General features: G+C 35.2%; 1 protein-coding gene across 4 annotated transcripts; it reads left to right on the top strand.

The window, feature by feature from the left end:
- The first annotated feature begins 22,136 nt into the window (after positions 1 to 22,136).
- ena (ENAH actin regulator enabled) lies at positions 22,137 to 69,350 on the top strand. Of its 4 annotated transcripts, none has more exons than XM_081725946.1 (10): positions 22,137 to 22,379; positions 39,439 to 39,604; positions 46,291 to 46,446; positions 48,782 to 48,885; positions 49,821 to 49,913; positions 53,393 to 53,457; positions 58,069 to 58,451; positions 63,229 to 63,396; positions 67,165 to 67,408; positions 68,882 to 69,350. In XM_081725946.1, the coding sequence occupies exons 1-10, from the start codon at positions 22,372 to 22,374 to the stop codon at positions 68,908 to 68,910; spliced, it is 1,416 nt and encodes a 471-aa protein (XP_081582072.1). In that variant the 5' UTR covers positions 22,137 to 22,371; the 3' UTR covers positions 68,911 to 69,350. The 4 variants fall into 4 exon arrangements, with proteins under 4 accessions (XP_081582072.1, XP_081582075.1, XP_081582074.1 ...); XM_081725945.1 differs by having other exon boundaries at positions 22,138 to 22,379; positions 53,381 to 53,457; XM_081725949.1 differs by lacking the exon at positions 49,821 to 49,913.
- Positions 69,351 to 69,561: the final 211 nt, after the last annotated feature.

Here is a 69,561-nt window from a genome sequence, read left to right as displayed (position 1 = left end):
GTATTTAACCATGCATTCTTTTCTTCTTTTTTTAATTTTAAATTTACAAATATTTCGTTAATATTCATAAATGCATTTATAATTTCTATTATAGTGTGATGTTCCATTTAGACTTCCTGGTATTTGTTAAATACTATACTGTTGTTCCGCGGGGAAAATCAGATCAAAACCATCGGAAGTGGGGAGCAGCCGCCTTCATAATATACTTTACAAAGTAACTTTTGTTTGACAAACGAAATTAGTTTTGCGGATATTTTGCGTACACAAACAAATGAGCGTTTTTGTACGTCATATTTTCTCGTCACATATTACGATCACCCCTACTCCAACACTTTTATCCAGGTTCAGTAGCAGTATCTTACCCATTGCTATTTCTTAGCTTGCCGCACAATCGGTACAGGAAATTTCTGTGTGAAACAGTTTAGCCTGCCATTTACTTCAATCGTATGTTTTCTATTCGTTTCATATATTTTCTCGATTTCGTATTGCTCCCATTAAACTTTTATTGCAACGATTTATAAACCATCATAAAAGGAAACCCCCTACCTAACACACTATTATTAGACTGTTGTTTCGTACCCTCCAATTCGACGTTCCAAATAAATTTGCGCAAATGGAATGGCAAAAGCGATAAAAATATATGAATTTGAGAAAGGCTTTATTTACAGAGTCAGGCACTCTTTCAGTTTTTCTTGTTCTTTCTTCAGAAGAAAACATACGCCGGAAGAAATGTGGCAACAGCGCGCTCCATTTACTCTGTACTGCAATCTAAGAGTGAGACGCGCAATAGACATTTCTTAAGTGTAAGCAAACAATATTTAGGCGAACTTCCTAAATGATAATAAAAGAGTAGAAAGTTGTAAGGACAAAAATTCTTCAAATTGTTACAATTGCAAATTTCTTCAATATCTGTAGTCTCCCTGTGAATAGTAACGAAAACTGGCGAAATTATAACTAATTGACTGCAGATGAATACGGAACAAAATTCCAATTTTAATAATTAATAGCACTTTTTATTAAATAAGCACAAGACAAATCTAAAATATATACCTAAGATGACAAAAGTAAGATATACAGTATATACCTAAGATGTATTTTGATAATTACAACTGAAACATAAACGTCGAAATAGAATAAAACTCATAAGCTTCACAGGTTTAACATGAACACAGGTTTCATTTTCAAGTATGCTCTTATGCTTCATTAAAGCATATTTACATAGTATTTTCTAGTGGTACGATTATGATAATTAGCTTAATTTCTCGTTTTTTTCGTTACTGAAAAATTCATGTTATAAAGACACTATTCTGACTTTCAATTCGGCAAAATCTTTTATTATTGCATTCGTATCAATTTCATTGAGTATGTCATTTTCAATGCCCTTCAAAGATACGAGGGTCACTACAAAAGTCTTGAGATACGCATTGTTGTGGCACAGTATTTGAATTCCAACAATTGCGTTCGGTAGTGGTATCCATGGTGGAAAGACTACAAGGTGGATGCAATGCAGTGCTACATTCTTGTCGCTCTGGCGCATGACGTCATCTTGGTCGCAGACGTGGCCAGTGAGAGTCAGTTGAACTTTTAACAAGTGCTTGCTCGCTGGTATCTTGCACACAAACTTCTCTTCTATTTATAGCGATCTTCAACGAAGTAAAAATTTTAGTACAAACAATAATTATATAAACGTAATGTAATCAATGCTTTAAGCTAAGTGAATTCAAAGGAAGATATTTACAATAGCAAAAGAAACAGCAATATCAGTTCATATTAAACAACTTTGAAGCTTGAACAAGCCAATATTGCTCACTGCATTTTCTGCTTTTTCTTTCTTTCTTTCTTTTCTTTTTTAAACATCTGAAGTAATACACTCGAGTATGTATAGGCCTGAATAATCTATAACACAGTTTGTCGTTAATGCATTTTATTATTCTATATTTATGTATGCTCAAGTATATTTTAGTAACACATTGATCGGTTTTGATTTACTATTGTTATTTTGCTTGAAAGAGAATTCTTTACTGATGACCCCATATAAATTTTGAGAATATCTCAAGGGAGGATTCATGGTTTTCGTAAACAGAAATGCACGTACGTATATTTTCGTTATGCTTGGACAGTTTTTTTTTTTAAAAAAGGTTGCTCCCACGTAAGTTTCGTCAGAATCTCAGGGAGGTTAAAACTTTATTGAGCAGGGACGCACTATTTAATATTTTAAACATCGTTTATAAAAAAAAAATCTTATTTAAAATCGCTGATCGCTTATTTATAGAATTTGTATTTAAACAAAAGGTTTGGTGAAACTGACAGTTCTCTGAATATTAGTGTCAAAATTTACGCCATAACAAACTGTATTATTAAACATTTGTACGAAATAAAACGTTACATATACTATTGTGTTCTAAAAATATATAGAAATAAATATGTACAAAATACAAAGCACCTCAAACAAAGAAATTACAACTTAACTATTTCAAGCAAGAAACAAAGTACTAGGCGTAGGTGAAGACGATGTAGGGGTGTTACAGCAAGACTAGAAAACATATAAACCATAAAATTACATAATTTTCTTGATAAGTTTTCTCTTTTCTGTCCTGTGGACTAAAGAAGACAAAAGATAAATGCAAGTGAATGATTATGTGGAATTTGGTGGAATGAGAATGCGGGAGTATCCCGAGAAACTCACGGACACGATATTGTCCACCACAAACTCACTTGACCGAAAAGCGGACCAGTATACCTTGCACCAGAGGTGAGCCTTCTGCCACTGAGCCACCGTGCTTCCTTGATTGGTTGAGAATCTACCATATTTTTAAATTTACTGCTGTCATTCAAAATGTTGTAATTCTGGAGGGGGCCCCTAAATAAGTATATGTATTTAAATAATTATCCAAAGTTGTGATTAAAATGAACAAAAATTTCAATATCTGAGTGTAAAAATGTCCCGACAATGTCGCCCTGACATGGTAGGTAGATACTTTATTCTCTTGATCTAATACATTGTTATATATCTTTGTAACCGTTAATCGTTATTACGAACCTTCCGTTCTTTAATTAATTTGAAGTGCAACGTCCCGTTTTAGCACCGAGGCTACAGGGAATTCAGACCTCCAGAATGAAATGGGACCTGAACTACTTTAACGCGTTCAATGCTCTCCATTTGCGTAACTCGAGGAAGGTAAGCCTCCTAGATCATCGTGCCTCCCTTCTCGAGTTACATGCCTGCCTCTATGGGGAAAATTTTGTCTCAATATCTTATGTAGAAGGAAATGATGATAGAAATGATCACCTCTGTCGGTTCCCCTCAGTCATGATTTCGAATCCGGGTCTTGTCTCAAAGTTCGTGTTTTTAAATCGTAGTATTGGATTTTTGATGCTGGATCAAAATAAGCTACTGTAGCCCTTTATACTATTATTACATACTATTAATACTAAAAATAAACTACATAATGAAATCGCTTTTTTATAATTTCATTTAACATTGCATTTATTTATTACTTTTATGTAAAACTTACCATATTTTAGGTTTATTTTGTCCTGTCTCCTGCAAGCTAAAATCCATTTCTGGAGACATTCCCCCCTCTTTTTGAGGAAATCTAAAGTATTTTATATTAGTTCCCTTAGTTTTTATGTAGATAATAATTACTACAGCCGTACACTGCACAGTTAGGCATTCTCGATATCATTTAAAAGAACAAAGTAACAAAGAATTTCCACTTGTCACTTAAGCCGCGCCTTTTCCCGTTGTCTCTTGTAAACCAGATGACGTCACAGCTACGACAGCGCTCCAGGCGACATGCGCATGCAACCACCTTGTAGTCTTTCCACCATGGTGGTATCCAGAGCTAAGAAGCGAAGCAAGTTTCAACTCGCCTCGCTTATCGGCGTGGCCGTATCACCTTCACTTGTTTGTTGATGTGAGCAGTATTCGCCTGTCTAGAATGGAGCTCGAAAGGGAACATTTTCGGGCAATGATCCTTTACGATTTCAAAAGTGGTTTGAACGAGACACAAAGCCTTGGCCCTTTGCAGGGGACATTTGGGGACCTCGCTCCTTCCCGTGCTACAATTTTTCGGTGGTTTGATGAATTCAGAAGAGGCCGGACATCGCTTAAAGATGAAGAGAGAGCTGGTCGTCCGGCAACAGCTCTGTTAGATGAAAACATTGCCGCTGTGGAACAAATGATTCGAGAAAATCCTCGAACAACTTTCAAGGACATTGAATCTACAGTGAACATTGGATCGCCAGCAGTAACAAAAATTCTTCATGATCGTCTTCGCCTCAGGAAGGTTTCATCTCGTTGGGTGCCTCACACTTTGACTGAACAGCAGAAACGCATGCGTGTGGAATGGTGTGAAAAAATGTTTGCGAGATTTGATGGAGGCAATTCTCGACGCGTCTCTGACATTGTTACTGGTGATGAGACTTGGATGTATCAATTTGACCCTGAAAATAAACGCCAGTCTACAGTTTGGATCTTTCCAGACGAAAATCCACCCACGAAAGTGAAGCGACCGCGAAGTGTTGGGAAGAAGATGGTTACAACTTTCTTCTCCAAATCTGGCCATGTTGCAACTGTTCCACTTGAAGAACAAATGACTGTTACTGCTCAGTGGTACACCACTGTTTGCCTAACAAAACTGTTCCAGAAGCTTCGGGAACGGCGTCCAAGAACTGGATTGCGTGGGATCCTGCTTCATCATGACAACGCGTCCGCACACACGGCCAACATCACAATTCAGTTTTTAGAATCTACGGAGGTCAAACTTATGACTCATCCGCCGTATAGCCCTGACCTGGCCTCGTGTGATTTTTTTCTGTTCCCAGGATCAAAGATCGCATGCTGGGAAGAGATTTTGCAGTCCTGAAGAAGCTGTAGTGGCTTACGAGAATGAACTTCCTAGACTTGAAGAAAAAGACTGGCAACACTGCTTCCAAAAGTGGTTTTCAAGGATGCAAGTGTGTACAGTGTAATGGTGAATACTTTGAGAAAATGTAAGTGTTAAATTAATTTTAAGTATGTATGTTATTTCACATCTCTTGAGACCTATAAAACAACTTAGTCCTTTCGTGTCTCTTTCCAACAAAGACGCCCGAAATCAGGCAATGAGCAACACAATGTAAACACAAGTAATTATTTCTCTTTCGGTGCAACGAAATTGCGCAATTTTTCTAAGGATTAAATCGTTGATAGTCTCTGTAATGTATGACTTATTAACGAGGAGCAGAAAGTGCTGAAATTACGCAAATTTCCTCCGCGACGTTGCCAACAACAGGATTCAGGAAATTGTGTGAAATGTTGCACCGAAATAAAATGTATAAACACCATTCCTTTGCGAGATATATTTGTATTGCATTCTAATATTTACAAAGCAAAATATTTCACGTTTACAGCTTGAATCTTTGGAATTTAAATCCTACAACTTTTAAAAATGCCGTACGTGCCTTCTTAAGGTTTATCTGGGAATTCCTAAATTCTGCGCATTTCCTCATGACGAATTCGTTTCCGTTTGCAACTCTTAAGAAAACAGAAGTCACCGTATGGACATCAGAAGCGGGGATGTAAAATTGACTATTCTAGTGTCTATAAAAAGTTTCTGGTCCATTTGTTGTCCGACATGACTCGTTGTGATTCTCGTTCCTCATTTGTTTGTTATAATATTGTTTTATTATATCCGCAACCAGCACACTGACCACTCATTTTTGTAACAATTTGTGCGATAATAATATATAACAGATCTTTCTCACAGCACCTTAGAGCAGTAACTACTATGCAAATGTTAATATAAGGATCATTTACAGAACGATAAAAGGACAGTTACTAAGATATGTGGTAGACATGCCTGAAATGCTTGTTTCTGATTAACCAAAATTGGAAAGTGTAAACAAATCCCTATCTCTGGTCGAACGCCTGGCCACGATATTTAAAGGGAACTTCTAGAAGAATTATATATATATATATATATATATATATATATATATATATATATATATATATATATATATATATATATATATATATATATATATATATATATATATTGTTTTATATAAGTTTATTTCCCTTCTAGTTTTCCAATGATTGTTTGCTTTCAATCAGGAGTAAAAATGAGTGGGAACACGGAGAGACGCTGTTCTCCCGCTTCCAGAAAAATATCTATGCCGCCCCTCCATTTCCTAAAAAATTACATTGGACAAAGATAAGCATGGGAGACGGCGTGACGTCATGCGTCCCCCTCCCTACCCTTTTCAGATCCAGTTTTACTCTTGCTTCCAATAACTATTTTCTTACAGTTTTAATCTTACAGGCAATCTTACAGTTAGACATGATACAAAAAGTGATTGACTGGGACATGTTCCCCGTCCTCTCTAGCGACGACCGTGAACTAGTGCTCTCAAACGGATCGGGTCGGGTCAGGTCAATTCGGGTCGGGTTGTCGGGTCGGGTCAGTCGGGTCAGGCTACTCGGGTCGGGTCAATCGGGTCAGCTCGGGTCGGGTCATTCGGGTTGGGTTATCGGATCGGATTATCGGGTCGGGTCAATCGGGTCAGCTCGGGTCGGGTTATTCGGGTTGGGTTATCGGATCGGGTTATCGGGTCGGGTCAATCGGGTCGGGTTATCGGGTCGGGTCACTTTGGTCAACTGAGTTTAGGTTGAGCTTAAACTCGGCTGGAGTCGAAAGCTGCTGTTTTTCACTAGCTGCCTAATTAAAAATAGCAATTTTCAATTGATTTTATAGAAGCCATAAATCTATTTTGAACACTTGCAGCTAGTGTTTTTATGGTAAATGCTTATTTTTGTACTTGTGTGTACTTTAATTTGTAAATGTGGAAGATTGATTTTACCAATCGACTGTAATATTAATATCTACGCCAATATGGAGTCTGGATTTAGAACAAAACTAGAAGTTGTTTAAGCAAGGCTAAAAGAAAGATTGGATATGGACGACCAAGCCCAAGCAGGGCTGCGATGGCTCAGTGGTAGAGAATTCATCTCTGGTGCATGGTGTCTATGGTTCGATCCCAGCTTGTGCTAAGTAGGCTTTGTGGTGAAGAAACGCCGTGTAGTGGGTTTTCTCGGAGTTCTGTTTCCTCCCACTTTCTTCATTCCACCATTTCATTCATTTCTCATGGTCACCGTACCCCTTAGCCTCGGTGCAGAATCGAGGGACCTTAAACTGGATATTTCATTTTATTTCACCAAGCCCAAGGACATCGATAAAAGAACAAGATAAAGATTGGATATGCAAGACGAATTGCATAGTAATCTTGCTCTTGGCCTTGTTTTGGTGATCACCAAGTAGCGATGAGCATATTTTCTTGCTTTCCGTATAGTATGAAAGACCATAATCAAAATCACACTTGGTCTTCATTTGTACCGATGATGCGAGCATTCTTGGCTCTTGTATAGCATGAAAGACCACCAAAACTACGAAATGCAGGACCAAGACTTGACTGCAAGATAAAGAATAAGACGCAGTATTGATGACCAAGACCCAGGGAACGAATTGTTTGAATTTCATTTGTTGGGCTGAAAGTGATGAAATAAAATTAGTACTTTGTAATTAAATATCATACTGTATTTTTAAATTTTAAATTACAAAATTCATATTATGTATCTTCTTACGTGCAACTATATATACTGTAAAATACGTTTTAATTACCAAGAAAGAAAAATCAAAGTGGCACGGGTCCCGGAATCATAAGAACCTATTTTGGAATGAAAGTTGAAGGCTTGGAAAAAATCACAGGTGTTCTCCTGTTTCCTCAACCCTTATCATTGTAGTTAAACGATTTCTTTTTGTCTCCGCCAAGAGACTCTTGCTATTGCCTTCCGAGAAGACCCCTGCGTTCCAAGCAGGTGAGAACACTGATCTTGAATAAAAATTTCGTCACATAGAACTAAAGCAAGAAAAAAATAAACTTCTCCCACGTCGGATATTGGTATCAGTTATAAAAAGAAATAACCAAACCTCAAAAGTACCAAATATTCATTAAGATGCATATACAAATCCCCCGCTTGATCTAGCTAGTGGTTAACGTGTAAGACTTCAGTACACGTGGTCCGGGTTTAAATTCCCAATTGGAGTGCATTTTGGCGTTCACCCAGTGTCGTGACCATAGTGCTCTCAAACGGATCGGGTTGACCCGACCCGACCCGACCCGTGACCCGACCCGACTCGGATCGGTTCAGGTTACGGATCGGGTCGGGTCGGGTCAGTCGGGTCAACTCGGGTCAGGCTACTCGGGTCGGATTGTCGGGTCGGGTCAGCTCGGGTCGGGTTGTCGGGTCGGGTCAATCGGGTCAGCTCGGGTCGGGTTGTCGGGTCAGGTCAATGAGGTCGGATCACGGTTCGGGTCACGGGTCGGGTCGGATCGGTCTTCAACCCGACCCTACCCGACCCGTTGAGAGCACTACCGTGAACACATATAATAGTGATAACTGAAAATGTTATTGTCATTCATTGCTTTTTTTTTTTTTACCTAAAACAACTTAGGGTTTGATGACTGTTTTTAGTAGTCGAAATGCTTATGGTAATGACTGCAACGTTACACAACACTTTTTGCGCAATTTACAATTTTATTACCTGCTATTAAGGCTTTATTTGTGTTAACAGATAAAGAAGAAAAGTTTGCGTAATTTCAGTGCGCCCTTCTCTTTTGGGTCCGAAGATTTTTCGGAGTAGCATACAAAATGCAAATAATTTTGTGTATTTGCCACCTGAAATTGTACTAATTTTCTTAAAAACCATCTTCATCAGTGCATACTTGAACACAAGTAAGTAATAATCAAAACTCTACTTTGCCAAATGTTTAAAAATATCACTCCGTCTAAATTTAATACAGAGAATGGATTGATAATTATTGTTACACTGTTATAATACAACGAGCATATCTGCTGCTGCTGTGATTGACAGTGAGAGTTTTGAAGAAAAAAATGTGTTACTTATAATCCTAATTAGCCTTCAATTACAATTACCCTTCCGAGTTATATACCATATACAGATGGTGATCAGAAAAATGGAAACACATGTAGTTGGTAACACGTCAGATGTATGGGTTGGCAATGCTGTAGTGGCGCCCGCAGCGCCGGACCGCTGGTGGTGGTGTGTCAGGTCGGTCTCCATACTACGTCAGGCGCAGTGGAACAGCAGTGTCCAGTGGCTGCAGCAGACGGAGGTAGTGTAAAATGGGAGACCTCTCAGATTTTCAAAGAGGGCAAATTGTTGGTGCGCGGTTATGTGGAGTGAGTGTGACGGCAGTGGCTACTGTGTTAGGTGTGTCGCGTGAGACAGTGTTGAAGGTGATGACGGCCTACACAACACACTGGAGAACCACATCGGGGAAGCGGAACAGTGGGCGGAAGAAAATCATGAGTGACAGGTCACGCCGGTTATTAAAGCGCATTGTCACGCAGAACCGCCGTGCCACTGCGGAGCAAGTGACAGAGGAACTCAATTAGCACCTCCCTCTCCCTGTTTCGACAATCACAGTCCGCCGCGAATTACATGACATGAACTTACGGGGTCGTGTTGCACGGGCCAAACCGCTCATCAGGGACCATAACGCTTTCGCACGCCGCAAATGGTGCCGCGACCATGCAACTTGGACCGTTGAGGACTGGAAACGTGTGATATGTCCGGATGAGTCATCCTTCACCCTATTCCCAACCACGGGCCGTGTTTATGTGTGGAGAACGCCCAAAGAAGCTTATGATATGCAGTGTCTCCGCCCAGCTGTGAAACATGGCGGCGGCTCGGTGATGCTGTGGGCCGCAATATCATGGTTTTCATTGGGTCCTGTGGTCACACTTAGCGGACGAATCACTGCCAACGATTATGTCGCAATTTTAGGAGACCACTTGCATCCTATGATCCGGATGTTGTTCCCGGACAATGACGCCATCTTCCAGGATGATAATGCACCCATTCACACAGCTGGAATTGTTGCAGCATGGTTTGAAGAACATCGGGATGAAGTTCAACACCTCCCCTGGCCCGCCCAATCCCCAGATCTCAACATAATTGAACATCTGTGGTCCGTCTTGGAAACACGACTCCGGCGACGATTTCCACCTCCATCCTCTCTCACAGAACTGGCCGATGCCCTGCACGAGGAATGGTGTAAAATTCCACTTGCTACCATTCACGACCTCTATGCCTTCATCCCACGTCGCATCAAGGCTGTTCTGAAGGCGAAAGGTGGCCCGACACCATATTAATCTGGTAAGTTGCAATTTCGTTCAGGTGTTTCCATTTTTCTGATCACCATCTGTATATGTGAAACCTAATTATATTCAAACAAATTTTGAAATACATTCAACTCAGACCCGTAACCGAAGAGACTGTATTCATTCCATTTTAATTTATCAATTGAATTACTGCAATGAAGTAAAATCAACTTAAAGTTTCAAAAGTTTGTCAACTCAAATGCTTCGTTTATAGTAACTGGTATTTACAACTACCCCGTCTCAACACTCATATGATTATAACTTTCGATTTTTTTTCAGAAGTAGAAAAAAAGTACTATTGCAAAGTAAAAATACACATCATTATACATAAATAAATAGATAAAGATTCAGGATAGAAACGAAAATGTTGACGAATGACAAATTGATTAATAGATATTAACAAGGTGAGCATTAATCAGTAGGCAGTGATTGTGAGCAACTGATAGGAACTTAAGTTAAAATTTCCCTCAGAAATGATCAAAAATCATGTTTGTACCTTCCGTCCTTTCTTAGTATTCGCCCCCCTTCTTGGACCAATGGACAACAAACGCCTAGTCGCTTGAACTTCGCTAATGTGCATTTCATTTACGCTGACCTTTCTCAACTCTTGACTGTGGATATTGAACCGAAGTAACATGCTGTTTCATTGTTTATGACAAGGCAGAGCACCCTTAAAAAGACATTTCATTCCACTGTGACAATGCCACCCAATACATAAGCAACACGTGTAGTTGACTTCTTTTTGTATGTTGATCTATTCCCATTTCAGATTCATATTTGGCAATGATATTCCCTAGCAAGGTCGCGGAAGAATTGTTGGGAGAGGAAGGAAATTAATTGTTATATTTGTGCATATGGAGGAATTGTGGAAAGAACGCCGCTGTCTTTAGTTGTACTGCCGTAGTGCTTAATATAACGTCTATTGAAAAGTTAAATTTCCCTACATTTTATCTGATATTCGTAAAATCTCCGTTTTGCCTCTTTAAAAAATCTTTCCTAAATCTCCCTGCGCCGCGGGAAATTTTCCACAAACTAGCAGTACCGGTACTTGTGAGTGAAGCATTGGCGCCAATTGATGCACGAGTCCATTTCAATTGTAAAGAAATGTTTTACAGCCAACCACGCAAAGATTCAACTTTATTGTCCTTTTGATGTATTTTATCTGTATCTCAGTCTATACAATATTTATCTGAAGCTATTTGGAAAATTTTCCATCATAACACTTTCTCTAATAAATATTCATATTTAAAACACAAAATTCATTTTCCAGTTTGGCGCCCTCTTCATCTGGCACCTCCTACAAACGCGGAGTTAGCAGGATTCAAGATCCGGCCCTGGGTTTAAACGTTTCCGAGAATGACGAAACAGCAAAGAAGACGACCCCCGAACTGACCGGCTTGCAACTGCACGCATCCCGGACAAAGTACAGAAAATGAGGAACTTTTGGCCCAGGATCGTCGTGTGACAGTGTGAATGATAGCGGAGAAAGTAGAAATTGATCGTGATACGGGCCCACGTCATAGTAATCCAGAATTTGGATAAACACAAGTTTTTCTCCTGACTCGTACCGCACGCTTTGACGCCGGAACAATTGCAACTTTCGGTTGAAGCCTGTGGAGAGCTCTCATCGACATAGCGAATCGCCCGGACTTTTTCTTGTTCTCCAAAGTGAAATCAGTTTTGAAGGGGCAGAGGTTCTCGGACATCCAACTTAATGTTATGATCTAGCTTAAGTCCATCTTTAAAGATGAGTACACCCGGAGTTTCCAGGAATTGTACAGCCGTTTCCAGAAGCGCATTACCATCAACGGGCATTACTTCGAGAACAGTAACAGTTAAGACAACAATCCATTCGAAATATAGAAACATTCACCGAACTTTCTGGGCAGAGATTGTACAAACTCATTTTTGTTTTTGCATAGAATTTGGCTTACATTTCGTTCTCCGTTAGAGAAACACATCACTGTGAGCTTCACATATTCTATTTAAACCTAATATTATGAACTTCTTATAATTCGTAATCTTCTTATGAACTCTGACATTATTGAACTTCATCAAAATAAAATACGGTTATTAAATATTTTTTTCGTGTTACAATGTAATAAAGAAAGGGGAACGTACTGTTATTTTTTCACTGAAGTTCAAATATTTTTAAAAAGCAAAATGTTTCTCACTGAAAAAAACCATGGGAAACTTCGATTTTCTTCCCTCAGCCCCTCCCCCAAATCCATTTTGTCCGAGCCCTTGCATCTATAATTATGACTAACAGTTGACATGTGCCTCGATGGTGGTGCGGTTAGAACAGTTGCTGATAAGTATGGCTCTGATGCTTTAAAGCAGGAAATGTACAGTACTGTATTTTTCAGTGCTATTCAAAGTGGTTTTCAGTGCTCAGTTCTTTTCAATCCTAAAAGATGCCTTCGAAATAATACAACCAATACTGTATTCTAAAAGAGGTAAATGTATCAAAATATGTGACGAAAATGTCGACTACATTTCCAAATCAATATCTTTCAAGTGTAAGAAAAGTTTCATCAAGTGCTCTTTTTCTATAATATTTTACTTCTTTCACTATTATTTCGAATAAATATTTTTCATATCATCATTTTTTTCTTTCATTCTTTCTTTTTTCTTTCTTTTTTTTGTGAGCAATGATATAGAGATAGGCAACAGAGGGACCAATCATGTATATTGAAACTCGATTGTTTTGTGTCCAATGGAAGAAAAGAGCCTACTTACGTCTTTATTTTAAGGTTATGGTTATGGTTTAAAACGCGGTACTATCGATCCTTATAGTAATAAATACCTTGTCCTAGTGTGTAGAGCCCAACCACGATGAGTTGAACCCCTGTCAGGTTTAAAAACTAACGTTAAAATTATAAAATTTGCTTCGTAGAATGGTAAAACGACAAAGACATTAGTTTTTTTTTTTTTTAATATTGTATTTCAAATGCATATCAACACAATGTTGCTTCAGTTCATGAATGTTATTTATTTCAGTGCCTCATTCTGCATTCGAGACTGGATTAAATACAAACAGGTCTTTTTGGAGGTCGGAATTATGTTCCTAGAAGTCCGATTTCAAGGAATATAATCGCAACTTACCTTGTGACTTGAAAGGTCTTCTTTAGGTCACGGTAGCTGGCTGTTAGAAAACACGTTTAGTAGTGTTCGGGAAGACACATCAATACCTAGCGGTTTCGTTATGGAAAAATAAACTGTAATAACCTTTTTATTACTAGTGTTATTTCTACTTTATTACCTTAGTTACAAACATACTGCTTGCAAAATTCCGTAGACATTACTATTTTCTTCTGTCAACTAACTCTGTTTCTCAAGGAGCCTGAAGATTCATTGTTACAGAAACAAAACTTCTCCATTAGATTATATACTTTGTCAAGACCAGTTGCGAAGGTTGGGGAGACAGGGTAGACAGCGTCTACCCTTTAGAATTTTGTACCGGTATGTATTAAGCCTAAATTACTAACTTAAAATTTTGTAATTTAAAGATTCTAAACTTAAAATTTCCTGTATTTTTTTGTTTTTGTTTTGTTTTATTTACTGGGACGAAACTACATATTTTTCTAGAACATGCTTCCATATGAGACAGATCGCAGAGCGTCTCGCGAAACCTTGAAAATTATCCCTCTGCTGCATCCATTTAACTTGCATCAACCTATAGAAGCGTAGGAGTAACAGCCACATGAGAAATTCCAAAGACTCGCTGTGTAGTAGTAAAGACGTTTGCTGTTCTGTCTACGTTTACAGGGCTGCCTATATTGCTTAAGCTGGATTTGTAAGTGACAGAAACAGACCGCTATTTCTTCTTATTCGTTTTTATTTTAAACTATCTTTCGAACTTCCTCTATAAAATGTTAAGTTGTTATAACGTACCCTTGAAGAACATTGGTATATATATATTTTGTCCCTATGTCCCTTACAGCACAATCACGTAGCAGGCATATGCTCATCATGTTCCCTCACATACATGGGTATGTGTCCATTATGTGCCTTACGTACCTCTGAGAGAAATCACATGGATGCAAGTGATAGTCACAGTCTATGTCCGACCCTAAGCACATGCCTGACATGTTCCTCGGGAATGTGCCTAGTATGTTCTAGGTATGTTCCCCTGCTGTAAGGTCAATAAACCACAAAATTACTCTCCCAAAATATATTAAATCGCCTATATGGGTAATGTGTTTACATTAAGGTGAATCTAAAAAACACTTCTAAAAAGTTAAAAAAAAAAAAAAAGCAAATACCGAGGTGGGCGCGAACCACCAACCTTTGGATTACTAGCCGTGTACTCTACCGTCTTGGCCACGGAGGCGATGAAATTAACGTTGCTTGTAGAGGGATAAATTGTTGAGATATTTTGAATTTGCCTATTCAGAGTCCTCCTTTAACCGCATATATTCGATGATAACCATTTGGAATCTGATAAAAATCTACTCGCCATGTAATTTTATAACAAAATGACGAGTGTCTATTTACTTAATTTTTACATGGTTCTTCCATATTCACTTTCAAATGATCGGCGACAGTTGCCATCTAATAAAGTTGATGCAGTTTGTTGCTTCTTTCTAAGCTACACTAGAAAAAGAAGCAACAAATGCATCAAATATGGGAGATGAATTTAGAACACCTAAATGTAGCATGCCTAGCACATCTTGTGCTGTTAGAGTATCTGAAACAGTATGTTCCTAAAGGACATACCTAAAACATTACAGATATATGTCCGAAGTGACGACATAAAAACGAATGACTACTAGAGTGCGAAACTGAGCCAGGTATATAAATGCTATATTTGTGCTACATAGTTGCAAATATCAATTAAGTGTAACAAGTAGCTAAAACTGTAGATAGCTGAAGTACATAATTAGCACATGAATATCATATGTGCCAAGTGTCGGGTACCTAAAAGTAGCTGGGACACCTAAATGGCACATGCCTAGGATATCCTGTGCTGTTAGGAGTGTCTCCAACATCAGAATAAAGAAAAGAAGACCTCCCTAATCAAAAGTTGAGATGTAGTTTCAATTCTATCACTTCTATGTTTTCCGCGAGAGTGACAAGTGCGAAGTTCAAGGGAGATTATAACGGCTAGATTTTCTTTCTCTCTCTCTCTCTCTCTCTCTCTCGGTGTGTGTGTGTGTGTGTGTGTGTGTGTGTGCGTGCGTGCGTGTGTTTATAAATTATTTTATTATGTATTTGTGGTGTTTACACGTCTGGTCATGAAATCGGATTTGATAAACCCGATTTTAATTCTATAGCATATTTGCTGCATAATAATTTTTCAGCGTTGTCCTTTGAGCAAAAACTAAATCGAAAAATAAAGGTAACACATTTGGTTTGAGCCAACAAGATGTATAGTGTATTCGTAAGTTTCGAAATTTGTGGTACGGCAAATACGAATGGCTCTGCGGGACTGTGATAAAAGCATAGGCGGATCTAGAAGGTAAAAACTGGGGGGGCTGCCAGAACCCAGACTATGGTAGATATAGAAATATCATGAGTTTACTACAAATTTTCAAAGATATATAAATAATAGCTTAAATTATATCTGTCACTCAAAAAAATGGGGGGGGGGGCTAGGATTGCCTGTTCCGGGCTAGATCCACCCCTGGATAGAAGTAATTTCGAGAAAAAAGCAAAGAAACCTGCAGCGTCTCAATCCCACATAAGATGTGCAGGAAATTATCCGGAAATTAAAATGAAATCTTTAAGTTTTACGTCCCACGGTTATGCCGGTTAGGCTAAAGGAAACGGTGATGATGAGAGATGAATGAAATGGTGGAGTGAAGAAAGTGGGAGGAAACGGGAGAACCCCGAGAAAACCCACGAGCGCGGTGTTTGTCCACCACGAAGTTCACTTGGCGGGGGCTGGGATCGAACCCGGGATCCCAAGCACCAGAGGTGAACGCTCTACCACTGAGCTCTACCGCAATACGCCACATAAATAATGTATAATGCTTTGATAGTATACATGTTTTTGGTATATATAGTTTAGAAGAACCTAAAATTAATCACTCACAGAGAGCGGTTCACTTCTTTTGTCAACGTACACAAATTCTACTTATCTTGCTGAACTGTTTACAGACATTTTTCTTAAATATATCGAATGTTTGTTGTTGCATTCTTGACTTTTTTTCGGATCACACACATGACAATTTCTATGCTTCTCTACCTCCGCTTGATTGTGACATATCTGGGCTCTCCTGTAAATTACGGCAGAGTTCCATAGCCAATTTTGTATCATTATGTACGCTAATGTACTGCGTCAATTGATCTGTTTTATCAGTGTTTCTGCTACTGAAATCAAAAACAGACACCTTTAGTCGGTGGTAGTTACATTCCAGTTTGGGTGGCTGTTAGTCCAAATCATGTATGCTGCCACTCCACAAACATCCAGAAGATTCATAAAATAAGCAAAATGATATCTATACGTTTTCCTCCTGCATGTATAGTTGTGAACTATATAATTGAAGTAATCAACCAACCTTTTTGTTTCGTTGTAATATACAGGGTGTTTCAAAACAACACCAACAACGTTCAGGAAGTGATTCCTAACACCAAGATAAGACGAAAAGTAAAAACCAACCTGGGTGCACAAATGCTTCCTTTCGGAGTTATAGGCTGCCGAAAACGTGAAAAAATGAGCTTAAAGCTCCATAGCTCCAACACTATGGGATCTACCGTAGTCGGGTCAAGATTTCATTTAGGAACTACTATGTGCCCTATCCAGATATCCATGTTTCAGAATCCTGCGGTATTTCCGCAGCAATTTTTATAGAGGTAGTTGGTGAGTGCTTCAAATTATATGCCCGTAGCCAAACTGCCTCTATAAAAATTGTTGCGTGAGTCTGCAAGATTTTGAAACATGTATTTTTGGATAGCACACATATTAGTTCCTAAGTGAAGTCTTGATCCGACTACGGTAGGTCCCATAGTTTTGGAGTTATGAACATATAAACTTCATTTTTATTTCTTCATATTTTCAGCAACCTATAACTCCGAAACGAAGCACGCAGATTGGTCTGTGCTTTCTTCTTATCTTGGTGTCAGGAATCACCTCCCGAACCTTGTCGGTATTGTTTTGAAACACCGGAAAAAAAAATTAAGAATAATAATATCTGGCTTATTATTCTCGTGTGGATGAAATTTATTGTCGTGATATATACTGGATAAAAGTACAATAAAGAGATTTCCTTCGAAGCATAAGATACAAGTGTGAATTTGTCATTATTAGACATCAGATTTTTATGCACTTACATTCATGAAATATGCAAACAGCTGTGCTGCTATATACGTTGAAATTTGCACTTAATATGCACTAACAATACAATGAAATATAACATTTTTAAACATACAGCAATGTTGGGACAAAATTTTGTAGGTGAAATATAACATCGAAAGTGTACTTTACCTTTCAGGCTTTGACAGTTACAGTTTATATACTAACTTTTCAAAACACACAAACTATGAGATTAAAATAACGCACTGAGAACATGATCTCTAGTTGTTCTTCACATTTGTATTTTATAGTACATTTACTTTACACGAAATAATACAAGCCTCACTTTTCTACACGGTCTATCATAAGTTATATATATAATTTATACCTTCCCATAATTAGCCTTACAGTATATCACAAGATGCTTCTATTCATTTTTCTGGTGTCAGTTTGTGACATTTGTAGTGTGAAAATGACCTGTTACCATCAATATATATTACTGGACAATATTTTAAGGAGTAAGTTTAATATCTATATTTTCTAGTAAGTTTAAATTTAACCTTTGAAGGTATTTTCCATAGTTTCAATTGTTTTGTAGTCGGTTTCTGGAAATAACATCCGTCAATTTCTTTTCCACAGAGCGCTCGATTTTACCAGGAACTGACTGGAGCTCGTGCCGAACTTCATCAACTAAAGTTATGCATTTACTGAGCAGCATTCCTCGCGTCTTTTGTTTCTGAACCAGAGGCGGATCCAGGACCGACTTCTGGGGGGGGGGGTTGTCGTACTGCTACTTTTAAGGGCTCCAACCTTTGGGATAGGTTTTATATATATATATATATATATATAAAATAAGAAAGTTTCCTCTTCTGGGGGCAATTGCCCCGATCTCCCCCCCCCCGGATCCGCCCCTGTTCTGAACTGATGTGAATATGATATTACAATGTCTTCGACGGATCTCTCTTAACGTCTTAGCAATTATAAGCGTCTTTGCTCTTCTGATCGGTCGCTAACAATATTGGTTTTCCATATACCACGCATTCTCCCATGCAAAACGACGTTCTGTTGCATAGATATATAAATGCATTGAAAATACAAATTAAAACTGGAGTTATTCCATGCTATAAACATACATACGAAAAACTTCTAGAATATGCGAAAGTTCAAATTTGAGCTGTATTGTTAGAAAGTCCTACCAAGTTTAACAGAAATGCATATATGCAAACAAAATATGCATTTGCATAAAAATCCGAAGTCTAGTCATTATATACGAATAAAGATGTGTGAGGCTCTCTGTGTTGCATAAAATATGGTCACAATCCCTTAGGTGAGAAAAAATATACTCAACAGTAAACTAGTGAGGAATAACCTGAATTTCAAATAACCTGCACATAAAAAATACATTCACTGCAATAAGTTCACCTGCCAGTGCTGCCATCTAGTGACCACTAAATATTGTAATAATGAAGAATTTAAAAGGAAAGTACCGGTACTGGCCTTTCATTTTAGCTTCAGAAGCTCACTTTGTCATGATTAAGTATGAAAAACAAAAAGCTGAAACAAGTAATTAAAAAATCATTCAAGCTGAATGTGGCAATCACGAATGAATATAGGCTACAGAAGGCGCTGTGAGAATCATAAAATATTAAAAATCTTTAACTTTCATTAAACAACTTTTTAATAAAAATGGTGGTCATGAGGCTGAAAGACTCACCTTGTCATTTCTAGGGTTAAACATAATAAAAACTATCTGGAATGTAATTTATGGAGAAAAAGTAAAATAAATAAATAAATAAGAAGAAGAAGAAAAGAAGAAAAAGAAGCTAAAAAAAGGAAGGAACACAAATTTTTCATGTTTTTTCGGACCTCAGAAACACTAGCTGCAACACAATGTTTTTGGCTTTGTACATTGTAGGTGGCCCCCATCAAGAATGACGGGCCCCTCCAACATAAACCTGCTGGCTACACCCCTGCCGAATAGTAACACATTTGCTAGAAATGAAAGGCATTACTTCCATATATATATATATATATATATATATATATATATATATATATATATATATATATATATATATATATATATATATATATATATATATATATATATATATATATATATATATATAACCGGTTGTTAAAAACTTAGAATAGCACACCACTGGTTATGTCTGTTCAAGTGGCCTAACAACTTCTAACCAGCTATATCATGAAGTAGCTGTGTCATGTTCTTTAGAAATTTGATAGGCCTATTCATGGTTACCCAGATTTGCAAAAAGTTAACAGCTTCACGTTTATGATTACCATATTTCTGTGTTTGGAGTCTTCAAGCCAGGGTGGCCTAGGCCCCCCAGGTTTTTGAGTGACAAAAATAACTTAATATATTTATATCTATTTTTGATCGATTCCCGGCGGAAGCTCATGTGGTTCGGATTCCAAGCTTCGCTGCTGAAAGGGGCGTTAAACTCAAAATCAACTCAACTCAACTCTATTGTTGAAAGTTTATAGTAAACTCATGATTATGCATATTATAGTCTGGCTTGTGGCTGGCCCCCAGACTCCAGACAAACCTGTTATACTAGGCCTATATAATTACTCTACGAATTTAGTACCGGTGAGAATATAATTCCATATTGACGTATCATATTTACCTTCGTTTTCGTTATGGCCTTCGTTCTCTACATTAATAAAACTACATATTATGATACCAATGGCGGCTCTTGAGAGAATTCACATCGGTATAATAACAATTAAAATCTTATTGCTACAATCTAAAAGAAGAAAACTAAACTAATGTCGTAACTCTTATATATCTACATCACAATTAGAATATTAAGTGTTCTTCACTTAGTTTGTGGAGATAACGTTTTAATTTTTACCGACGTGACTTTCCTTGAAAGTTGCCATTCATGAACCTGATGTGAAATTTCCTATGAATTTGTGGATTCTTTAGTTTTCTAACATTTTTCTCCGCTTATGACTTCCACATTTCTTTATTATCGAACAGTGGCGTAGGAAGGGGGTTTCGAAGTTTTAACCCAATTGCTCAAGATATTATGGACAAATAAACATTTACCATATTAAGATATATATACAAACACCTGAAATTATATTAATTCGGAAGGTTGGGGCAGTCTATAAGGCCCCGGCAGGAGTCTCACTTGGAGGGACCCATCTTCTCTTAACATGTAGCATGTAGAAGCTTCACAAAGTATACGCGTGGTAATTGGGCCCCAGGGTAGGGACCTGTTCTGTTTCTTTATAGTGTTGCAGTAGCTTGTCAAACGACTAACAGACAAGCTGGACTTTATAAAAGTCAGTCTATTTCGGCTTTCACGGGTCCCCAATACACATTCAGATAATAGGATGCTGAGGCCTCAATACACATTTAGATAGTATGATGCTTGGGCCCCATCCTTTATATTGTCAAATATATTCTTACTAGGCCCCAAACAGGACTTTACAATACTGTTAGTTTCATTCCAATAATAGTACTCCAAGACTACATTCAATGTTGGGGCCACCGAACTCTGAGAACGGAACAAACTACAACGAGTAACTATGCTCAAACACAGCAGACATTACTTTCCATTATATATATATATATATATAGCGAGAGAGAGAGAGAGAGCCCCGGCAGGGATTCCTGTCCGAGCCTAGATTGGAAGTTGGATCCTCCCTTTGACGAGCTTCTGTGTACGCTACTTTTATCGTCTGGGGGCGCGGAGGCTCAGTGGTAGAGCGTTCACCTCTGCTGCATGGGGTCCATGGTTCGATCTCAGCTCGCGCTAAGTGAACTTTGTGGTGGACAAACACCGTGTGCGTGGGTTTTCTCGGGGTACTCCCGTTTTCTCCCACTTTCTTCATTCCACCATTTCATTCATCTCTCATCATCACCGTCTCCTTTTGCCTAGCCGGCATAACCGAGGGACGAAGAATTGAAAGATTTCATTTCATTTTGCCACTGTTATCGGAAATCCTTGCTGCATCTTCTCTATCACCAGGTTGTAATCCGAGTTACAATCTTCCCTGCTATACAATCCAACATCGTTGGTAAATGTCTTTGGTGATCCATCAAAACGTGATTATTACACTTCTCCCGCAACCACCCGAAGACGAGCACGTATACTTGTGGATCAGTTTGTGTTGGAAGTACTAGGATTTATATATTAGATTCTTGGATGCTTAAAAAAAAAAAAATCAGTTTACTTCATTAACTTTATTCCCTTGTATAAACTATTTTAACCGATTGTTGGACGGAACATTTTCTTCTCCCCATCTTTACGACCAATTTTGTGCGTGTCTAAAGTAAACCAGCACCGGCGTATCCGAGATGAAACCGTGTTCACCCCACTATAAATATCACATCTCAATTGAACGAAAAAGTAATAATAATTAGCATACTTTCGCAAATATAAACTACATTTTTAATAAATTCTATATTGTTTCTTAGAAATAATTGATATTTGCTAGGAATGAACTCAATTTTCAAACTGTGCGCTAAGTTACTTTCTTCCGTTAAAGGAATATTGATTCTTGTTATGATATTCTTCAGAATTGTTTATTCAACTTGCTAGAACTTATCGCCAAACTGATTGTAAACAAACGTAATTCACTATTTCCGACGAATTCAGATATCACACTGAATTCGAACCGGAAGAGAGAGATTAACCAATCACTATTCCTAATGTGCGATTGGACTGGACTGAGGATGAAGAGTGAAGATGGCGTCGGAATATCTATTGGGTGTAACAAATGTATAGCCAAAATTGCCGTGGTATTACAGTTTTAGCATACTTTCTGTGTTATTCAAGAAGTATATACGATTATTTATGTCATTATTTATGAGTGCACTCTTTTGATAGACAAAAAGTCTATATACGAAGAAGAGAGGTTTTTGAAAATGACAAGGTAAGTGGCCAACTCCCGATTTGTCACTGTAATGGGTTGGCAGAATTGCCCGTAAATAGGCTATTTTGCGTATAATAGTAAAGATCGGTGTAAAAGTGATAATAATTGTTGGTAAGTTAGAATTAATAGATGTTATTGGTGATATTATTGTAGAACTATTTGTATAATTACCACAAGAAAACAAATATAATACCCTGACAAGTCGTCAACCTCTACGAGCTGTCAAGAATCAAATTCTGTAGTTAGCCTTTCCAGAATTGTTAAATATTTGTATTTATATAATCTATATATTTTTCTTTCTTTTAAGCGGATATATATTTACTGAATTATTTGTTTCTGTTTTGTTGAATTCAGTTGTTTTGAAGTGAGAATATTGGTTATAGTAAGTAGATTTACCGTCACCTCATCAATCTTTGTAACCTTAATATTTTATTAGATATTGTTCAGGTCGGAATGTCATTTTACGTTTGAGAGTATATCAATAGAGGCAGAGTTGCGTATAATTCTTAAAATTCGGAAGGATTTGTCAGTTTTATTTGATTACCTGGAGTAGTTTTCGAGTGAGGTTTCTATTTCTAAGGCGGAATGTTATTCAACCTATTCTAACCTAGAGGGATATTATTTAGTTTCTCCCCCAAATCACTTTGTTGTCTGTCTGGTTCATTTGGTAGTGATTACGGTTCAATATTTGTAACTATAATGTAGTCATTGATGATTGGTTATAGTATTCTGCTAGGCTAGGCTAGGTTAGCTTAAGTTCGGCTCGGATGGATTTAAAGGAGATGCTGGTAAATGTTTAGCAGACGGGGTCCAGAAGTATGTAAAAAAATACTAAATTCAAGGGGAAAATGGAAGATGCAAGTACTTAGACCTAACATAACCTAACTGTAATCTAAACTAGCTTATACTAATCTAAAGTAACCTAATATTAATAGAAATAAGCGAAATTCTATTATTTTTTCGAAAATTATGCTGGATCCCTACACTACTATAATCGAACGTAAAGTAACCTAACCTAACCGAAACTAACCTAATCTAACCTGAACTGACTTAAACTAACCTAATGTGAACAGAAACTACCGAAATTGTAACATTTTTTTAGAAGAAAAATAGATGGACCCCTTCTGCTAAACATTGTCCGAGATGCTAAATGCCATCCTACAATTTTAAACAGTTACTCGATAGTGAAACAGTGATTTACTTAACTACAGTTCAGAAAGATAACCTCAAAAATTAAATGTAGAAAGGAGAGAAATCTATGAAAGGAACTAGTTCCATGCAGCGAAATGCAAAAGGTACTATCACAGTAATTATGTAAACTTTCCTACTTTCATTTTCATCAATCTCCTTCCAAAAATACAATTAAAATAGGCCTATCACTATTGCAATATCCAAGTAAGTAGCTTGAACTTATGCACGTTATGAATGAAACAATAAATGCAATGAAGAATGATACAGAAAATTATAACATTATTTTATACCTCCGACAAACCGTAAAAGAAAATCCGGCAAGTTTTTACTTTGGTTATTTCATTCAATGAATCGATTCGTAGAGAACTGGTTTCGTTAAGTATCACTGAAAGCAGTTCCTCATGAATGAAATTGGATAGAAATCATGGTGGTTTAGACTGGAATGTTTCTGTAATTATTTTAAACATAGCCATATTCAATTACTGATAGATTTAGAATCATGCTAACTTTTCTCATCGTAACATAGTTCTAAATTCATCAAAACTTGACATACACAATGTATAAAATAATTTTAAAAAAATACGGCAAGAACCACTATAATAATTTCTTATATAAAGCTATAAAGCGTATACAACAGACAATAAGAAGCGCGAAAGCCACATATTAGATTATATAAATGAGGGGTACCTCTCCCTCGGAACAACAATTACAATTAAAAAAAAACTAATATGAACATCCCGTAAAGTTGTATACTTAAAAGGGAACACGTTCCCGATCAGAACCAACCGTGCATCTTTAAAAATTAGATATAAATACCTGAAATTTTAGTGTGGTAAATATAGTTTTGCAGCTTGATTCGTGAATAAATATTTCTCCCCAACATTATAGCAAGAATATAATTTTTACTCCATAAATAATAGTCGATCTGCATCACCATTCCTTCTTAACCGTATGTAGACCTCGAACTGCTTTTCGAATGGCACCAAATGTTATCAATATTTTGTGTATATGTCCCACTAATAGGATTGACGAAATTAGAGGAATGGTTCACAGTTAAATAGCTCCACTGAGTAAGCACAAATAACCACTGAAAAAGAATTTTTAGTTCATTGACCCGATAGCAGAATTTTCTTTGTCTTTCTGCGATGAGCTTTGGTAAGTCAAAAAATTTCTGCAGGGATTCCAAAATAAAAACTCAAGATGATACTATCATGTTTTTATTAGGCGTTACATGAAGCATGGTAAACAGTTTTCAGCGGTATCCCTAGTTCGAGTTACAACCTGTGAAATCATATTTTTTGAAAGAGTTTTGCTGAAAGAAGCAGATTTAAAATATTTATGATATCATACACTGTATTTTGTAACGAGAGCAGCTTTAAGGATTTTTTTTTTTTTTTTAAATATCCTGATGGTGGTCTATTTAGGATAATGTATATAAGCTGGTCTGTTGTACCAATATCATCACTAAGTCATTCTTTGCTGCTGGCCTTTTCTCCATCACATTTGTAACCACTGAACCCCAGCTTTCACAAATGGCCTCAGACAATAGTATACTCAAACAAAACATCATTAGCTTTATTGAAACAGAGTGTATGTCTCGGAAATCTGTTACTGCAACTTTAAAGAGAGTCTTCAACATAGCAGGGACGTTTTTACACTTTTCTGTTGCCTACATTTTTTCCTTTAGCAATTTTTTTTTTTTCACAGGCGCGGCAAAATACCGTGCACAAACAGAAAAACAATAGTAAGTTACCACGTGACTTGGTACCAGTAACGAACTTAGAAGAAGAGATACGCTCTTAAAATCGGAACCAAAAGATCCAAATCACTGGATCGAAGAATCGAATGAAATGTCCATAGTAGAAACTTGCCACAACAACAACAACAAAAAACTGTATTCGTGACCTAGTAGCTCGCACAACTATACACAAGCAACATATAAGCACATCGGATAATAAGATCAACCAATCACAATGCTTTAAAACGATGAATCATCACAGAAGAGAGGTAACACCCAAATCCCTGTCAACAACAGAAAACAGAACTCATGTGTTACAACTTGGAATAAAAATCCCAATGAAATGAGGGAAACAATACAAATTAATGAACAAATGCCGAAACTTGCCTTTCAGTTAAATTTATTCGAACACTAACAAGTTAATGAAAGATGAACTATTAAAAAGTTACTTTTCTTTAAGTGTGTTTTTACTGAGTTACAGTATTTTCAAACAGAGGAGCAAGTGAAACGGTAAACATCAATGACAAAGTAAGACATCACTTAATATAAAATAACAAACAAGTCCCTTATAATCCTCAATACAAACTAAATAACGTAAGACTGTAATAATTGTTTAAGAATGTTTAACGATTTGAAAATGACAACACACCAACGTTACTGAACTACTTCCGTAAAAGTGCGCCTCAGAATACCAACTAACGAATTAGATTATATGAACCATTTGCAAGAAGAGCAGCTCCTATAAGGTTGAGCAGATTCTGACAAGCGAAAAGTATGACACAAGTATAATAGTATATAGTAGTCTACTGCGTCAGAAATATGCATGTCCTTTGTTAACCTTAAGTTAATCACTTACATTTTCCTTTAAAAAAAAAAAAAAAAAAAAAAAAAAAAAAAATCAACATTACTCCAAATGACAAATATAAGATTGATGAAACAGTTTAAAACAATTTGATGGAGTAACATAAAAGACTCGCTTTAATGAAAAAGAAAATTTAAGTATGTTGAAACATGAAATTTTAATGAAACATAAAAGTTGGTTTGTCGTGACGGTTACCGGTATTTAACCATCACCTTGCAAACTTTTTCCAAAAATGTTAACAAATTATTTTCATTAATATGTGACATCTGTTTACCAACTAACCATCAGTACAGTGCTTGGTGGCATATTTTTCGTTTGAATGTACAGCGTGCAGTAACCTGTTATTTTACAAAATCATGTCATGGAATTCACTACAGGTACAATTATAGTTATATTAGGTTATTATTAGGTATTTAAGTCGGTTTTCAAGTGAGATTCCTTATCAGTCCACAAATTATTCATTATAGAAAATACCCTCTGAGTCGGAGCATTTGTGGCAGGGAAACACATACTGAACTCCAGAATATCATATATTTGGAATTATGGAATGGAATTTTGTTTAAAGTGCTTGAGTAATTCACTCCATCTAAAATCTATCCTCATTTGAGCACTGTGCCATTTTTAATTTTTTTTTTTTTTTTTTTTTTTAGAAGTTGCATACTTCCAGGGTGTCTACTGACCTGGAAAACCTGGAATTTATTTTGTACCTGGAAAAAGCCTGGAATTTAACAGTAAACCTGGATTTTTCTCAATGTCACCTTTTTCACTGCATATAATAGAAAATTTCTCAGTTTTCTTAAAGGCTTATGTTTTGTGAGTATCTTGATGGCGGCCACGGGGATACCTGACCTGAGTTTTGTCCGTCTGATTAGGTCCGTATTTCCAGCAGACATTTCATGATCTACACAAGTGTGACTTATTTCGCAGTCTCTCTCGACAAAAGCTTAAATAGTACCTCGCAGAAAAACCAAATGTATTTAGTATTTCGTTTCTGGGACAGTGGAGAAAACAAAGTACCGACAAAGTGCTTTTGCCAGTTACTGCACACTTTTCTCAACTGGCCTTCTAGTAGAGGATATTAACAATAACTACTTTTCTTTATGTGTAAAAAAAAAAAAAGACCTGGAAAATAATATAAATAGCTGGAAAAAGCCTGGAGTTTAAAAACAAACATCTAGTAGACACTCTAACTTTTTTTACATTTGTAATTCTATCAAACAGGTAGGAATCGTTTGTTTCTTTTCCTGACAATTTATTAATGTATTTAAATCTGCTCTGGACATTATCCCATTCAATTACTGAGTTAAGCCTTGTCCAATTCAAAATGTTAATGTCTGGGAAAGGCGTGAACCACTTCTTAATATACTCAATACAAGTTCAATAAAATGAATAAAACGTATTTCTTAAAATTCGATACACATATTACCCTATTTTAAGATTTTTTAGTTTTGACTACTACAAGAGAGAGAAAAACAGATTTAATTAACTTTGCTTTGAGTTCAATGACCAATGCTGAACTTTCTACCATCGAAACGTATTAATTTACAAAATGAACAAAATCACAAAATACATGCCTGGCAGTGGATAAAATAGAGCCATATTTCAGCAAAGGATCATTGAAAAACATTTATCCTGTGATAGAAATTACGATTTTAAGGCCGGGTAAAGTTTAAGTATGTGTTCTATAGCTGGTAACAAAGAAAGCCATCAATTTTAGCGAAAGAAAGGAATTTCGAGTACTCGACTTCCACGAAGTCACAAAATTCACACAATGTAGTTCACGTACAGTATGTATGTTAAAGTATGAATATATTTTCTGAACCACACTTTCTATGTAAAATTGTACACAGTCTTAACCAGTTTATATACGGTTATTTACCGTGTACGTGCAGCACAACTAACACCCACAATTGGTTTGTTTAACGAATTCTGAAGAATACTGTACGTGTTTACACAAATATTCTTCTTATCGTTCCTTGCTGCACCTCCGAAGTTGCAGTTGGTATTATCAGCGCACAAACCCACGACTTTTCTTTCAATTTTGTACTCCTGTAGTGTTTGAAGAATATATGTGAACACAATGTCAGACGTTTCACCACACTGATCTTGAAAATCGAGAGCTATAAATTGCATTCCACACGCAGTATGAAAGTAGCGAACCAACAATGAAAGCAGTTTCACAGACGTAACATTTTGAAGAATCTGTATATACAGTAATATAATTTACTTGATCAAAGTTTTTCTGCATTTCTGAAATCGTATAAGGCCTTTCATCGTATAAGGACATTCATTACAATAGCTTCAGATTTTTTTCATGCACGCAAATACTGGAGTTCGAAGCATTTCTTCATGAGCTTAAAATCATAGTGTGTTGGCTGAAATGATTGATTATGCATCACGGTGTGAAACGCAAAACATGCTTTCTGCTGCCGCGAGCATTTGTTCCTTCTGTGCGAAATCCTTGCTTAAAAAAATGTACGAACAATTGCACTGGAAGCAGCTGCACTGACCACCAGTTTATGTTTTCTTGTTGTAAGACGTCATTTATTTCAGATTTTCCACTGTTGGCAATTGAAAAACTAAGCCGAGCATTTTTCAGAATGTACTTCACTATCTGTCGTCCCTTTCTTTAGAACACATGAACACATTTCCATCTTGGAATATCTCGAAGAAAGATAAACGAAAGTTACAATAAAACTATAAAGAACTTTCGCAATCTGACCACGCCTTGTTTCTCTGTGTGTTCATACCAATTTGCAAATAATACAACTGAAGTAAGCGAAAATACTCCGCACCGCAAGTCACAAATGGGCGAATCGAATTTATTTGTATTATAGTCAAATAATTTGATTAGTATTATAATTATTCAGACACGTAATTAATATTTGCGGGTGCTATTTATTTTTATGTCGTAAAATAAGAAGCCTTTCTTTCTTTACCGATATCTCAACAAGGCCTTCAGTAAATACAATGGTTTGTTGATTGTTTTCCTTTCCTAACAATAATCTTTTAAGGAGTTCTGAAAAACTCAACAGTTTATCATTCAGAGAGAGTGTCTGTAATTCGAAATGTTCAGAATAAAGAACGAAACATTAAAGTATCACAAATAAGTTAAATTGTCTAAGATCCCTTTCATCAGCGAGGCTATATGAAACGTAGGATCCGAACCACATGAGCTTCCGCCGGGAATCGAACCTGGATCTCCCACGCGAAAGACTCATCGCTAAGTACTTAGCCACGAGAGACTTCACCCCATGAATGAATTACAAAATTCGAGATACAGGGTAAGACCGTTCAGGATATACTTTAAGTTGCGTCAATATTTGTAGTCACGGAGCATTTTAATCAAAGGCTCTGAACAGTGGTAATGAAACTTCGCTGCTAATCACCTTACATCTTAAGTGTCATTACTACGGTTGAGAGAGACAGAAGCCTTCTGTTGAAAATGTCTGGTGATTAAAGATATTGCCGCAAACTAAGGTAAGTCCTACATTAGAGCTGAATTATATGTCTGTTATCTCATTGAGCAATTTGGAGTCTGAATATCTGACGATTGGTTTGTCTGCGAATTAAATTCATGTGTTCCATCTTGCTGTTTCTTGTATTACTTCTCCTGAACGTTTAGACAAAACTTGTAACTCTGTACTTAAGGATTTACTTAACGTGTATTATTTGAGTTGACAGCAAAATTTTCTGAATAATTTAGTCCCATGGTTATATTTGGATTAGGTTATAGTAACTTCACTGCGGTACAAAATGGTACGTGTTACTCCATTATACATATGTAGTGGCACCGATTGAAATTAGTTCCTATACCTTATGTATTAGTCCACTGTTGGTTTCAGTTTGTTCCTGTCGTTTATTAAAATAGTATTATTGAATATTCTTTCCACCAAATTTGAGAAAACCATCCAAAAAATAAACTCGCCCCGTACACTATAAACTATTCCTTGTGTATTTATTAACAAGAAGTATGTTAATCCGTATTGTAGGCTCACTATGAAACGTTTATTTATAAAATATTAAGGAAATCACCAGAGTAGTGTTTGAGAAAGTCCTCCGATAAAAACTCACCACCAAGAGTGAACTGCCTCTCGAGAATTTTTTCAGGACAAATGAATGATGGCATATTATCAGATTAGTGAAACATTTATTTACGAAATATGAACAGAATCGTCCGAAAGGAATTCACCGTCAAGAGTAAAATATCTCTTACGGAATTTTTCAAGACCAAATGTGTTATGCCATATTGTCAGGTTATTAATGAAACATTTATTTATGAGATGAAGAAAATCGCCGGAGTCACTTTTGAGAAGACAGAAAAACTCATCCTTGCCAATTTTTCCTAGAGAAACTGCTTATATCGTATTACAGGTTTGTTGATGAAACATTGATTTATGAAATATGAACAAACTCGTTAGAGCCGTTTTCGGGAACATAACAGATTTTGACTTTCACTCTTTAGTAAACTACTGTTAATTTTGGGGTAGGAAGAAAATTCGAATAAACTCTCGTTAAAAATCTGTAAGAACCTGAAGTTTAAAATTTAGTCTCGATAAGGAGAACGGTATGACGTCTAGGCGAGTGAAAATCTTGACATCGGGGTGAGTGACGAACAGTTTTTCGGCTCATAAGGCCATGTGACGTGTAAATTCGTTGAAATCTCGATGTTTTCACAATCACGATATTTTCTTTTCTCCTATTATCGCCCGAAAGTAAGAAAAGGAAATTACTAAAGATCTACCTCTTTTTTTCCCCTCAATATTACACTTGGATAATTATGCACTCAAAAACGAAAAAGAATTATATTTGAAAGAAAGATCTGGAAATTCTCTTAACTTTTCTATATATCTAGTGGAGTATGTAACGTATAGTACGATTATATGTTACAAAGATCCTTTAATCGTAAAATCTTTTGTAAGAAAACAAATTCAGAGCTGGAAATTAGATTTTTATGATTTTAAAATTAGGTTTCCAAGATTTTAGTTCGTCCTAAAGAAGGAGACTTTTATTTATTTTTAAATAAAGACACAATTCATAAAACAACTAGGGGCTGAGATACTTCAGATTCGGTAACCCCTTACACCATCACCAAATGGCGCATCATCGAAAACAAATATAGCTGCCACTTGAAACCTAAGTTACTAAACTTAATGGTTGGTTTGAACTAACGACAGGGTAAGATAATTGCATATCAAAAATCAAATTTGTTAAAAATTGTCGAGCAACATGCATTAGACCACTTGGATTTACCCTTAGTGTTTATATATATCTTCTTCTAAGTAACATAAGACTCTGATTGCTACCGCCCTCATTAACTCTACTATTAACGGGAAGAATTGTAGAAAGTGGTGCAGGAACTGGGTGAACTGTATATCCTCCTCTCTCCAGAGCCATTGCCCACGCCGGAGCCTCTGTTGATCTTTCTATTTTCTCCCTCCACTTAGCTGGCGTGTCTTCAATTCTTGGGGAAGTAAATTTTATTACAACTGTAATTAATATACGAACTCCTGGAATAACTTTAGAACGAATGCCACTATTTGTTTGATCTGTAGTAATCACTGCTGTATTACTTCTCCTATCTCTTCCTGTACTAGCAGGAGCTATTACAATACTTTTAACTGACTGAAACCTTAATACCTCCTTCTTTGATCCTTCGGGGAAGGGGGGAGATCCGATCTTATATCAACATCTATTCTGATTCTTTGGTCATCCTGAAGTTTACATTTTAATTCTCCCAGGATTTGGTATAATTTCACATATTGTAACCCAAGAAAGTGGTAAAAAGGAAACTTTTGGTGTCTTAGAAATAATTTACGCAATACTAGCAATTGGATTCCTAGGATTTATTGTCTGAGCCCACCATATATTCACTGTTGGCATAGACGTTGATACTCGTGCTTACTTTACTGCAGCCACAATAATCATTGCCGTTCCAACAGGAATTAAGGTATTCAGATGAATCGCCACACTTCATGGAGCACAAATAACTTACTCACCCTCAATCTGAACTTTAGGCTTCATTTTCTTATTTACTGTAGGAGGCCTCACAGGAGTCGTACTAGCAAATTCATCTTTAGATATTGTTCTACACGACACTTATTATGTAGTAGCACATTTCCATTATGTATTATCTATAGGTGCCGTATTTGTTATCATAGCAGGACTTATCCATTGATTTCCTCTATTTAGAGGAATAACAATAAATCCTACATGACTGAAAATTCAATTCTTAGTAATATTTATAGGAGTAAATATTACATTCTTTCCTCAACATTTCTTAGGTCTAAGAGGAATACCTCGTCGGTATTCAGATTATCCAGACGCTTACACTACATGAAATATAGTGTCAAGCATTGGCTCATTCCTCTCCTTCGTCGCCGTCTTAGTACTTGTAATTATTATATGAGAAGCCTTTGGAAGAGCTCGACCAGTAGTCTTCTCAGATCAACAAACAACATCCTTAGAATGATTTCAGAACCTACCACCCGCAGAACATAGTTATGCAGAACTTCCCTTACTAACAAATTTCTAAGGTGGCAGATAAGTGCATTGGGCCTAAGCCCCAAATATAAGAATAATAATCTTCCTTAGAAATGGCCATTTGAAATCAGCTAGGTCTTCAAGATGCAGCATCCCCCGTAATAGAACAAATAGTATTTTCTCATGATCATACAATACTTATTGTAACTATAATTACAGTCCTTGTAGGTTATTTACTAGCCTCCCTCTTACCAAACACATATATTAATCGTAATTTATTAGGACAAACTCTAGAAACCATTTGAACAATCCTGCCTGCTATCACACTAATCTCTATCGCCCTTCCATCCCTACGACTCCTATACTTAATAGATGAAATCCATCAATCACCAATCACTCTCAAAACAATTGGACATCAATGATATTGAAGTTATGAATATTCTGACTTCTCTCTAACAGAATTTGATTCCTATATAATTCCTATCAATGAAATAAATCCTAATTCATTTCGTTTACTAGATGTAGACAATCGTATTGTATTACCTATTAACATTGATATTCGTATCCTAATTACTGCTGCCGATGTTCTCCACTCATGGGCCATACCTAGGGTGACCAAATCGTCAAGTAGAAAAAATGGGACACCTTTTATTTTTGGATAGGTTGCTCCCCTAAATATATTTTTAGCCTCTTCGCCGTTCTCTCTCTTTTTGTATCTCTCATAAAAAGGGGCAAATTTACACTTTTTCGTTTAAAAACCTATTGAAAAAGTAGAATTAGTTAAATAACAAGTAACTATCAGCAGCTAACAAGAAATGAAAATATAAAATAATGAAATATTTGAAAAATTACTAAAAATATATGAAACATTTTATCAATTATTAAAATAAAAAAAACATGAGGTATGTTCATGATAATAATGTAATGCAAAACATGAGCTCATTTTATGAGCTAGATTCATAAGAATACCTAGCTGTTGTCCTAGTCATCTTTAAAACTTCCTTCTTTTCTAACAAGTGTACAAAGTTATAACAGTCACAACAATCCATTTTTAAATTGTATAGCATTTGAAGAATTGCAGAAAGGGTCTCCACTACCATCCTGTTTCTTTCGTCTGTCCATTGGATGTTCATGAGCGAAAATATTGTTTCAGTATTGCCATTATGGGCAGGAATCGCAAACACACATTGATATATATTTAAAGATTCAGAGTGCTGTTCAGACCTAGTATGAGTTTTGCAAAAATAAACCCACTTCTCGTAGCACTGGAGGGACTTTTTTTTTTTTTTAAATCCTATCTCCATTCTTTTATATTATTATTAACGAAATCCTTCAACGAAGCCACGTGATCGAAAAGGAAAGAATCATTCATTTCAATACTTTTCTCTTTGAAGTAAGCAACACTATTTTCAACCTGCCCCCAACTGAAGATGTTCAACACCATCCATTTGAATATTGAAAAAATAGGGAACAATACCCTCCATTTTCTTAGATATTCAATGCGTTTCATAAAACTCATTAATTTCATTTTTGAAGTTGATTTTGTCTTGTTGCGTCTGTTTCTCTTTTCTTTTAGATATAGCTTTAAGCATGCTTTCCATTATTGACATCCATAATACTTGTTTTTGCACTTCCTTTCAATTTTCTTAGTTCCGTGGTGGAAGATACTATATTTATGCTTCACTTAAAGGATTATTGTCTAGTCAAATCACGGAGACACTCTACTGTACTGATGACAGCGCCTCAATTTTCCACGGCCCAAAATAGAGAGCAAAATTAGTTTATTTGAATTGATATTGAGTTTAACGTCCCTTTCAGCAGCGAGGCTATATGAGACGGGACCTACTGGCTAACGTGGAATCCTACCACATGAGCTCCCACCGGGAATCGAATCCGGGTCTCCCACGCCAAAGGCGCGTACGCTAACAGTTTAACCACGAAAGAGCTCGATAGCAAAAACAGGTTACATTTGTTACATTTGTTCTTCATAAGCCTTTCAGTCCCTTGCACTGTCATCTGCGGAGTGGAAGTCTTGGAGTGAGGAGACCTGGGAGGAGAAACAGTGCAGCCACCACATCCACCGTTGCAAACGTCGTAGTGATATTGCTCAGTAATTAGAAATGTTCCAATATAATCACATAGCTTAGAAAATAATATAAATTAGGAAATTTTAGCGATTGGAAAGTGTCTTTGTACCCAATGTAAATACGGGACATTGTGGCGTCCCGGGAGATTTTTTCGGGACACTGGGAATGGTAGTGGAAAAACGGGACAATCCCGTTTTTACGGGACGGTTGGTCACCCTAGTCATACCTGCCTTTGGTATTAAAGCAGATGCTACTTCAGGACGTTTAAATCAAGTAGCAGCTAATATTACACGTACAGGCTTATTCTTCGGTCAGTGCTCAGAAATCTGTGGGGCAAATCACAGTTTTATACCGATTGTTGTTGAAGCCTGCCCCCATTCAGTATTTATTACCTGAATAACAAAAATAATACAAGAACTTTCATTGGATGGCTGAAAGTAAGCAATGGTCTATTAAACCAAAAGATAGTAAAATAACAATTACTTCCAATGGAGAAAAATTAGTTAAATTATAACATAAGCATGTCAAGCTTAAATTACTAATCAATAGTATTTTTCTATTCCACAAATATCTCCCCTAAAATGACTCGTATTATTTATTATATTCTTCTTATGCTACCTGTTATTTGCATCCATCATATATTTTAACTCAAATACACCTCATCCTACTTTAGACAGCACTAACGTTAAAAAAAACAACTATAAATTGAAAGTGATAACAAACCTTTTTTCAACCTTTGATCCCTCTACTTAAATTATAAATATATCATTCAACTGACTTAGAACAGTAATTGGACTTCTAATTATCCCAATCCCATTCTGATTTCTACCCAGACGATCAAACATTTTATGAAACAAGATTTTATGAAACTAAGAGAGTCTTCAGTTTCAGGGGTCTAGAAATTGAAATATAAGTGTCTATTATGCAAAGTGTGTCCCACGAAACGCGGATGGAGCTTCACGCATTCCCTTTGTGCGACAAGAGAATTTCTTAGTTTCATATGTTCAATAGAACCAGAAAGCTTAAGTGATATTTTAAATAGGAATACAGCTTTTGAACTTAAATGTAATAAAATATTTAAATGTAGTAAAATTCAATTTTCCACAACCCTGCTTGAAACTCTGCCGTAGTATCTAGCTCAAAGACTTAGTATATCATTTGAATACACACTGGTGTCGTCTTTAGAAATCTAAACCTTGTTACGCCGTTATACACCAGACTGAAGGAGTTAATGACAACAACAAAAAAAAAAAAAAAAAAAGTTAATGAGACGGAACAGAAAAATTGTGATCAATTTCTGCACTGAAACCACTTACTGAAAATGGTTTGCGCGTGGCGTCACTCACCCAGAAGATTGTGAAGAACCCTTAAGTACAACTTGTAAAGTGCCCTTTTATATTGATATATAATGTAGAATTATTGAGAGCTGGAAATTACTTTTCTTGGAAAACTTGACTGTTTGATCACTTTTTGTTGTAGCCATTTTTCCATGGAAATTGTTTTCACTAGAACGTAATAGTATATTTAAAAATGTTACTTTGTTTGTACGGTATATCGTTACCAGTGGATCTGAACCGTTGGATCGGCATACATCTAAGTAGTTATAGTGAAGACACCGAAGTCTGGAAAAGGCCGTTGTTCTATAACTATCTCAAGCTAAGTTTTTTTTTTTTTTTTTTTTTTTTAATTCATTCAGTGCATTCAGAACTTTATGAAGGTCATATGTTGAATGTTGTTGTCTACCTTAACGTGAAAGCCACTAATTCGCCCAAGGAAAGTCTAAAATCTGATGAAAATCACTTACAATGTGATCACCTTAGTTGTACCAATAATATATTAACAAATAGGTCAAAAACCCAGGTGGGTTTTAAAGTGGGTTTTTTCAGGTGGGTCCAACCCGAAAAAACCCACTGGGTTTTTTCGGGCTGGGCCCACTTGGGCAAACCCTGACTGCTATCAACAAATGTGTCGTTGGACGTTCGAAGACGATTTATTAAGGCTCCAATATGGAGCGTGGCGCTTTACGAATCAGAGACGTGGACATTGAGAAAAGCTGAAATATCCAAGCTGGAAGCATTTGAAATGTGGTGTTGGCGCAGAATACTGCGCATACCATGGACTGAAAGCAAAAGGAATGAACACGTACTAAAAGAAGCTAATGAAGGACGACAGATCATGAAGATAATAGGAAAAAGAAGAAACAGCATCGTCATCTTATTCGGCATTCCGATTGATGATTGTGTTGATAAAGGGAAAGACAGAAGAAAACCAGGAAGATGAAGACCAAGGATAGAATATCTAGATGCAGTTCTGAAAAAGAGACCGTATCAAAGTATAAAACAACTCTCCATGAGAGAGAAAAGTTTTAAAATTTCCATGTTGCCCACCAACCTATGTTGAGGTGAGAAAGACGACGACACGAACTACTCATGTTAGGAAGATGATACTCGGATGTAAACACGTTTTTAAAAACAAGTTCACATATACATAACGAGGAACTACATAATTTATATGGTCTATCCAACATTGTTAGGGTCGTCAAGTCTAGGAGGCTTAGGTGGGCGGGTCATGTAACTAGAATGGAAGAAAGTAGAAACGCTTTCAAAGTCTTGACTGGAAGACCAATCGGAAAACGACCATTAGGAAGACCTAGGCGCAGATGGGAGGACAATATTAAGATGGATCTCGCAGAGATTGGAATACAAAGTAGAAACTGGATGCAGTTAGCTAAGGATAGAAGTCAGTGGAGAGCTTTTATGAATGCGGCATTGAATCTGCGGGTTCCATAGGCCATAGAGTTAGTTAGTTAGTTTTTTTAGTTCACATATACATATCAGGGCGCCATTGGCGACTAAAAATTTAAAGCTGGCGACCAGTGTTCAGTAGGATGGTTTCTGCTTAAACTCTTAGGACTGCGCAGTCTCTGTTTCGCACGAAAATAATTGTCACTGAGTGAGAAAAAATACAGAATGTTAAGTCTTCACAATGGACACGGAGAGCGTTACACAAACGCGAAGTCTTGAAGTACCGGTAAGATATTTTTTAACATATGTATGAATTGTCCAATTCAAAATTGATTATCCTGAATCTAATTGCCTGGTTTTGAAATTTTATGCTCTGATGTAATCTCTTTCTTTGTCAAACCAGAGGCCTTGGGGGGCCTCTCAAAATTTGTACGTGAGAGATACTGGCGACCATCATTTTTGGATTGGCGAGTGCGTCTGACTTTGAAATTTTGCGCCCTGTACATATAACTTACATTCTGGTGAAAAATATTATAGTAAAAGGTCCCTAGCACGTCTAGGAGGTGTAAGAAGGCGGTGACATGTTAAAATAATCGAAAACGACCGATATTAGTATCGAATCCATAGTTTTCGGGGTCGCAGAGATGAATAGTCACACTCTGATGTCGTATAAGTCCAAGTTCAGCCCATCATCATCCGGGAGGAATGAGAAATTGAGAAATGGCATAAAATAAGGTGTCCGAAATGACCAAGATTAGTGTTAAATCGATAGTTTTGGGAGTCGCTAAGCTGTCGATAAAGTTCCAATGAAATTTAAGCCCAAGTTCAGTTAAGAACGTGCATATCAGTTGGTCCGGAAGTGGACTGGTTTTTTTATTACTTATTTAGCGTAATTTATTCGACTCAGAAATATTATACATAAATATAATTCTTCTTGTGCAAATCCGGGCATTTCTGCTAGTATTTTTATAAAATGTGATATATATATATATATAGTAGCAGCACCTCAGTTATCTGTTCGCAGGATTTTGTACCGTGTCGTGAAACAAATGAAAAAAATGTGCGCCTTCGAAAATCAGTTTGTATGTTGCTATTGTATAGAGATAAACACGACAGAAGAAACTTCTTTAAGAAATGAATAATAAATCCATCAAAAATAGTTGTAAATCATATAATATGCCAAAGAAAGAAGAAAATTAATTTCTTACTTGGTTATTTTATTTTTAAAATTATAAATAATGTAATCCAAATTTCCATTGTCAGGATTCAGGTAAGGTTCTTTAATCTTCATATAGGAAGATTCAAACTCCTTTCGGTGGTGTTAGAAGAGCAAGCGTGAAGTAATTTTATGTAATCTGTCTGGTACCGAAATTTGTGTAAATACTTAGACGGGCCTGAAGTAAGAGGATCATCGTCTCTAGAGTTCCTCACATACTTGTTTACTTTTTGTCATGCGAATCTAGTCATATGAACAAGAGCAAATAATTTTGTAAACTTCCGTTTAACATGTTCTTATAAATTGTTTTAAATTGAACAATAAATTTTCAAATCTGGTATGTGAGGTTTCATAGCGAAATTAACTTCAAATTTATGTCAGTCCTCGCCGTGTATTTTCGGTGCACTTGGTCCCAGATTCGATTCTCCGTGGAAGAGCACAAAAGTTCAATCTCACGATCATTCAGGTTGATTAATCGTCTGTCTCGTTAGCTTGAGAGACATAAACGTGGGACGTTAAATTAAATAAAATTATTTAGCCGTTTTTTTTTCTAAATCTGTATCCTGTGCTGTGATGTTTTTACTAATTCCAGACCAAATTAATAAGGAGATCCATATTTTGGTTTTACAGGTTGAAATCCATAACAATGAGAGGGTAGAATGATGTGTTGCAAGTTTGCTTATGGTAAAACAAACTTTTGTTAGTTTATATAATTTTTCATGTATTTTTTCATTGTAGTGAACAAAGTATTGCATCAGCTCGTGCATCTGTGATGATCTACGATGATGTCAATAAGAAGTGGATCCCTAGCGGTACTTCATCGGGGTTATCGAAGGTTCACATTTATCATCATCAAGTAAACAACACGTTCAGGGTGGTTGGCAGAAAGCTTCAAGACCATGAGGTAAGATTTGTGTCTTTCTCTTTCATTTATATATACAAATTACTAGAAAGTAGTGAAAAAATATCATACGTGTTTTTGATAACCATCGGATAGAGAAAAAAAAAAAAAAATACGGAAAGAAGGATAAGAAAACTTAAAGAACAGAAATGTAGCCGTGAAGCGCTCAGGTGTTCATACTCTTGTAATGCAGTCATGTGATTGCGTTGTAAGTTTGAAAGTATTGGTGTTTCAGGTGAAGGGAGAAGTATATAAATGGAACAGATTGAACGGTAGAAAGTTCGTGTTATTTCCATGATGGAGTGTTGAGAGTTCAAATTGGTCATCGTGCAATATATAGAACAAATTCTACATCTGGGTTTATGGCATTTCTTTAGTTGAGGTTGTTTATTAGGTTTCGTAATGAGCCTTAGGTAAACTAATTTAGTGTAGGCCTCTTCGACTTCAGCTAATGTGACAAGCAGGGTTGACTGGTTTAAACCTCCCAAAAATAAAAGCAAAAATGTCACAAATCGTGTGAAATGCATGGTGACGTTTCCACATATATCAAACCACCAAGAAATTCTTTTCTAACATTTTACAAACCTAGTATGAATGTAAGTTATGTATTCAAATCAAAAGTATTTTCTGCATATGTATATGTATGAATGGTTTAGAGACTTAGTGAACTTGTATGATTCGTATCTTCATGCATCTCTTTTAGTGATACGACGCAATATCGCTGTATTTCTAACTCCGTGAACTAACTTGGACTAAATGAGATCTTACGTACTCTGTAGTGTTTGAAAATTTTAATGATGCGTATAACTCTACAGTGATTTGACTGTGCAGTTATGTATCTTTTTGTCTTTCTGAAGTGACTTAAAATGTCCACAAATGTGCAAGATCAGTACATGTATTTTTCTATTAGGTGTCCCCTCCCTCTCTGTGGATGAGTAGGCACGCTCGCCGTCTTTGTTATCCTGGGTTCGAGCAGGCGGAGACGCACGTTCTCTCGGCTGCAAACCGAGCACTGGTTCAGACACCACTTTTAGCTATAGGTTTCATTCCTCATAACCATGCTGTTACATAAGGACGCTAAGGCCAAACTTATTTCTATCCATATGTACAAAAAATAAATAAAGCAAATTATTTAACCTTCCTCCGCAAGAAAAACTGGTTTAAACCAAAACTGTTTTTTTTCTGAACATGGTTCTTGTCAACCCTACTGCCAAACTACTAGTTTTTGTAGGAGATGGAGGCTGCGATATTATTGAGTAAGGAAGTTCTGAGTAGATAATTTTACAGTGACTGGTCTTCGTTATCGATAGGGTTTACAGCACAACTGGATTGTTTGCGAATAAGGTTTGGGGCGTATCCGTGGCTTGATAGAGCAGACGAGAGAATCTTGACGCAATTGTTGTGGAACAAATTGGGTTTCCAAAATTGCCGAAGTACAGGGTAGGGAAAGATTAGTGTGGTAAGAGTAGAAGTTGCTGAAAGGGGAAGTATTGCATATTGTTTGTAGGTTTGATATGTACTTTAACTCAAAGACGTTCACACTCAAATGTGACGTCCGCATGAAGGAAGGTGCCTGTATGATTGGAAGTACGGGGAGAATGTATTGTTGTAGGAGCTCCATGAGTAGATTGGCGTATGTATTTTTTCTTTTCTTTTTTTTTTTTTTTTTTTCAAATGTGAAATTGTGTATGTTTAGGGAAAACAGAATAAGCTAGATTAGAATTTTTATTAAAAATTCGTGATATACAGCAGGGCTGATATGTTTAAAACATATTTAAAACGAGGGCTGTTGTTTTATTCAATTTGTTTTAAACGTTTTAAACAAATTGTTTTAAACGTTTTTTTTTTTTTCTTTTTTCGAGTGTGGTTGAACGTGTTTAAAACATTTAAAATGTGAAATTGTAGAAGCTAATTGAATTTTCTAACACAACCCATCCTCCGCAGGATTTGTGCATGGAGTAAATTACAAGCAGAGTTATATTCTTATTATAACAGCAATTACTGAACGAAATTCTGCACAACAATGTGCGTATAACTAAACTAACAGAAATTCAAGTGAAGTATTTGAACATTTCTTAAATTCCAAGAATAACGAAGGTTAAACATACTATACACTATTCTAAAATCCAAATTCACAAATTCAAAACTTGAGTATTTTTTCGTCACTATCATTTCCATAATAATGAACAGTTCTCACATAAGCTATAAGAAATAGTTTGACAATTACAATACAACTTAAAGAAAAGAGCAGTGACTAGCCTACAAGGATCAAATGACACATTTGAACTAAACAGTTTTCAAGATTCATCTCTGTCTGCAACATGGTTAACTAACAATGATTAATGTCTACGGGATAAAACACAATTAACCTTTAGACGCCAGGGATTTTAACAAAATCGTAGACTCTCGCGTTGGGGGCTCTGGTGATCGCCCTAATTATCACAGTCGCGATTCATGTACCGTTGGTTACATTCAGGTAACGCAACGCAACATTCAACAACGAGGTAACATTCATGCAATTTCCGCCATATTCGTAGAAGACGAAGAAACACAAAAATAAATTTAAAAAAAATAATAAACTGACTTTGCGAAGCCCTGGCAACACTTGCAGTCACTTTACCCTGACAAAATGATGCTAATGTGTAGGCCACACACTTGTGACAATAATGCAAAAAATTGTATCTATTGCTGCATTACAAAACGAGATGAAAATTCATAACGAAATTCCTATAAAAACAGTTTCGAAGGGCTGTTGCAGACTTTCGCGTTGGAGGCCCTGGTGATCCACCTAATTATCACAGAGTCATGATTCATACACCTTTGAAAATCTTATAGAGCATAGATTCCAACGAGGTAACATCCGTGCAATTCCCGCCATATTTGAAGAAGAAGAAACAAAAAATCATAACAAATATGAAAAAAAAAAAAATGACTGCGAAGCCTTGACAACTCTTGCAGTCACACTACGCTGACAAGTGTAAGCCAGATACTTGTGACAATAATATAAAAAAATGGTAGTCATTGATGCAATACAAAGAATAATGAATTCGTTATATGTAGGAAATTTCTCAAAAAGATGTTACGCGCAGAAAAAAAATCATTGAATGTGACATTCTCTCCCTTCCCCCACCATATACCACGTTCATATGCAAATCATTTCTGCTTGACGCATCATGTATAGGAACAAGAATTATGCTTCTAGACTAATTTAGTTAAAGATATCTTGTCTTAAATGGAACTGTCCTAAAATAAATATCAATTAGCCCAATCTCTCCCCCTCCCCCTTGCCTCCTCTATAAGCAAGACGTAAAATTTTATCGCTCTACGATATGTCGGTCAGGGTAAAACTTTCTCGCGCACTTCTCGTTAGCCGGTAAATTTCAAAGAAATAACACTCAGAAACCATGTGCAAATTACTCAGAAACCATTGATTTGCGACCCCCGGTTCATATAGGTGAAAGTGTTCGAAAGTACTTGTAAAATATCCGCACTGAAGAAATGCATCGAATTACCAATCACACTGTATGTTTTTATTTTTCCTAATTTATTCAAAAATTTGTCATTTGCTATTCGTTCGCTCTCCCGCATTCGTACCAACCCACCTGTCCCATTAGTTCTATACCTTCACTGTGTCTGTTTCATCATGGTAACTGTTACGTGCTATGATTATTTACAGTGATTTTCTTGTAAATTGTTCCGTAAGAGATAAACGTTCTTTTTTCATTTCTTTCTTGTGGACTACTTCGTACAAATTAATTTACCACCTGTAACTTCATTCTTGGAATCACGTCAATACAGTAATTATAAAAATGTCTTAAAAAAAAAAAAAAAATCATCACAGCATCCGCTGAAATGTTTTATGGTCTAGTTCCAAAGTTTACCATTATATCGTAAAAATGATATTTGAACACCGGGAAGGTATACTGTCAAACAAAACAATAAAAATTGATGCATCTTATGCGTGAACATACCCTTATCATATATATATATATGGTTGAATTAAAAACCACTTCGTTTTTTGAAGTCTGTTAAGAAAAAGAAAGAATACATTTATATAGATTTATACGAGTGCGGTAAATATAAGATTACTGCTTTTGGCCAAGTACCATAAAACACGAAACAGATACAAAACCATTTTTGTTTTGCTATAAAATCATGTTCTCCGTTCGGGAAACATTTTATCCTGAAATTCAGAGAATTCAACTGGCAAAGCCATAAAGTGCTGTTGAGTATGATGTTAGTTTAACATTATTATTCACAGAATCCCATTTTCTTTTATTGTTATGTCGTGTCAAGATTTTTGAAATAAGAAATTTGTCGATAGAGTTTTAAACGTTAAACGAATTTTGGCAGCCTCAATAAATTTTATATATAGTTACAATGTAGTTTTAGTTTATTCATAAATTTTAAACGATAATTTTCTTACATAAAATTACCACACTTTCTGAACAGTTATTGCTAACACAAACTTTTTCCAAATATTTTTGTCGTTCAGCATTAATGTAAGAGCTCTATAAACAATTCATTGAAACTAGAAAACCCATGCACTTTTACTTAACTATCGAATGAATGTCTTGAATTTAAAAAAAAAAAAAAAAAAAAATCAGAAGCTCGATCAAAATTTTAGATTTTCACGATTTTTCAAAGCACATTTGAAACAATGTATATATAGGGTGTTCCAAAATGGACTCCCCACTTCCTTCGTGGTACAAGGGACTATCTCGATGCCACACTTCCGCAAAGATGGATTGGTCGAAGGGGTACTGTTGAATTCCTTATCCGCTCCATAGACCTCACCCCCCATGGACAATGAATAAGTACCTTGATTATGAGTACTTCTTTTTCTTAGGACACACTAAAAGCATGCTTTGTTTTAGATTTAAAAAAAAATAACAAAGAGAAATAAAATATATCGTACTAAAAGTAGCAAATAATTCTGTTTTCAAGAAAAAAAAGTTTTGTAAAAATAAGTTAACTTTTATTCATAATAAAAAAAAATCAATTTATAAATTCTTCAGTTCTCATGCAAATCAACTGATTGTATATGAAAGCGCTCGCCATGCTGTTCTTTTTTTGCCATGCATGAATAGATTTTTAAAAAAGTAATTCTCTTAAACCTAATTATTATTTTATTATTATTATTATTAAGAACTTTATAGTACGATTTGTTTAATTTAATTTTTTTTTTTTTTTTTGAATAGAAAGGCTTCTTTAAAAATGATTTTTAAAAAAGTCCGTGCAAGAAAGTCGTGGAAGAACTTCGATTTGTTGTTTTATTTTTATTTTATTTATTTATTTATTTATTGTATTAAGACTGCATTTTAAAAGCTTTTACACTGGTAGCACAGAAACAAATATCAGAATAATAAAAGAACACGATAGAGATGGCAGTGATGGGTTTCCCTTCTCATGAATGACCCAACATTTTAGAAGCAATGAACAACATACATACAAGAAATTAAAAATTTATTAACGTCAAGCACCAACAGTGAATAAGAAATAATGGACATTTTTTTTAAATATTAAAACCAGGGTTGGCTCGTTTAAAACATGGTTTAAACCAGCTGGTTAAAAAAAAAAAAAAAAAAAAAAAAAAAAAAAAAAAAACTGGTTTAAACCGAAAAAACGAAAACGTAAACTCGTGATGAACACATATTTGTGTGTTATCACGTTTCACTCCCGTATATTATTCGTATTATATTCAGACCTAAATTCACCATTCATTACTCAAAGAGATTATACTACAAGAGAAACTTTTTATATATATATATAAATTTATAAATGTTTCTTTTTTTTTATAATTTATTATTATTGTGCAACTGCAATCAAGAAAAATTCAAAATATTGTTTCGTTTTAACAATGTTCACTATTGATAAAATACATCGAAATGCCATACTTTTTTGGGGGTCATACAAACCCCATTAGAGGTATTTATTGAAATCAGAAATATCTTTGGTATCTATTTATGTATAAATGGGTCAGAGCCAAAGTGGACTCAAATAATTCGTATTTTTGTTCACTTTTCTTACTGATATGCAAATTAAGTCGTCGTATTTCTTTAACTTGGACTAATAAAAGTCGTAGTGAATTAACTTGTACTAAATTAGTTGTTCTGTACTCTGCAGTATTTTGATTTGTCCATATGTGATTCTGTATAATGGTTTCACTTGTGCAACTGTTTATCTTTTTCTCCTTCTGAAATGACGTGACAATTATATTAACAAGTATGTAAAGATCAGTAGAACGTATTTTTCTCAGGAGTCCTTCGTGAGTGAGTCGGCAAAAGTATATTGTGGCCAATTAGACCCGGTTTCGAATTCAAATGGGCGGTTTGGATTCCGCTTTACGCTTATGTGACCCTTTTCAGCATAACCCGATTGTTGCATAATATTTTTGTCCAAATGTGATATAAATACATAGAGCAAATTATTTAAAAAAAAAAAAAAAAAGGTTTAAACAGAAAAACAGTGTTTTCTTGTTTTTTCAATGAAAACCATGGTTTTTGCCAACCCTGATTAAAATAAAGTTCACCAAATTAAGCTTGGACAAGGATTAAAACATTGTTACAGATTCTAAAAGATATAATTGTATCAGTTTACGGTATACGAAAATTAAGTGCTTTTCTATTTGCATAATGTTCTATTGAAGCATATAGGTGTATCTGAATTTATTGTCATTTTATTTCCAGGTGGTTATTAATTGTGCAATACTTAAAGGATTAAAGTATAACCAAGCAACGGCTACATTCCATCAGTGGAGAGATAGTAAGCAAGTGTACGGCTTGAATTTCAGTAGCAAGGAGGATGCTGATGCTTTCGCTAGAGCGATGTTACATTCGTTAGAAGTAAGTTATTGTATATTAATTAGTTTATCGTTTACACTTCAATATCGTTTGCACAACAAATAAGTAGTTTTCAGCAAATCTATCAATATGACCACTTCAAGTTATTTAAAAAATAAACTTTGGTGTTTTGATACAAAGCGATGGCTTGTCAAATTGGCAATTTTTAAAACAAGTTCTTCTGTGAAGTCTTCAACAGTTGCATGACATCTCTGCCATGTGACCCTGACAATATGGGTCCATTGTTTGTGTTCCAATAAGACTCAAATTGAGTTTTTCCTGGGCATTGTTCTCAGCGTTGCAGCAATCATTTTTTTTTTTTTTTTTTTTTTTTTTTAAATCAGTGCCTTGTAGTTAGAACACATTCTGTAATGTTCTACATTTGGAAATATTCTAACAATATTTTATCGATGATGACTTTCTAAATCTTGGAGGTCTTTTTATTTCTTAAGATACAGAATTCTAAAATTAAACTACATAGCTTCTAAAGCTTAAAGCATATTCTTTCCATTCATGACAAGAAAAATAAGGTTGGAGAGCATACAGTTTGAGATATTGCCCTTCAAAGATACCCCAAAATTTGCATCTGTGAGATTTGAACCAAGGTTGCAAATGCATATCTTCGGATCTAGCTAGACAGTAGCAACTGAATTTAATCCATACATCGACATCATAGGTGGGAATGATGCTTCCAAGTTTTGTGTGAATTGGTGCATTTACAACGTAGTTATGGTGTTTGCAAGGACTTTTTTTTTTTTTTTTTTTTTTTTTTGCCTTGAATTGCGCTGACTTTTGCCAACTTTTAAGAGTTATATCTACACTGAAACATGGCTAAACATCCAGGAAGTAAGATATTCTGAAGCAGCGTCAAAAGTTTTATGTGCAAAAGATCAGTGTTTATTGCAACTCAAAAAAAAGTGGGCACCTTGACACACGGAGTGAAGGTGAGTGGCCTCTCTTTGAAAGATCATATACATGTAACCAAAGTAGATAATCAACTATTCGCATATAACCATCATAGATAATACAGAACCTTCCCAGCAAATTTTATTAACCTTGAAATTGGTCGAGCTAGGATTATCCTTGAAATCGGTCCTTTTGACATGAAATGACCCATATGTCGAATTTTACATCTCAAACTTAAGCGAATTGAGATTGAGTATTTCTCTTTAGTTAAAATCTTTTCCAAATGCCGTTTGTTACCATTTGCTTGTACGTCATAAAGAAATTATACTGCTCAAATTGCAAGTATTTGTGAAACGGTGTTCGCTGGATAGTAAATAGCTTTAATAGACTATTATGAGGGAGATGTAACAACTAGTAACACACAAGACATTGAAAATTCTTTTACTTTGTGATCAACATAATTAAAACACGTACTTTAACCCCTACTCCTGTTATTGTATGTCCATCATAAACTACTACTGCTTTCTCAGTAGCTTTTAAAACTGCTTTCACTGTCTAATTTAAAAATAAATAAATAAATAAATAAATAGTATCTCTTGGGCCGTCCAGAATAGTATTTATGCTGACATCCATAGTTGAAAAAAGGTCACTCTGTGATATTTACCTTACACATTTTCCAGGATTTCATTTACGTTGGTTGCTTTCAAATTTTTATTCTTATTTCAGTCATCAGTGTTGTACGCTTTGAAAACATAGAAAATAAGCAGCTACGTATAAGTTCTTTCATTAGTAACAAAGATAATTTCCTCTCAAAATGACGTTCAGAACATGGTGCTCATTTTGAATCCGTATTTGGGAGTCTGGAATTTAGTTTCTAATTTCATTTAGTTAGAATTAAAACATAAGTGACAGAATTTTTCTTAATTAGATCTAAACGATTTTTAGCACTAAGAAAATTAATGAAAAAGTTAATTGTCCACATTTCGCTTGAAACACGTTAGCTTTATCTAAAAGCTGAACTGTCCTCACAGCTAAATATGCGCAGGCGAAGATACGTTGTGGACACCCCGTGACTGGAGAATAACGTTCTTTTCATATTCATTACTTGATCGCACAGATATCTCGCAAATGTTCAGCGCCTTCATGTTTGTTGTCACTTTCCGGTAATGCATTTAAATTTGAAAAGATAGTCAGCCAAATCAATGTGGAATTAAACAGTTTTTATTGTGTTGCGTATCCTAAAACATCCATTAGTAAATAATGTGGAAATACGTTGTAACTCCAATTTGTTTACCAGTGATATGATTCCCATTTTACAACACACTTGTTTTACATAGCCATCAAAAATTTTTGAATAGAATTTAGATATAATTTTTCTAACTATAGAGTATAATCCATTATTGAGAAATTTTGACAAATACGAAATTTTTAGGTGCTAGGCAATTCCACAACCAGGAGTCAATCACAGACTTCATCCATTACTCAACCTCCATTCCAGCAGTCTAATGGACAGTATGAAGAAGACATGGGATACAGGTATTTGGCCTATTACTCTATTCATTATGTTGCGTTGATGTGGCTGTTTATCATAAAATTGTTGTGGCTTTGATGTAGACAGTTAACTTTGTACAGTATATGTGTTTCAAAAACTGGCTCTTAATTCAGCCTAGTGTTTTAATTTTTGATTATGCTAATTCTTAATAGGAGATTTCATATTGATATTATGTTTCATATTTATTAATTAATGATTGTCTACCTGAAAGTATAAAATGTTATTTATTAATTATTGATATAATGTGTTCATTCTCAGCATGTAAACTAATATACATTAGGAATATAATTCTGCAAATTTCATTTAGGTACGTGAAAAGTATTTTCGCTTCCTTTCTTCATACATTATTCGCTGATACTTGGCTTATGTTGTGTTTACAAAATGAAGCTTTGCAGTGTGTTGCAGTAGCCTGGTGTCTAATCTTGGCACTATTCTGCTATAAAAGCTTTCTTCTTTCTTGTTTCCTTTATTGCATTCCCTTTCTGATGCACAAACATTATAAGAAACTATTTTTATGTCAAGTACAAGCCATTATAAATCTTCTACGCTTTTCAAAATTGAATCTTCTTCACGATTCAAAATTGAAATTAAAGTTAGGATTTCAACTTAATACTAATAAAATATAGGTATTCACAGTCTGCCTTCCAATTTTATGTTGAATACTCTATGCATCATTCTTCCTTCTATTGTGCTTTATATGGGTCCTTTATGAATTTCTGGCTTCGCTTTATGCAACATCTGAATTGTATTATAGTTAATATAATTTTTGTCTGTATTACAAATGATTTTTACAGTTGAATAACTAATATTATATCATTAAAGAATACATCATCGTATTCAAATAAGGAATTAATTTTGAAGTCGTTTGGTAATTATAAATGTAAGATCTTCATGTCATGGAAACTCTGCCTACTTACAGTCAACATCCAATGGTGATTTATCAACATGTGACACCTGGCATGCAGCAGCATACTTCGCCTCATAATCCTGATGTAAACTTGCTTAACATGAGGTAGGAAATTTAAAACAGGTGGTCTCGGTGGTCTTAAATAACACTTTAATAATAGTTTTAATTGGTGCTTGGTGGTTCTAATGTCTTCTTGTAGTTGCAAGAAGAGCTGCGTTACGTTATTTAACACATCTAGAGTTGTTACTGGTGGTTGTGCATGTGTATTTTAGGCTCTGTAATGGAATTTTCTGTAACACCTCTTTCTCTTCAAGTAATTTTTCTTGATTCTTCTCACAAGTAACAGTAGGTTTATGTAGCGCTCAATGTATGTACAGAAACTATTTTCTAATAGATTTGTGGTTAGTGACGATATGACCTGGGTCTGATGTAGTGATCTTGACTAACCAGAACTTTCTTAGTAGAAACATTAGAAATTCAATGAAAATAGGATTTGTATACGATGAAATTTTCAAGTCATTGCTCTGGAAGACTATTTAGCATCTTTGATATTTAAACATTATACTATTGCCTTGAATTTTGATTATCTGATTGTGCTTGCGGTTGAGGAGTATTAATTTTGACAAATGATAAAAGTAATTTGGAGAGAAAATAATATGTAAAACGGTGATATTAAAAGGACTTAGAAGGCATTTTAATTTAAGAAAGTAAGGTGAGATAGCATGTGGGAATTAACTTCTGGTTGATTGCAGTAGTTTGGAAAATGCAGGTGTAAACTTCGTTAAAAACTAGGTTTTGTATTGTTTTGCGAATATATAATGTTTTTAAAAGACTCATGAAATTTTTGTGCAAACTGTTAAAACATGTAAAACTTGAGGTTTTCAGTTCCATTGATTTTGAATGATCTAATGATATTTTATGTATGAGAGTTCTTATATATTGTATGCATATATATATATATATATATATATATATATATATATAGTGAGTCAAACAGAACTGTACAACTTTGAAAGCATATAGAAAATTATTGAGATTACTTACAGGAACGAGAGAGGTGTCAATTTGTAGCAAAACACTTCAAGTTTATCATCAAAATGTCATTTTGGTTCAATGTGACTGCCGTTGTTGATGCAGAAAACTTCCCACCGGAAATCTTCCGGTTCCACACTCGTTCCAGCTGATCGGACGTAACTTGTGCACCGCCAGCGCAGATGCAGTTTCTCAGGTCTGCAAGGTTATGTGATAGGGGCGGAACATACACTCGATCTTTAACAAATCCCACAGGGAAAAATCCATAGATGTGAAGTCTGGCCATGCAATTGAACCTACATAGTCAATCCACCGACGTTGGAAGCGAATATCAAGGAAATCTCGAACTTCCTTGAGGAAATTAGGCTGTGCGCTGTTTTGCTGGTAGTAATAGGTCACGCTTTGTCTTCATCTGAGAAATTGAATATATATATATATCAAGATACACAATACTAGTGACAGAGTTCTCCATGAATTAAAATAAAAGGACTTTAAATGTGCTAAGGGCACAAAACACATTTACCTTTGAAATGTGATGGACGTGTTCAATGGTTTGACGTGGGTTTTCATTGCCCCACAGTTTACAGTTGCGGGTGTTGACCATGCCACTGATATGAAATGCACTCTCATCGCTGAAGATAATTTGTGTTAAGGAATGTCTCGTCTTCCCCTATCTGATCCAATATCTATATATATAAAAGAGAACGTACAAAATCCTTTGTCCGCTCATCACGCTAATACGGCTGAACCAATTTCTTTCATTTTTGGGGGGTTGTTAGGATTTGGACCCTAGATGGTTTTTATCATATCACTTTAATTTTCAATTACCAGTGTCTTGAGATAATTGACCATTCAGGTGTCCATACGTACAAATCCTTTGTTATTAGTTCATCATAGGTAAAAATAAACGTATTTATATGCAACCCGCATGACCGTGTGACTCGGCGGGTTAACATAAATGACAGGCGCTATAATGTTAACATTTACTGCAATTTGAAAGCGAAAAAGTAAAAATTATCTAAGTAACAAAGTTTATTGCGTTCCGGGGTGACCGCAGCGAAGCGGGGCGGGTTAACATAAATGACAGGCGATATAATGTTAACATTTACTGCAATCTACTATGGTTTTTATCATATCACTTGAAAGCGAAAAAGTAAAAATTATCTAAGTAACAAAGTTTATTGCGTTCCGGGGTGACCGCAGCGAAGCGGGGTGAACGCTGCTAGTTCCACATAATTCTCCACGAGCAACCTGTCTACGTCAGTAATTTGTTGTACCACCTGTATGGTTTCAAGGGTAGAATTTACTAACTGTCTTTTGTGGAATACCTGTCTCGCAAGACACACGCCGCGTTTATTTTTTTTTTTTTTTTAACTACGGGCAAAGCTTTCCCTAACTTGTTCGACAATAGCACCAGCAACGGGCGGGCGACCTGGTGATTTCACGAAGAGAACAACCAATTTAAACAAAGTTTTTGTGCCAACTGTAAATGATAAGCCTGCTTGGAGATTCCTTACCTTGTTCCGTACGAAATTTACGCCGAACAACTGTTTCAGAGTTCGTTCCATTAAATAACAACACACACCGAGCATGCTCCGCACCAGTAGAAGTCACCATTTTAAGACTACACTACGGTGGCGCTCGCGGTAACGGAACGTGGTACTACGGCACTATGCGAGTCAAACTTGAAATGTTTTACTAAAAATTGACACCTATATTGATTCTCTAAGTTATTTCAATACATTTTTATATTCTTTCAAAGTTTTTTTACTACCCATATATATATATATATATATATTAATGCGTGTGTAAGAAACATGTGTTTCAGTATAGCTTTAATAAATATTTGTCCTAATTGTTAACGGAAATTTGAGAAAAAATATTATTATTATTTTAAATTACAGTTGATTATACTTTAGTTGCGTAATAAGGGTATGCGAGAAATGTTTCAATGAGTTTAGGAACGCTAAATTGTACTGACTATCAGTGTAAGTCGTATAATTCTTACTTAAACAACATGGCGCAAGTATCTGTGCCTATCAGTAGTAAACTGTTACATCGTATTATGCTTGAATTGAGTTCAGTCATTGACGAATTATATGAAGGAAGTAAATATGATTCCTTAGATGTCAGGAAAAATAACTTTTCATGACCATAGAAAATAGTACCTCAGATTTTAGTTTGATATTTCATCTCCCTTAGCCTAAAGGACACAATCATAAGATCTTAAACTAAAAGATTTCATTTAATATTTTAGTTCGATATTTTCCGCAGTTTTACTTATGTTGTTCGCACAGTAGTTAATATTTATTTAGTAGTAACCTCATTTTTTTTTAATTTAACAGTGATTTCATTTTTCCAGTGCAATCCTAGTTCTAGAATTTTGCAGAGTCGTAACTACAGTATTTGCAGTACAATAAACGTTACATTGATAGCAAGTTATAGAATAGCAGGAAGAGTTTATGTATTTTATATTATGTTTCATTTAATCCTTTCAGTTGTTATATTTCCTGTATATAAATGCTTTTTATTGACCACAGTTTACTTGACAGAACAATGACAAGGGAAGATGTTGCCATAATACAGGAACGACGAATGTCACAGCAACAACAGCAGAGTAAGTATTTTTGAAGAAAGAAAAGAAAAACTATTTTAAGTCATCGGTTAAGATATTTTTCTTAAATCATTTGAGTGATTAAGGTTAATCATTAAATTAAAAGGGGTTTGTACAATTTGAAAAGTCAAGATAGTAAATAAAATCAGGGAAAACAAAGGAAATAGTCTGAAGATCAGAGAAGATAATGAAACGAGATGTAATTTGTACAACTGTCAAACCTTGTAAAGACGAGACCTGTAGAACCTCGCAAGAAGACAGTAAATGATCCTTTTGTGAAGTAGGAACTGCCTATCTACAGAAACCAATAGTCCATACGTATGTAATGCTGTAAAAATCTGTTACAAGATGCCATGTTTGATGTGTAAACTAAACCTAGTAATAAGGTACAGATTCGACGTTTGTCGAGACTGGAAAGTTTTGTTACTAGCAGAAATGTTTCCTCGAACGAAAAACCAGATGAAAGACGACAGAAATTATATTTCCACGTAACAATCTCTGCGTGCAACTTGTCTAATTTCAAACCTTGAGCATAGAAATACAAAACTGAGAAAGTCGGTGTTTTTAAATTTTCATACGATTCACATTCATTTAACTTATGATAAAGAGGTTTTTTCACCTAGACGTGCTGCATACAGATGCAAAAGACTTTTCAGTTGGTAAAAACAGTTTGTGGAAAATTGCAAGAAAAGATAGTTATTGCACAAAGCTATATTCTTGAAGCAGAAAGCATTGAACATGTGTGAAAATAGATGGTTGGTTATGTGACAGAAATCAGTAGAGATTATCAAGAGTATTCGTAGCAATAAAAGGAAGAAAGAATTAAATATGGCAAAAAAATAGCAGAGAAGAGAAAGTTAAAAATGCATACCTGAGTCTTAGAGCATCATCCTAATATGTGGAAGTGAGCGAATTAAGAAAAAGAATGCTTCTAAATCGTAAATATGAGAAAAGTTTCTGAAAACTTTTTTTTTCTTTCTCTAACTACATTTTAAAGGTCAATCGAAAAAATATATTAGAAAAATATTACGTAATTATTTTATGAAAGTTCTCTGGGAGCGTTTCTCTTATCACGGTGCCAATAAAATGCACAAGACTTGAATAAATATATTGTAATGATTTCGGTAGAGTCAATAATGGACCGAGATTTATCCCTTCACCAATTTTATTAAGTCTTTTGTGTTTACAAAAGTTCTAACAATAAAGTATCTCTTTAATGACATAGGTGTACAGGTTATAGCGTTCTGTACGGATAACCCCTTAGCTTCTTAGTAGCCTCCAGGGTTTTCAAGTATTTGGTTCTAGGTAACCTTCGCTCATAACCCTTACGAGGTATGGTATTTAAGGTGATTTCCTTAGCTTTATAGCAGCCTCCAGGGTTTAAGATAGGTTACGATCAGTTGGTCGACTGATGCTGGGTCCCTCGGTGTGCGGGCTTTTATTTGTCCTCTTCGGGTCCTTCCGTGAGGCCCATCTTCTTTTGGCGTTCCTCGGTGTCTTTCGTGTCGGCTTCTCTTCTGATACACTGTTTACAATCAATAGCACGTGTTATGTTGACAGTGCTTTTATCGTGATGTGGGGATCCTTACAATATAAGTGGAAACTTGAAAAGCTGTCAACGTGTGCTTTTCACCGCAAATACTAAAATAACCACACTGCGTATTACCAATAATAACGAAACAACCACCTAACATCATTCCAGAAGATGCTCAGTATATTATTGTTTTTATTGCATTAACACTGCAGATAGAGCATTCACTGAGAGTGATAGTGCGTAAATACGTAACGAGCAATAAGAAATACTGACACAGTATGAGATATTAGTGATAGAAATTAATTCGATGAGTGATGAAGTCGATAAATATGAACGTCTATAATTGAATCAACATGGAAACACGTAAAAAGAACATTTCCAAGTCACAACAGGGATAGAAAGTTTGTTAATGAGTTTTAGAGTATGTTTATTAAATATACTGTGAGAAATCTTTTTAAAAATTCACAGTGCATAATATTGACAATGAAAGCAGAATAGGTACTGAAAGTAATTAAAACCTCACTAGCCCATCTTCTTTTCGCCCGAATTCTTGTGGACCGCTTAGCATCGTCTTTTCTGAAACATATTGGATGCCAGGTAAGTTGTAGTGATAACATTGTACAGATCAATTCTTGTATTTTAACTTAGTTTTCGACAAAGTTATGCAAACAGTGTTGACGTGTTTCTTTCTTTTTCAACTTGTGTAGGAAATCTCGCTCCTTCAAAATCGGTTCGTTTTAGGGGTTCTTAACCACAAGAAACTAGTGTGAATCTGGAAAAATTAATAATTGGATTTGTCAAGAATGTCAAAGAGAAACAAAATGAGGGGAAAATGTAACTTTTTGGCACCCTGATAGGGAATTGGGTCGTCATTTTGCCATTCAGCATTTCCGTGTGATAATGTTGTGTTATTTGTAGGTTTTGTAAAGAAATTTACAATATTGTATACGTAATTTATCTGTGTGCTTGGAGGAACACACATACTCTTATCAATGTTTAGTTACTTGATTACTTAACAAAAGAATGCTCCTATTTTACTCTTCTATAAAAATAAGAGAATAGTAAACTGCATAAAAATCCAATAGAAGGTAATAAAGTTGGTGAGATACGGTCAGTTACAGAGGTGAACAAAGATGATTTCATAGGAATATTCTGTAATGAAATTTCTATGGAAAGTGAGAAAGAAATAAGGCATTTTTTTCTTCAATCCTGGAGGAACTGTAAAAGTCATTAAAAAAAAGTAGTCGCTATAATGTCAGATATTATAGATCTCTGAATTTTGTTGTAACGTGTTCTGTAACGCTCTGAGAACAATAACACTCTGACTGATCAACAAGTAAAGCTGTTCCTTTTTTCCTCCTCTTGTTAATCAGCAAATAAATAAAATGTCTACACAATTACCTACTCATAATGTTTATGATTATACGACATAAATTATATATTGTTATAATACATTTATTATTGTTTAATAGCTGGTCAATGCGCGTGGCAAACATGTGAGGAACATGGTCGGTAGCCGTTCCTTCGCTGGATAGATTGTAAACGAAATATTAATTATTTTATTAAACATAAATGTGTACATAAAGTTTCGTAATAGTATAAAAATTTTGCTGCGCAAGGACTACGTGTAATATCACTTTCATATGCATATAATTTTAAAAAGAAGCGCTGGGAAGTTGATTATGCTAATGGTAGGTTTTAGTTTCAGCATTTACTGTTAATTGTAACCAGCAACTTTCAATATCGTTCATAAGCAGCTCTGCCACGAACGGAAATTTTGTATTAAGTATGGTACAGAGGTATTTGTAAAACACTTTCTTTTAAATCATTCTATGAGGCTTTATATGTTTTTGCGTTATCGTATGGGATTGTTCTGTTCAGCAATCGGTAGCGATCTGTGCAACACCATATTTACGTTTTCACCATTTCAGTACTTCATGTCCTGTGCATTGTTCTACAGTAGCATATCCATAATAGTTCAGAGTTAGAGGGTTAATTTATATTTTGTGCGTTTAAGCTACTAGTAATAAAATAATAAGCTTCTGTTTCAGATATTTTCTGAATCTGAAATTCCGTTGCAAATTGTTGGATTCTGTAGGAGCGTCGTCTTTTTCTAAAATTACCAATTTAAAATTCATACTGCTACCTGAGTTCTCGAAATTAATCTAATAATGACTCGTTTTGTTTCGTAGGATTTTTGTATATACTTTCTGACTCTTTTTTTGTAACTTGATCGTTGTTGCTTTGAAGGTTTTATTTTTCAATTTCGTGTTTTACAAATACAGCGGACAATCTTTTACGTTTACATGTTGATAAGGGAAATGTACTGCTTCATTTTAATTTCATTTCAACATAAAGAGGAGAAATCATATTTTTGTTCATGTATTAACCTTTTTTGAGCGATACTTCTTGACTTTGAATTCTACGTAATATAACTATTATTTTCTAAGTTTTCTTCTACTGCCTGACTTTCAAATATAATATATATTTTTCTTCATTCAAATTAACGTGTAACTAAGGTGGTAAAATCTGAAATCATCACCCATCCTCGTTCGCTTATTTAACTTTATAAAGAATTATTTCCAAATTTTTAAGAAAAGAAAAAAATTGTCACAAGACGAAGTAGCTTCATTGATTGAAAACTTAAAATTTCTGTATAATAATTACACAATATTACTTCTTTCGAAAATCTGCTTTAAAGTGATACATAACTAGCAGTGTGTGGTAGTAACACCAATTAAACATTAATTAAATGAGTATTAATATCTGCTGATAGAACTGGAATAAGAAACATGTTGCAACACTAGCAATGAATGATATTAACTTTTTGTCGTCGTTAGTAGTACCAAAAATACACTGTAACTTAAAATTACTTCGTGTATTAGTAGGTCTAATTATATATACTAAGATATGAAAGTCTTATAAGGATTTTTACTGCATTTCATTCATAAGAAGTAGTAAAGCATTTATTTTCTAAAAAATTGTGTTCATATTATTCAATTCGTATTATTAATATTAAACGTTTGACTGAATATTTACTTAATTTTATCAGAGCAACTAAATGGTTGTTTTTCTTCTAGTTATAAATACCCTTGCGAGTAGTCCCAACTCATCATCTCCAGGCTCAACTCCGTCTTCTTCGGGACATCACCGCACGTCGTCAGCTCCTCCGGCACCCCAACCTCCTCCCATGACGCTTGCCCCTGCCGCTCCCCCACAAGCACCTCCTGCACCCCCTGCCCCTCCAGCACCGCCTATTCTCCCAGCCTCTCCTGCTGTGTGGACAGGAGCTCCACAACCATCCACTGTACCTCCGTTGCCGGGGCCAGGGCCAGCAGGGGCCCCTCCTCCACCGCCACCTCCACCAGCGCCAAATATGACCCGATCTTCAAGTTCAGACGGACCTGAACAGGGATCTCTGGCGGCGGCGTTACAGAGTGCCAAACTGAAAAGAGCGAATAAGGTAATGCACGTAATTCAGATTAACTGCTTTCAGTGTTCAGTATATTCTCAAATACAGTATGTGATCTTTAGGACTTGATTCAGGATGATGTTGGAATTTTTATGTTTGAAAGTTTATTCTAGATTATTTCATAAGTTACTGTACTGTACAACATTCATCGTAACATTGTTTAATAGCAGTAAAATAATGTGTCACAATATTCCTTTTTGTATATGTTATTATTCTCCAGTTCCACAGTGAAAGTTTCCGTAGGTGATAAAGTACTCGTTCATGAGCCTTTACATATCAATGGGAAAGCATTACTGTATTTCTCATATACGCCGTACAGTGATATAAAATAATTGTAGTAGAGTGCAATTGGAAAACAATCCGAGCATATGTTTTTCACTGATGATTCATGCAAAGCTAACTGACAGCTTTCGGTTTTTTGGTGGTTGTGAAAACGTTTAAACAATATTTTGGTTACATTCTTAGCACGTTAGCAAACGTCTCCTTTAGGTAACCAGAACTGTATATAATTCTTCTAAACGGCTTTAGAATTTTCAAGGATGATAAAGAATTATGTGTAAAAGTTTGGAATTTGTTGCAAAATCTTTAATATTCTGTTGTGGGTTTGAAAGAAAAGATGTAGCTATTCCTTTGCTTTTTACTGTAGAACACAGGAGAGTATATGAAGATAAACTACTTCACGCAGAATAATATCCATTAATGTCTTTGATGGTCTGGTCTAACGTCCCGTTTAAGTATCAGTTCCGTATGAGACATGGGCCAGTAGTTTAACATGGAATCTAAATTATCGACTTACCTACACGCCATGTTAAGCTAAGAAATTTGTGTATAATGGGAGAAAATGAATTATTAAGATAAATGCTTTTCTTAACCGACTGACATATAACATTAAAGTGATTTCATTCTACACTAAATGTGAGTTCCATCAATAATCTTTTTTTCTCTTTCTCTATTATTTTCAGTTAGTAGATATATTTATATAATTACTAGTAACAGCATTGTTTAATAAATTTCATGACTTTGTGACAGTAGATAAAGAGAACTGATTCATTGTCACCGCCAGATATATTAGTTTCTGTATCATGATTAGACATAGCACTAAGGAAAAGAAAGAAAGGAAAATAAAGTAGTTCGTGCAGGGCAGGGGAATTGTTCGTGTAAATTGTGTACTCTTAAAAGGTTAGGGAATTAAATTATTTCACGTACAGATAAGGTATTAAGTGTATATTTTAAAGAAATAGATTGAACTCATATTTGAAGTTCTAAAATCACATACATAAAAAGTAAAGAAAGAAAATGTTTACATATTCGTTGCGTTGTCGTTTTATTTTGGTCCCAGTATTTCAGTCATGTTTACTGCCGTAAGTTTTGACGAGGGACGAATATTCTCAGATCAAATCATAAACTTTCTCCTTCGTTACTTCCTTACTTTAATCTTGTACATATATATTCCTTTTTTACTTTCGAACACCGAAAGGAGAGAAGAAAATATGGTGATCGTGCAAAAGAAAATCGAATTCAGGATTCCAACAGATTTACACGTTTCATGATTCATAGATACTGAAAAGTTGATTTTTCGACATTTGTCCGTCTGTTCGTTCTTATGTACTATGTACACTCGCCTAGAGGCCATAGCGTTCAACACATCTCAACCAAATTTTAAACGTACGGTTTTCGTGAGATTCTCCAGTTTTTGAATTTTCTCGAAAACGGCTTTAGCAATTTTATTTATATTTCATAAATCTTTAATTTATTATTATAATTATTATATTATATAATATAATTAATTGTTGCATATTGTAGTAAAACTCTTCATAATACGAAATTTTACAAATATTCTGTGTCCACAATATTTTTAGTCTAAGCTTAACAACACTATAGGTAAATCTAACAAATCCTAAAACTTTTACACTGATGAAAGCAGCAAAACAAACAAACGGAAAATTATTTTTCATAAATTATTTTTTCCAAAAACAATCTCATCATATAGTATGTCATTTCTCTGGGAAAAATCGAGAAGAGGTAGTTTATTCTTGGGGTGGGTTTTTATTGGACGGTTTTCTCAAAAACGACTCAGGTGATTTTGTTTATATTTCATTAATAACCGGATAATGTAGTATAACTCATTTTCTTGAGAAAAATCTATGAGGGATACTTTATTCTTTGGGTAATGTTTTTTAAATGTAAAATACCACTCACGATTTTTTTTAAATATATATATAAACAAATATTTCATTAATAACTTAACATATGGCATAAGTCATTTCTTATGAAAAATTTTATAAGGGATAGTTTACATTTGGGATTAGTTTTCTTTGAGTGAAGCTTTCCGAAAATGCCTTATAATTTTGTATATCACAAGAAAATATTTCATTAATAATTGAGCACATGATCTACGAGGGAGGATCAAATGAAAAGCTTAAAAATGCAATCAAATGTAAAGTTGGACGATTGTTTTGAAACGTGGCATGAATATACTTTGAGTTGCACTTAATGACCGATAGGTGGCAGAGTGTTGCTGGAAGAACGACGAACGCGGCAGTCAGTATCAAGATGACCGCCCCACTGTCCACATGCATCGCATTAGAACAGCGTTCGGTGATACTGTTTTTGAGCATTGAAGGTGTGAAACCAATTGAAATTCATCGCGGGATGGGAGCAAAGTATGATGATTGTCCCTGCAGCAAGTATACGAGTGGTGTAGGAAGTTGAAAAGTGTCGTAATATCTCTGGAGAATGTTCTTCGAGCGGGACACGCTCACGGTGTAATGACCGACGAAAACATTGCGTTAGCGGAACAGCTTGTAAAGGAAAACAGGTGTATTATGCTGCAAGAAATCGCCACAATCATGAATATTAGCTTTCATATCAACTCAACATGTTGTGCATAATGTTCTACATTTCAATAAGGTGTCTGCAAGATGGGTCCCACGTCAATTGACTGCTGAATTAAAAGATCGTCGCGTCACCGCCTGTGAAGAACTTTTGCGTCGTTTCAGTATCGAGGGTGATGCATTTCTGGACAGGATTATTACAGGTGATGAGACCTGGGTTCACTATCATCAACCAGAAACAAAAAAGCGAGCAAGGAATGAAGGCAAGATTTGCTTTTCATTGTTACATTCTAAAATGTATTGCACTTTTAAGGTTTTCATTTGATCCTCCCTCGTAGTTTAAGGAATTGGAGCGAGAAAGTTTAGTGTGGTAATCCGTACCTTTTATTACTCCTAAATTTGTATGAAATAATATTTTGTCCAGCAAACTACTGTAAAAAATAATACTAACCGCTACGAATGGCCATAAAGAATGTGCATCTAGTTCCGAAATTTCGTGATTAGTAAAAGTTGTTAGAGACGTTTGAATATTCCGAAGTTTGTTACCTAGTATGCATTTTGGTCAGAGATTAATGCAGTCCCATTGTTTATCCAGATCTCCTTTATATAGGTTTATTTCCTTTTTTGCTGACAAAATATTCCATAGACAAGTCTTGGTAGTGGCGCTGATATGTTATGTACCATGTTAATCTTCCTAATAATTTGCTTAAATGCTTGGATAATCCTGAAGCAAATTATTCCGCATTCCTGGCGTCTTTAGTATGTTCTCTATCGTAATTTCTATATTTGCTTTCGTCATACCTATGTATGTAACTTTACAGTCGCAAATCACTTTGTAAGTTCGTAAGTGCCGGAGTGTACTGTTACATCCATAAAATAACTTACACAGTCAGTTTTCAATAACTTTTCTAGATCTTTTTTGAAATTAGTGCTATTTCATCAGAACCAAGGAACCAAAATACAACCTAGATAAATGCAGTCTGCATAAACAATGAGATTATATCGTTATTCTGTAAGCAAAATATGTTAGATAATAATGTCTCGACGTATTCGAACTTATGTATATGTCTAACAAGCTTTACTAATCAAGATGTTTTGGGAATCTACAACATTGAAATAATAGAAAACTGCACATTCTTTATGGTCGTTCTTAATTCTTCATGAGTGTTAATTTTTGTAGTGGTTTTCTTGATAAAATCTTATTTTATGCAAATTGAGAAGTTGAAGCAGTACTCATACTTATCATCATATCGTAAAATAATGCAAGAATGTAACGAAACAGTAAGTTTAAGATTTGGTCTCAAAATCTATCCCTCGTCAGAGCTCACAGTAATAAACGTAATTGAATTATTGGTTAGAAAATAAAACGATAACGCAACAACCAAATAACATTTTTCTTTCTTTATATAGCAAAAGTAGTTTTGGTTGTCTCTTACCGTATAACAAGCATTCAGAAACATCAACTTACGAAGGTACGGTTATAATAAGAATACAAGCGCTCTATTGAAGGTACTTTTATTAAATTGTAAGTAGTCTAGTGAATAAATCCCTGATATTCATAATTTACTAACACAAAATAGAAAAGGTGAAACACATTGCTTTCGTTAGCACTTTGGTATCAAAATACAATTTTAAATATAAAAAAGTTTTCTTTGTAAGCATAAAAGATTGCTCTCTGGAAATCATGAATCTGTCGGTAATGGAAATTATCTAATTTTTGTATTGTCTTTACAGTTGAATGGATTAATAATTTACAGGAATAGAAACTTGACAGTAAATACAATGTATGTTCCCAAAATAAGTATGCTCTATTCAATATTACCTATTTATTTTTACTAGGCATTAAGCTACACACGCTTTCTTTTTACGTATTATATATTTAATTGATACTTAAAATATGAGATAAAGTAAATTATCTGCTTTTGTTGTTTCAGTCAGCAGAAAATAGTGGTAGTAGTACAAGTAGCAGTGGGAGTAGTAATTATGGTACGTTGGGAAGAGGTCAGATAGGAAGTATGGCGAGTATGATGGATGAGATGGCGAAGACATTAGCAAGACGAAGAGCTGCTGCTGAAAAGAAAGATCCAAATGAAGTTCCACAGGCAAGTTTTCTTTCTTTCTTTCTTTCTTTCTTTTTTAACATTTATTTTCGAAATAAATTATGTTCCAGATGAACATATGAAATGTGAGAAAGAAAAGAAATGTAATGTTTCTTTTCCATATTTTGATTAAATAGAGATGGCAGTTTTCTTGTTACAATTGAAAAGAACCAGAATTCTTCCTTCCAAAAAGTGTTTGTGGTGATATTTAAATGAAATCCTGTATACCTTGTCTAATTAAGACAAGAGTTAAGAGTTGCTGAAAAGAATATACTGGAATGAAAGAGAACTTTCAGTAAAACCCGCGGATATCGTGTTTCCGCTACAAATACACATGGCTTGGAATCATACTTAAACAGGGTGTCTGTCGGTCACGAAAGTCATGAAAGTCACAAAAAAAGACAAGAAATCAGAAAACGGTCATAAAAGTCAAGAAAATCACGAAATGTAGCTTTTAGGTCACGATTTTTGTTTTATCTGTACAAATATAAGTACAGACTGAAAAACTTTGTTCTATAAAGCGTCAAAATTCAACACCAAAAATGTCTATGGTCGGCTTTAGACGCTACCAAATCGCAAGCAACGCACACTTCTATCGCATGCATGAAAATTCGACCTAATCACACCCAAATTCGTTCTTGAGAATGTTACAAAATTTTATGGTTTGGTATAGAAAAGGTCACGAAAAAGTCACGAAATTTCATTTTGGAATTTTGGTGTACACAATATTAACACATGTGTCAAATATCTACTGTTCTTTCAAAGGTAAGAGTAGGAGTGTTACTATGTAGAAGTTAGTTTTCAACGAAACATGAGAAACGGTATTAGAAACTATTCCAATTCAATCTAACATTTTTATTATTAATCTTTCGAAAGAAGTGCAAACGTGTTTTCTGATAACGTGTTTTCTGATATGCGAACTGAAATTACAGCTTTTACAGCAGTACGCTTATTACCCTTAATATTACGTAATTTTAAAATAATAATTATTTGTTTTTAAACCGATCCTGTGGTTAGTAAATTCGCAACAAAATTATATTGTGCAGTATAGACATAGTTTTGTTTTTAAACTCTGATTGATTTAAAATGTAACAGATTTGCTTGTTTGTGAAGAGTATACTACGAAAATATGTCTTCGGGTGATGATCCACAGGAAAGAACTACTTTATGTAATAAGTTTCGAAGCAAAATCTGTTCAATGAACATGATAAAATCCCAAGATGCTGTAACATACTCTACTTGAAACCTTTTCTATAAATAATTATATGTTAGTATGAGAGTCCCGGTGAGTGTACAAGTAATTTTTCGATTCCCAAGTTAATGCTGGAGGAACTGGAGTAGATCCACCTTTTGTGTAAGTGATGAAACGGAAATTCAACTCCTAATGAACAACTAATTATATAGAGAGTATCTTGTTTACTTTGTTTTTATAGTATCCTTTATAATGATTACTGCGGATGGCAAAAGAAACCAATGGGATAACCAAGCTCGGGAATTGAACTTGGAATCCGTTCAGAACCCTGCATTGACAGCTTCGCTAATGTCAACCTGAATGCATACAAAGCTATCTGTATACAAATGCTGTTTTCCCCCGAATTGTAATGCGATTCAAACAAAACGAAGTTTTCTTCCAACCTCACCACAAACAACTGCAATAAACACTGTATTAGAAGTTATGGATTAAGCAGTGATAGATAAACATACTACGACGAACTATTATGCACATGACATGCACAGAGAAGAAACCCTGAATTAAATACACACGTGGTCTAACTTACTATGCTTGTATTGCTTAGATTCTTAGCTTTCTAGATACTTACACAAAGTTTTAAAAAATTGAAAGGAAAAAAAATAATTAATAAAAATTGAACACAACACACAACCAGGTCCGTATATTATACCACCATCTTTTAGAGCCTGATATTATTTTTGAAATCCATCCACCAAAACAGGAATCTGTACGCGAGCTTAAAGTCTCTGTCTACCTTCTGTAGCTCCCTCGGGTCTCAGCACCATTTATGATGATTACTGCGGTAGCAAAGCTATCAATGCACGGGTGCTGAACGGATTCCAAGCTCGTTCCCGAGCGTGGTTATCACGTTGGTTTCCTTTGCCATCGCAATAATCGTTATATCTTATGTTAAGAAAAGAGGAATATGAAAGTATTCAGAGAAAATGTTATCGTATAAGTACCACTGGTTTTTATGTACTACCGAAGAATATTGCATTAAAGCGTAGGTACTTGAAGAATATTCAAGCTAAACATCATCATATCTTCATTCTGCTTTAATACATTTAGAAATTTAGTAGTCTGCATAGAGTTAAAGGAATATGCTCTACTTATAGCGGTTTCTCACATTATGAACTCCCAGGTCTAAAATGATATATATTGTTGTAACAAAAGGAATTCCTAAACGGGAATATCCCAAAAGCAACCAAAATTAATTGTGTACGTTTCAGCAAAAAAATATTGCATTCTTTAGTACATATCTTTTCAGAAAACTAACGTTGTCTATGAAATTATATCCCGTTTGTTGTTAGTTTTCGGAGGAGATATGTTCTGAAAAAAGCGTTTTGCCCTAATGTACACAATTAAATAATTTGGAATCCTTTCGGAGTAAATACTTTTTGATGAAAAGTGGATATGCATCATATTAAATCAAATAGCTATTTAAAGAAAATTTAAATACTTACTAGAACTCCAATATGGCATCCATTGTAAACGCTAAATCTCGCTGCTTCAATTTTTTTTTTATTATTTTCCTTGTTATTTTATGAAGCGTTATAGCAAAAAAAGCATAATATATTTTTTAATGATGTGAGTTTTAAATGCAGGGCATTTCAGGTAAAACGTTCAGTGTTTATAAATCACAAACGGGTGGAAATAATGAGGTACACAGTAAGTGATATAGAAACATCTCAGAGAGCGCTCTGCTTGCCTCATGTAGTCCCTTATAATAAGGCTCCAGGGAACTACATGAGAATTTTAGATGGTAAAGCATATAATTTGATATATCATTGAGAGTATTATGGGAAAACAAACAACTTTTATAAAATAATAATAATAATAATAATTGGTGTAGAGCACTATTTACGAAATGATCACCATTTAACTGTTAGTTTTATCAGGCTGTGCAAGAATTCATAATTCAATTGAGCCATTTCATAACGATGTCTTACACGAAAACCTTTCTTCTACAAAAGTTGTTTGTTTCTTCATGATCCTTTCAATAATGTAAAAAATTACATTCCTTATTTACTATTTAAAATTTTCGGATGACCCTCAGAACTCCACGATACTAGGCCCCGTAGGGCAAACAGAACGGTCCATTCGATGCGTAATCTGACATTTTTTTCCCTCTTCTTATCTATAGTCGTTTGTGATTTACAAGTACTAGACGTTTTGTCTGAATATGCAATTAAACGGCGCCATTTTGTAAACTGTGTCCCACACGAATCCTACGATTCTTTTTTCTTTTGATCGTTCATGATCTTTTCAATGATGTAAAAGTAAAATGCCCACCTTACTTTTTAAAAATTCCGTGTGACCTTCCAGAGCACCATGTTAAGAAGCCCTGCCGGGCAAGGAGAACGTTCCATACGGTGCGTCCTCTGATCTTTTCATATGTATATTTATATTAGTTATTCTATGGTACCAGGTTATTTATTTCGGTAAGGATACATCTTAAGAAATGGCCGTAGTTTATGATATATCTTAAATATCGGGTATATTTCAGGATGCTGAAACATTAAATATTGGGTATATTGCAGGATACTGAAACAGATAAAAAACCGTGGGATAAGTCATCTGGAAGCGGCACAAATGGAAAATTTGCTAATGGATCAGAATCACCAAAGCCATCTCGTAAAAGATTCGGTTCTGCTTCTGAAGAAATGATTCCTAAAGTAAATGGTCTCCCTGAAGGAGTAGCTTTTGACTTAGAAAATTTCCGACAGGAACTCTTGAAAGATATAAGAAAGGAATTGAATAAAGTAAAACAGGAATTTATCGATGGTAAGTTAATTAAACCTTTATGTTTTCTCATGAAGATATAAATTTTTTGATTATCTGCAGCAGTATGTGAGTTTGGTCTAACTTCAGTTTCTCAAATAATAAAAGATGTGGAAATCTGATATTGCCAAATCTGTCGAGTATGGCGAATGTGGGAGGCACTTCGAAGCGTAGGTTATCGATGGTTTCCATGTTTGGATGAGCACAATGAGGACGAGTGTTATCATGTTGAAGCAAATTTCTCCTTCGCTTTGTGTATATTGCTGGCTTCAAATGGTTCTTGAGAAGGTAGGTGTAGATGGCACTAGTCACTGTGGTACGTAGGAGGATATAGTGTTCCAGAATATGACCATTCTTATCCCAGAGTAAAGTCAACATGACTTTCCTTGGCCAGTGGAAGCCACCTGGCGGACACTTTTTCGTAGCAGAGTTCATCATGCACTGTGTGTTGTATTGAATTGAAGCTCATATTTAGCAAAGAAGCCATTTCAGTCAGGATGACACAACGGTTTTCTAAATAAACTAATCTGCTGCGGCTATGAACTCCTCTGTCACAACTCGATGAGGCTGACTCGGACGGGGAGCATCAATCAACAAAGTTGTACCTTCTGTACTTTCTGTGAATTTCTACGCATACTTCGTGCGCATTTTCTGATGAATATAAACCGGTTTCACACTTTCATTCCGTAAAAATCGAATAACTCTACACTGTTCTTCCTTGGTGCGACTGCGTAGTGGTGCCGTTATATTGAATCAGCTGTTTCTCAGCTCCAACCCATATGTCGGCACTGCTTCCTATTGCCAGCTTGGAAATAAACCAAGTACTGTGTCTACAAATTTCCAAAAGCCTAGTAAAAAATAATGGCACTTTCGTGGTTTTCATTTTATTCTCCCTCGTATAAGAAAGGTATGTGTTTGAAATTATACACTGTTGTATTTTCCACTAAGTTTCAGTAACGCCAATAAAATTCATTGTGGTTTTCAGTAAAACCTATTTGTATTTTAGTCCACTTCCAGATCCAAAAACCAAGAACTCAGTAAACATTAATTGTGTAATTTAAATATTCACTTTCTAATATGTGACTGGTGTTACACAAGTGTCAAAAGTCGGATTACATTCAGCAGGTTTGCTCTGTTGATATTCTTTCGGTTACCAGAAACCGTTCAGTACTCCCTTTGTAGTTTAACAGTGAGTAATTTTGAAGTATAAAATTAGCTTTTGCATCTGTTGATTCAGTTCGATTTTATTCTCGTTGATTTTAATTTACAAAATCTGAATAGTTGTAAGCTTATATTCATTATGAACAGTAGCCATTATGAAAAGTGCGTGTTGACCTTGTGTGTGTTATTGGCATTAACTTCTGAACAAATAGACCAAAATAAATATTTTTCTTTCGCACAGTTAATATTTCTTATGCTTCGCTCTTAAATTGTGTAGTTACTGTAAAAGTATGAAAATACTTCTTTGTTTTGCAGCTTTAAAGATGGAGTTGAATAGGCGGTAATGGTTCATGAGATCAATTGTGCCTAGTTCCTAGATAATGGACAAATAAATATGATCATGGACAGCCTCTATTATATTGTTCTACCGTGGAATTTGTGCACAAAACCACAAGTGAAAAAGAAACGCAGCAGCCCCTTGATCTACAGGGTTCTTCGCAGAAATTTTGTCAGGATGTTTAGTTCAATGTCAGCTTTTACATGTCCCACAAATTGTGGAGGGAACAATGTGTGCATATTAATTTATTATGGGACCATCTCAGGGAAGTAGAGTGTTGAGAGATGATCCCCAATTTTGATTAAAAATAAGTGTAAACTGGCCATAATATTTTATTTGAATGATACTGTGCATTCATTAGTGACATTGTCCTATTTGCTTCATGTATTGCTGCTAAAGGATATGTGAATGGATATTAACTATATGCAGTTATTCAGATAAACAAAAGTTGTTTTTATGTGTGGGTAAGATTAATTTTATTTGATCAACAGAAATGAATTAGTATGTTGGTAAAGTTGTGCACAACTTTAGCAGTCTGGAGTACGTAAACAAATTGTTCTTGAAACATTAACAGTGGCTAGGGAAAGCTTTTACATAATACATGTTATAGTCTTGTCTGGCAATCGAATATCGTGTTTTGCGTGTGCATAAGTGAACG

The sequence above is a fragment of the Thermobia domestica genome, chromosome 9, assembly GCF_964235325.1.
Source record: "Thermobia domestica chromosome 9, izTheDome1.hap1.1, whole genome shotgun sequence".
Lineage (NCBI taxonomy): Eukaryota > Metazoa > Arthropoda > Insecta > Zygentoma > Lepismatidae > Thermobia > Thermobia domestica.
Note: the sequence above shows the minus strand (reverse complement) of the source record. Positions and strands in the feature narration are given on the sequence as shown.

What these genes read in the sequence shown, in the direction of transcription:
- ena (XM_081725945.1), top strand. An exon ending in GTAAACTTGCTTAACATGAG is followed by an intron (nt 49,914 to 53,380) that starts GTAGGAAATTTA and finishes TATTGACCACAG; the next exon opens with TTTACTTGACAGAACAATGA. An exon ending in AACTGAAAAGAGCGAATAAG is followed by an intron (nt 58,452 to 63,228) that starts GTAATGCACGTA and finishes TTGTTGTTTCAG; the next exon opens with TCAGCAGAAAATAGTGGTAG.